Source organism: Vicia villosa, linkage group LG3 (genome assembly GCF_029867415.1).
Source record: "Vicia villosa cultivar HV-30 ecotype Madison, WI linkage group LG3, Vvil1.0, whole genome shotgun sequence".
Taxonomy (NCBI): Eukaryota; Viridiplantae; Streptophyta; class Magnoliopsida; order Fabales; family Fabaceae; genus Vicia; species Vicia villosa.
This window is the reverse complement of record NC_081182.1, coordinates 111,762,839-111,834,927: the sequence shown is the minus strand read 5'-3', so window position 1 is coordinate 111,834,927 and position 72,089 is coordinate 111,762,839. Positions and strand designations below refer to the sequence as shown.

At 36.2% G+C, this 72,089-nt stretch overlaps 3 protein-coding genes, 2 long non-coding RNA genes and 2 pseudogenes across 15 annotated transcripts; 3 read left to right on the top strand and 4 right to left on the bottom strand.

The window, feature by feature from the left end:
* The window catches only part of LOC131656539 (disease resistance protein RPM1-like), a 2,881-nt pseudogene extending 2,798 nt beyond the window's left edge, over nt 1-83 (bottom strand).
* A 1,470-nt stretch (nt 84-1,553) lies between these two features.
* LOC131662330 (uncharacterized) lies at nt 1,554-5,486 on the top strand. 9 transcript variants are annotated; one of them, XR_009301517.1, is made up of 7 exons: nt 1,554-2,003; nt 2,183-2,720; nt 2,913-3,084; nt 3,740-3,798; nt 3,892-3,973; nt 4,370-4,642; nt 4,888-5,486. It is a non-coding gene; the product is annotated as an uncharacterized LOC131662330 (long non-coding RNA). The 9 variants fall into 9 exon arrangements; XR_009301520.1 differs by having other exon boundaries at nt 1,554-2,008; nt 2,183-2,266; nt 2,395-2,720; nt 4,370-5,486; XR_009301518.1 differs by having other exon boundaries at nt 1,555-2,003; nt 2,183-2,266; nt 2,395-2,720; nt 4,370-5,486.
* Nucleotides 5,487-28,801: 23,315 nt separating this feature from the next.
* On the top strand, nt 28,802-32,025 carry LOC131662326 (disease resistance protein RPM1-like; annotated as a pseudogene).
* A 5,927-nt stretch (nt 32,026-37,952) lies between these two features.
* On the bottom strand, nt 37,953-41,066 carry LOC131658805 (uncharacterized). Its single transcript, XM_058928060.1, has 3 exons — nt 39,509-41,066; nt 39,344-39,406; nt 37,953-39,004 (listed from the first exon to the last, which is right to left on the bottom strand). The coding sequence occupies exons 1-3, from the start codon at nt 41,064-41,066 to the stop codon at nt 37,953-37,955; spliced, it is 2,673 nt and encodes an 890-aa protein (XP_058784043.1).
* Nucleotides 41,067-53,320: 12,254 nt separating this feature from the next.
* On the top strand, nt 53,321-56,970 carry LOC131662327 (disease resistance protein RPM1-like). Its single transcript, XM_058932094.1, has 2 exons — nt 53,321-56,532; nt 56,736-56,970. Exon 1 carries the CDS (start codon nt 53,784-53,786, stop codon nt 56,523-56,525), a length of 2,742 nt encoding a protein of 913 aa, XP_058788077.1. The 5' UTR covers nt 53,321-53,783; the 3' UTR covers nt 56,526-56,532; nt 56,736-56,970.
* A 3,180-nt stretch (nt 56,971-60,150) lies between these two features.
* LOC131662328 (E3 ubiquitin-protein ligase UPL1-like) lies at nt 60,151-61,008 on the bottom strand. Of its 3 annotated transcripts, XR_009301511.1 has the most exons (3): nt 60,881-61,008; nt 60,646-60,709; nt 60,151-60,548 (listed from the first exon to the last, which is right to left on the bottom strand). XR_009301511.1 is itself a non-coding variant. In XM_058932095.1 (2 exons), exons 1-2 carry the CDS (start codon nt 60,713-60,715, stop codon nt 60,291-60,293), a joined length of 297 nt encoding a protein of 98 aa, XP_058788078.1. In that variant the 5' UTR covers nt 60,716-60,870; the 3' UTR covers nt 60,151-60,290. The 3 variants fall into 3 exon arrangements, 1 of the variants encoding a protein (XP_058788078.1); XR_009301510.1 differs by lacking the exon at nt 60,881-61,008 and having other exon boundaries at nt 60,646-60,870; XM_058932095.1 differs by lacking the exon at nt 60,881-61,008 and having other exon boundaries at nt 60,677-60,870.
* Nucleotides 61,009-62,358: 1,350 nt separating this feature from the next.
* Nucleotides 62,359-64,915, bottom strand: LOC131662332 (uncharacterized). The gene is made up of 3 exons (XR_009301521.1): nt 64,435-64,915; nt 64,133-64,223; nt 62,359-62,521 (listed from the first exon to the last, which is right to left on the bottom strand). It is a non-coding gene; the product is annotated as an uncharacterized LOC131662332 (long non-coding RNA).
* Between the last annotated feature and the right edge of the window lie 7,174 nt (nt 64,916-72,089).

The following is a 72,089-nucleotide window of genomic DNA, read 5'->3' as shown; positions in this document are numbered from 1 at the left end:
TGAACACCGCTCAACAGTTTGGCTTCTTCCCTTAATAATGGGAGTAGTTGGTCAACAACTAAAGACACCGCCATTTCCGCCATTTGAGTTTAGCCCTGATTTTTTATGTTTTGTTATGTAAAGACTACACGGTTTGTTTTGCTTGAGACTTTGTTTGCATAATTTCTATTTTTATATAACAAGGGAATAATATAACTTTGGAGCAAGGTAACTTCTATCATGAAGAAAGGAATAAGGTAACTTCTATCATTAAATAGCAAAGGAATAAGACAAATTCTATCATTAAGTAACAAAGGAATAAGGTAACTTTTTTACCATGAAGAAAGGAATAACGTAACTTCCATCATGAAGTAACAAAGAAATTTGATTTTTGAGCTAAACATTAATAATTTTCTCCATTCAAATACAAACACTAACACTGAAAGGCCTTGATAAGTTGAAGTTCAACCGAAATAAAATAGAGGCATTAGAGATATCTAATTAGAAAAGTTCGATCAAACACTGTCGATTTGATGCCTCCAATACCATTGCAACTATTTGATTATCAACTAAAATATCCTTAAAACAGACTGCAACCTTAACACACATTTGATAAGAGTGCAACTATGCCCATTGCAGAAACTCACATGAAGGTAACACTACGAACATTTAAATTATGCTTGTGAATATTAGCATCAACCATTTATTCCTCGTTCACTCTTTTAAGAAATCAATAAGTCAAAAGAGCAAGAATGAAAACCAAAGCTTTCAGCAATCAACAGCACCCCCATATGTAACATTTAATCCCAAAGTCTCATTCAGGTATTTTCTTTTTGGGAATCATCGCGAGCCATACTTTGGGCCTTGATGGAGGAATGTAGCCATACTTCTTTCTCAGCGTATGTAAGACAAACTTATCGCGAGCCATGGTTTGGGCTCGTTGGGGTTCAACATTGACATAAGAAAGGTGCATCCCAACAGATAAAACAACAGCTCCAGAGAGGGAACATGCAATGGTCATTGCAAGTTTTTTGGGTGTTGAAGGGAAACACCCCACCATTACCACAATTACCTGTCACATAAAATAGTAAGAGATAACCTTCATAAGTTTCACCACGATTATAATTGACATTGTCCACTGTGGGTGTGTATAGAGATTTTATAGATAGATAGATAGAGATTTTTTAGATTTTTTTTCGTAAAAAAAATTTCGTAAAAAATGAAAGAAAAAAATAAAAGCATCCATTGTATAATGGATAGGACAGAGGTCTTTCTAAACCTTTGGTATAAGTTCAAATTCTATTGGACGCAAATTTCTTACATATTGAATTCTTTACTGCAATTGCAAATATATTAATTGAATTCTTTATTGCAATTGCATATATATTGATTGAATTCGTATATTTTTAAAAATATATTGTGAATTTCTTATCTTTATTATTCTTTTGTAAATACATCAAACTACCCACATCAACTACCTAACTAAGAATAAAACATACCACCAAACACCCTAAATTACCCTTAATGACAAAAATAATTACCCTTACAAAAGCCCTTAATTGTAATTTGCTAAATCAAAGTTGTATTCCCACCAATCACATTTCTCCATTCTTCCAAGTGGCACTCCCCTTCCTATATTCCTATTGGGTGTTTGCTAATATCCATTGGTTTTCCCTATTCTCTTTGTCTCCGTTTTCTTCAATCTCCCTTTACCTCCAAACCCTAACTTTTCTCTCTTCTTTCTTTTTCTCCCGTCTTTTCTCTTCTCTCTTTTTCCTTCTAACCCTAAAATCGCCGCCGCTGCTCTTTCTCATAAAACAACCAATAGCCGTCTACTTTTGCACATGAGAGATTTTCGTTTTTGTTTTCTGAAGATTGTTAAGCTGAATAATCGATGGTTATGATTGTACGAATTGAATCGTGTTCTGCAAGAATTTGGAACGCGATATTTGAGTTTGAGGAAGACTAAGGATGATAGCGTGTTCATGAGTGGCCTGCTTGATTTGCATTCCTTGGATACTGAGGTTTGGTGTGTGTTTGTATTTTTATTTTTCTGTATTTGGCAATCTTCATCTCATTTATGAATTCTTCTAAAGGCCTGTGAATGTATATCTCATTCTTTCAAAGAGCTGTTGTTGATTTCACTTTCTTGTATGATTGAAAAACAACTGCTTTTGTTTGTTGGCACTGTTGATTTTTGTAGGTCACAAAAATGTAGATGAAGTGTTTGATGAAAGTTCTACAAATGATAAACCTTTGCCTCAAGCGTGAATGGATCCATCAAACGGTATGTATTATGTAGTATCAGTTATCAACTACTTAAGAACTTTTATGTTGGATCTGTTTTTATACTACTGCAACATATTGATATCTTAAAAGAATATTATGAGCTCATACACGAGTTTATGACTGCAGTGAAGAAAACTTACGGCGAAAAATTCCTAATTTAGGTATCAAGTAATGCTATAAAGCATGAAATTATTTCTTGACTTAAATGATTGCAGTCTACTGATTCAAACTTTTTTTGGTTTATGTATCTGTTAGGCGAATATCTATATTAGATATTGAATTCATGTATTTTTATAACAATGCTCACAACTCGTACCAATTTCGTGTCGGACATTGTGTCTACTTTGTTTTATGGAATTTCATCGGTTGTTCTTGCTGGCTTAGTTGCATCTTTGAAATTGGTTGGTGGAAACTTAGCTGACCGCATATTCCCATTCCTTGGTGCCGGAGAGGTATGTTTTTGTATAATTATGTGTTCATCATTGTTTCTCAGAAGATATAGAGGAATTCCTATACCATTCACTGATGATTTTTTCTGGTTTTACACGATAAATAAGTCTGTTTCATTCTTCATTTTTTTTACCTTTATAAAGGTTAAAGAATTTTCCATTTTTTTCTAAGTTACTAAATATGTTTTTTTGTAGATAATCGGTGTTTCAACTAGGCTACAAATTTTGTGATGTAGCCTTAGGAGGTCTGGTGCCGGTTTACACGGTTAGGTACATGATTGATGAAAATGAAGTTTGGAGATTGTGAAACATGAAGATTAGCATGATGATGATGTTGCAAGGCTGCTTCGCGAGTATGTTCATGAAGGTATGGTTGGCATAGTGTGTTTGGAATCAAATTAATGAAACCTGTATTGATCCAAAAATGAACTTTTTCCTTTTCTTTGCCGTTAGAGTTTTTTATGGGCTAAACTGATCTGCTCGAGCTTAAATCCCAAACTGTTTTGATATTTTGACTCGATTTCATGTTGCATGACCTTTTTCTATTCTGAATATTGTTGCAGTATTTGTGTTAGTAAAGTTGGGAAATGGTTTGGTTTTATAGTTGTTTTGCATTGTAGGTCTTTTTATTGTTTTTCTAGAATGATGAAGGATAAGTCATGATGCCATTTTTGTGTTTGATTGGATCTGTACTGGTCTTGAAGTGAGCTGGTTTGTCAATAGCACGATTATGTATGTGTGAATCTGGATGTGTATTGACCTTCATTAAGGCCTGTTAATTTTTACCATCAAAACTTTAGATCTTGAATAAGCTTAAGTAACCCATCTGTAATTGTTTAGCTAAGAAATAACGATTTTAATTAGGGCCTTTATATTTTAATATTTCAAAAGATATTATGATTCTATGATTAATTAAAGTTTTCTAGAAACATATATTACTATGGTTTTGCTAAGAAATTGCAGAAGATATATTACAAACGTTATTATCAGCAACTAATATACTTTCTATATTGTTTATACAGGCAGTAGTTTACGAAGGTGCAGTTCACTTGGTGGAATTAAATATTTTGTTAGGCCGCAAGTATGATATCATTTGAATTAAATTAAAATTGTTTAGCATTCTTTTAAGCCGTTGTCCAATATACTGTGACTCTTTTCTCTTTCTTTTTTGTAGATTGGATCTATTTCTCTCTTAAACTTGCAAGTTTTATGCATACGGGAATAAGATTGGACATGACTGGATCTATTTCTATAAGGTTGCAAATTTTATCTTTTTAATGCATTTTAGGTGTTTGATAAAATGCCTTTGCTTAAGATGTCTTAAAAAATTGTGTTTTGGATCAATATGAAGAACTATTAAAATATAGCATTTTGTTGCAAGAACTCTTAAAATTGTATTTCTTCTGTATTTCCAATGTTTGCATTTCCAATGCCAAATGACAAGGCTCCCGTACGATGCAATCCTCTTTTTCATTTTCCAGTGCCACATTTTTCTTTCATTACCATGTTTTTATGCCTTCAAGTCTTCTTTTGATTATGCTTTCATGACCATGTTTGTGTGCCTATTTATGGTTTTATGTTTATATTATTCTTATTTTCATTTCGGTTATGCTTTCATTGTTCTTGCCTTATTGTAATGAACATACTGTCAGCATTTCTAGGAATTTATTCGGGATATCAAAGTCATGGTGTTGTTTGATCGGCTGCGATTGTAGTAGGAATTGGTCCAGAAAAGGTAACTGAGTTTGGCTGTACTGGTTCGTTCTTGCCCAACACTTTTCAGGTTATTATTGTCGGTTGTAGTGGTTCGGTTTGTTCAGGTTGATACACTGATAAGATGACTGGCGCAGGGTGTAATTGCGTAGTTCAAACAAGTGATGCATTTAGCATTCAAGCTAATGGGGATATTAGAATCTTTCAAACAAGTGATGCATTTTTTTCTTATTTCCTTCTCCCTTTCAAAGTCATAGTCTTACATCACTCACTTGTAGATGAGTTCAGTTATACAACATAGCTTCTTTAACTAAGCTATGGTGCAGTTATCTTTTCCAAAACAACTTTAACTAACATATCTTCTTCATGATATCATAAGCTCTTTTTTTTGTTTGTTCACTTCTGTTACTATTTTTCTTCCTCATTATTATAATTTATCTTCATATATATGGTGCAGTTATCAACACAGGGGCCAATTCATGATGAAATTGATTTTAAGTTCCTGGGGAACGTCACCTGTGATCCAAAGATTCTATATACAAATGTGTTTTCCCAAAGCAAAGGAAACATAGAACAACAATTATACTCTGGTTCGACCCAACCAAGAACTTCCACACTTACTCTATTATCCGGAAGTCTCGATACTTAAATCATATATAGTTCGCATAAACATCTTAATTGAGAATCTATTTAAGTTGTTGGAGTGCTGATGATTGGGCTACAAGAGGTGGTTTGGTGAAAGCACCCTTTACGACTTACTACCGCAATTTCAAAGCCATTGAACTCTCTTTTTTCACATCCAATTCATTCTCTGATTCTACATTGCAGAGCTACAAGGTTGATGCTTATGGTAGAAGAAGATTGAGATAGTTTTAGAAGTATTTCATGATATATAATTACTGCAATGATCTTAGCGATTCTCACAAGGGATTCCGGCGGAATGTGGGTGTTCAAGGTTCTGAAAGATATAATGAATGAAGAAATTATCATATAGCAGTTATGTCAAATATATTTTGTCTGCTTCTGTTGGAATTAATCTACATACCTTTTTGTCAATTTAAGATTTATATCACATATTTTCTAATGCTTAAGATATTTATGCACATGCTTATTTCTAATGATTATGAGTGCAAAGTACTGAGGAGCACTGAATAAAGGTACTATCAAGATTCAAACCCAATCGAATGGTGAATTTTGATGTTTACTTTTTGGACAATTTTCCTTTTGCTAATAGATGATAGATAAGCACAATTACACTTTATGCTAAAGAAAACAAAACGTGACATTCATCAGTCCAAAAAAACCTCCTTTAATATGTGTGTAATTGTTACATATTGATTGCTGTTGTGGATTTATTTTGAAATTGATAAAACTGTACGTCGTTAAAACTTTTGAAATATTTAATTTTTGAAATAATATTCATTTCTAATAATGGTAATTATGAAATGATATTTTTGGTAGCAAATTGATTATATATGATCTACACAACTCTATTTACTGAACAAAATTGTGTATACGTTTATTTATTTGGTTTATCATAATCATTTATTAAATTTAAAATTGATTATATAATAAATGAATATATGATTAATAAAACATAGTTATTTGGTTATTTTCAACATGATTATTAACTAATTTATTTTTCTGAGGTGAGTGGGGTATGGGGTTTTTTAGTGACAACTATAAAATTGTTTAATATGATTTTTCTATATTGATCTCAATTAACTTTAGAAAATACAATATTAAAAAAAAAGAAGCTAATATCACTAAAAAAAAAAATACAATATGCAAAAATATACGAGGCAATATTCAAGAAATTTTTTGTAAATTTTTGAAGTTATTAATAATATTTATAAACATTTAAAATTATTAGTTACATTAAAATTTTAATTAGTGATATGCTGCATATTTATGTTTAAATATTTATAGTTATTATTGATTTTACAATAACAAATATATATTGGTAATAATGGAGTCTTATCGAATGATTTAAGATAAGAATGAATTTATCCGTGTGGACGCAATTTCAGTATATTTTATGTTAAGTAATACAAACATCACACACATTTTGAGTAGGCATTTTAAATAAATTATATACCATTAAAATTGAAAATTATTCATGTAAGTAGTTTTTACGGGACACTATCACCACAATACTTTTTTATTTCAATCAACAAAATATTATAAATATTTATAATTAACATAAATTCACTATTTTCACGGGATACTATCACCACACTACTTTTTTATTTAAACAACAAAATATTATAAATATTTAGCCTTATCAGTGATATTTATAAATATTTATATTTATTAGTCATATTTGTAAATATTTATATTCATTAGACATATTAAATTTATCATGTTGGTGATTTGATAAATATTTCTTTTTAAATATTTTTAATTATTAGTGATTTTATAATAACAATTGTGTATCACCAACAACCTAGCCTTATCGAATTAACTAAGATACGAATGACTATCACATTTTCATGTTTTTTTTTTACATAGCTATTATATATAGATTCATTTCATCAACCTAGCCTTATCGAATTAACTAAGATACGAATGACTATCACATTTTCATGTTTTTTTTTTACATAGCTATTATATATAGATTCATTTCATCTATATTATGTTTTGTTAATCTTAAATTAATATTTCTCATTCGAATTTTTAATTTTAATTTCGTTTGTAATATATTTTTCATCTTAAGATTTGACTTACCCGTGCGGACGCACGGGTGTTCTACTAGTTAAATGCATAAAGAACATGTTTCATATCAAATATTTCATCTTTACTTGAAAGACTTTGACTATAACTCAACTTGAAATGAGTAGCAAGAGGACTGCTTACTACTGCCTTAGAACTTTTCATTTTGAATCTTTGTATCACTCTTTCAATATTATGTTCTTGTGACATCTAAAGTTTCTTCTCCTTTCTGTCATGCATGATTCTAATGCCGAAAATTTGTTTAGCTGCTCTCATGTCTTTCATGGCAAATGACTCGCCCTACTGCTTCTTTAACCTGTCAATGTTAGAAATATTTTTCCCTACAATGAGCATATTATCAACATATAACAATAGGATAATTAATTCATCATTAGAAAATTTTCTAACAAAGGCGCAATGATCTGAAGTAGTATTCGGGTATCCTTGATCGCGTATAATAGACTCAAATTTCTTTTACCATTTCCTTGGAGTTTGATTTAACCCATATAATCTCTTTCTCAATCTACACACATGATTTCTTTTCTTTTTAACTTGAAAACCACTGGGTTGTTTCATGTAGATCTCTTCCTTCAAATCACCGTGAAGGAAAGTTATTTTCACATGCATTAGCTCAAACTCAACACAGTTCTAATTGATGATATTTTTACAACAAGTGAGAAAATCTCATTAAAGTCAATATCATTTCTTTGACGGAAACCTTTCATCACTAATCTAGCTTTATACCTTGGAGACTTAGAGTTGCTCTCATGTTTAACGTTATAAATCCACATATGTTCCAAAACCCTTTTACCTTTAAGCAACTTCACTAAATCATAAGTGTGATTATCATGCAATGATTTCATCTCATCATGCATTCCATCCAACCACTTTTGATTTTCATCACTTTTCATGGCCTCTTAAAAACACTCAGGTTCACCCTCATTAGTCAAGGTCACATACTCATCAAAATTATACCTTGTAGAAGATTGTCTCTGCCTGTTAGACCTCCTGAGTTGAACTTGAGATAATTTTAGAGCTTCACCAAGATTCTCATTCTATGACATATCATTCTCCCTTTCATCATCATTAGTTGGTATATTCACCTCATCTCCAAGTTGTTGATCATCAACATAATCACATGGCTCTCCATTTTGATCATCACCAAGCATCTAAATTATGATTAGGTAACTGAACAGGATCAATATTAGACAAAATTATATCTTTCTTGAATGTAGTCTTATATACCTTATCAATATCTTCAATAGCTTGGTCTTCCATGAATACTACATCGCGACTTCAAATAAGCTTCTTCCCTACATTGTAACGTCTGTTTATTTTTCTTCAATTATTTAATTAATTATTTGTGAATTATTTGGTACAATTGTGGTTTATTTGTAAATTTGTGTAGAAACATGAGGGTGTGGCTAGACATTAGAGGTTATGATATTTTATTAGAAGTTAAATAATAATAATAATAGAATAAATGATTATATAATTAGTTGGCCTATGTGGTGTTAGCGTAAGGAATATGGGTGGGGGGGGGTTGTTGTTAAGTCCATTAGTGAGATAGAAGTTAGTAAAGGGTTAACCAAAAATAAGAGAAAAAAGAGAATTGGGAAGAAAAGTTAGAGAACATGAAATAGAGAGGTTATCGTGAAATAGGAGAAGAGGCACAAGGAGGCTAAAGCAAGAATCTATTGGAAGAGTAGAGAATAACTAATCCAAGGTAAGGTTGGGTATGATGATTAGTAGATATGACTGAGGTTTTGGTTCTATGTTGATATTGTTAGGTTTTGAATGGGAGTTTCATATAATTGATTATTGTTGCATGTTTGATGACAATTTCTTGTTGCTATGTGTTGTATGTTGCACCCCAAAATTTGCCCATATAATTTTATTTCTAACTGGCTATTGCTTTAGAATCATTCGCATATTAGACCATCAATAAATATCATACATTCATCAATAATTTGAAAATGAGATTAAGGATCTTGGATGTAAAGGATTTTATTTAGAGACTAAGGGTTTAAGCTCACAAAAGAGTAAATTGATTGGTTGGATTTCTTCGCATACAAGAGATCGTGGTTTAGGCATTATTCAAGGTTATCATTATTCAAGGATTCAAAGTATGTTTTTATTCAAAGATGTCAAGTAGTTCTTATATCTCTAGCCCGTATGGTGATTATCTCAAGTTCAAGGGTGAAGCTTAAAGCCCATTTATCCAAGATTTATTCATGTTGCAAGAAGGGAAACCAAAGAGAAAATAATTACTCAAAAAGCCCAAGTTCATTTCAAAGAGTCCAATATCCATTACAAAGAACCAAACTACAAAAAAAGGATCTCATAAAAACACTCCCAATCCTACTCTACTGTTTCTACAATTTCGAAGAAAAAAAAAAAGAACAACACAGAGTTAACTAACACCATTGTTCGTCATAACGCGAAAGGCACCAGAATCTGCATAAACTAATTTACTACAGCCTGCACACAATCATATTCAAAACCAATACAATTCCACTCCATTTTTATCGTTTGCCGATTAGGTCCTCATGCTAAACCCTTTGTACGTAGCCACTGTCATCATCTCCATTCATTGATAACCTGCACAATACAAGAATCGCATCAAAGTCTAGACCACTGACCCTACACTCAAATACATTGCAAAAGTCAGAAATTAACCAAACAATTCCATATATATTCAAACCCTGCTCATTTATAATTCAAACCTATTCAAATTCAAACCAGCAGCCCTGCATAAACCAAATTCAACTATATCCAGACTTCACACGACAATTCACTTTATACAAATTCTGAACTAACCTCTTTTCAACCTATTTCTAAACCTATATAACTAATTCAGTCCCAACTTCCCTAACCGATTCTCCTAACCACTTTTCATTCCAATAACCAACAAGTAACAGAATTCAGTTTCAACCCAACCACTTTCTACTAATTGATTTCTAACATGTAACTAACTTATAATAGTTTCAACTAACTTTGTAACTAACTGTTTCTAACCATAACTACCATTCTAACTGTCCCAACAGAAATATAACAAACTCAGAGCCAGTCACTAACGGAATCAGAAACCAACTAACAGATTTGATAACTATCGTCTCATAGATTAACTAAATCAAAAGAGAGGAAGGAAGGAACCTGATGGCATACCTATATAACTCTGCACTCGATTCATTCTTCATGTTTGGCCACACTCCACCATTTTCTTCACCCATTCATCTTCATATCACTTCTCCCTCCATCTTCAACCTTCTTCTTCACTCATCTGGACCCTCTCATCCTCTTCATCTCTTCACTTTCACTCCCTCGATTCATCATCACCTTGGCTTCACCATTCTTCACATTCATCATTCTCCACCACTCTGCTTCCATTCTCCATGAACCACCTTCATCTTGAATCTTCACTTCTCACTCACTTTCACTCATCATCATCTCCATCTCCACTCCACCTCTGCAACCACTTCACATTCGAGCCATTATCTTTCAATCTGCATCAGCCTTCACTCTCTCCATTTCAACATTCATCACTCCTCACCATTCTTCGTCATTCTCGATCTCTCTGCTCCCTCGTCACATTCGCCATAACTTCAATGCAACAACAACATCTATAATCTCTTCATTGCAGCAAGAACGCACCAACCATCGACCTTACGACATCAACATCAGTTCTTTATCAGCAAAAATCCAGAAATTCAAAGAAAAAGGGAAGGAGTAGAAGGAGAGAGTTCAGATACGAAACAAAGAATCGAAAGCTATTACCTGGAAATCGGAGTTTAATTCTCTGGATTCTCTCGTGCATCTCAATTGTGCAGAAGGATCACCGGAACTCCGTCCGGCAGACATTTAAGAGAAAGTGAGTTGAGGTCGTTGTTGAGGATGGAAGACGAAAGAGAGCGAGCCATTGGAGAGGTGTTTCTACGGTGAGTTTTGACGGCGGCGCTGATTGGAATTTGGTCGAAGACAAGGGAAGGCCGTCGCGCCGTCTTGAGTCCGTCGAGAGCAAGGGGGAAGACGAGATCGAAAGCTCAAAGGTCGCATCTCTAACCTTATTCTCTTTCTTTTTCAATTTTGATTAACATGTTTTCAATTAACTGAATAAAACGGTTTTTAATTACTATTAATTGGAGATTAATAGGGTTAATTGTGTTTAATTGATGAAAATCTGAGACTATATTGTGAGTTAACATGGATTACTGATAGTAACAATAAAATATGTCAAACCATAACCCTTGGGCCTGATCCACGAATTTTGGTTTACACCCCCCCAATGGCCCAATGTTTCATTTTTGGCTGAGGAGCAAATTTGCATAAAATAAACACTATTGGGCCGTAACTGTTAGCTACACCCCCTGTGGCCCGTCACTGCCATTTTTGGCTAGGGATAATCTGTAACAAAAAAGATCTTGCTGGGCCAACATCCTGGGCCCAGCGCCTTTGCTATTCAGCACCTTAATTTCAGTTTGCATCCCCTGTTCATGTTAGATTTAGGTTTTAATTAGATTTTTTTTCCTATTTCTCTTAGGTAATAAAAACACTAATCTTCACTATCATTTTTAGACTTTAATACAATTTTAGACATAAAAAATAATCATTAAAAATATTAGTTTTAGGCTATTTGTCTTAATTCTTTTTGCTTGATTTGATTCTTGTTCTTCAAAAAATTCTCACAAAAATAAATAGTATCTTTTAATTCACTCTCGCACTATATTTTGAATCATTTGTTTTCATGTTTGATGCTATACTTTCAAGTCATTTTTTTAGTCATTTTTTGCACTAATTTTGTATCATTGTTTACTTGTAATTTTTACTTGTGATCTCACTTGTAATCTCATTCCTTTAGATTTGTGACTTTATTTTCATGTCTCTTTAATTCCTAACTTTAAGTAGAAACCATGACAACATTAGGACTTAGAAGTTCCCTTCATAACATTAAGCTAGTTATTCATTTTAGGCTAGTTTTCTTCTTCTTTTTCTTTTCAACATTAAAACATTAACAAATGGAGATGCGAATCACCTTAAGAAAGTGATAGAGAAATGAGTGGGATTCATTCCCTAATCTGTTTCTCAATCACTTAGTGGCATAGAAATGAGTGGGGTTCATTCCCTAATCTGTTTCTCGGTCACTACTTAATGGGAGAGAAATGAGTGGGATTCATTCCCTAATCTGTTTCTCGAACATTAACTAATGGGATAGAAATGAGTGGGATTCATTCCCTAATCTGTTTCTCGAACATTACATAATGGGATAGAAGTGAGTGGGATTCATTCCCAAATCTGCTTCTCGATCATTATACATTTTTATGTGATTCGAATCGCAAAGTAAATTCCCTTAAAAAACACTCAACCAAAAACATTTAAAACACTTAATAAAGGCTCAGACCAAAACAAAGTAATGAAGTGGCGCGAAGCCTTGTATTGGGTTTTGTTCATCATGAAGTTACATAAAAAACACAAACCAATATTCTCTCTTCTCTCTCTTGCCTCCGAGGCATTCTTTCTCTTGCCTTCAGGGCATTCTTTCTCCTTATCGGACACGTTACTTCCGCTCCATTCCCAGCTTAAGACTCCAGAGGTCGAGCAGCGGAGTGCGAATGTAACTGTTCAACTAAAAAACACAAAAACAAACAAAAACTAAAGAGCCGAACTACGGCGCTCTGATTCCTGAAAAGGATACGTAGGCATTGGGTCGCGGGGCCTAAGCGAGCACAACTATTTATAAACCTTATTTTCCCCGTGTTTCTTTTCTTTCATTTGCATGGATTCCCTTAGTAATTAAGCTTTAGATTTATAGCACACACCCTTTAGATAGCAACAAACATAGGTGGATACCATCGAGTACGATGGGCGTGAGGGGTGCTAGCACCTTCCCCTTGCGTAACCGACTCCCGTACCCTATCTCTGGTCGAAAGACCTCGTTCTTATTCGTTTTAGGTTTTCTGATATTCCTTTCCCTCTTTGGGATAAATATATTGGTGGCGACTCTGTTCACATTTCGCGAGCGTGCGACAGCTGGCGACTTTGCTGGGGATGTGATAGACCTGTGCTGGTCCATTCTTAGCGAGTCGATCCTAGCCTTTGTTTGTTTCTTTTCTTTGGGTGTTTTTCTTTTTTTGTTTGTATGCTTACATCCTGTGTATATATGTTTGTATATCATGTTTATTCCTGTTTGCATATCATATTTACTTTCCGCATGCATCTGGACTATATTATGGGTCCCCGTGGGGACCACATATTTTCTCTGTATGCAGGTTGGGTGGGATGTTCTATGAGGTAAAAGGCCCAATACCCAGGCCATGAGTGATACCTTAGGAACTAGGAATAGAGTGGTCATGACGGACAGAAGACGTATGTCTGATTGCTCCGATCATGTATCCACGGGCAGAGCTTGGTTGAACGAGGCAATATCGTATGATTGCACCTACTTTCAATCCTCTGTTGGCTTTTTGACCTACCATATACTAGATCCTACCTGTGAGAGGGGTTGGGAAATTTTGTTTTGCAGGAAAACATGCCTCCATCCCACCCTTTGCCCATTCATACTATCTATCATAATCAACGTCGAACCTCTGAATCTGGAAGGTTCGACCTTATTTGACTTATGCAAAGGTTATCTATCCTGAATCAACGTCGAACCTCTGAATCTGGAGGATTCAACCAGCTATGACTTATACAGAAGTTCTACATCAGTTATCTATCAGAATCAATCAACGTCGAACCTATGAATCTGGAGGGTTCGACCATCTTTGACTTATGCACCGCCTGTTTATCAAGCAAGCAACGTCGAACCTCTGAATCTGGAAGATTCGACCATAGTTTATGGCCATGAGAAGTTGTTACCCAAGAGGCCTTGATCCTTGATCCTGATTTATGCTGCATTTTGCATCTTCATTAACATTTCTGCATTCATGCATATACATCCATGGTTACCAAGACTCTTACACTCTCCCTTTCCATCAGATCATACAAGACGATTCCTCGACACCAATATTTAACAAGAGCTCACAGACAAAGAACCATGGGGAATTATAGACAAGATCAAGCTATTATCAAACAAACGCATGGGGCACCTTCCACCATTGGAGCCTAAAGACTTTGTGTTTGTTAGAGAACATTTCATTTGCATTAGAATAAGGCCAAACTTGTAATTGTTTAGACTTCTCAAGCATTTTCAATTGTACTATTTTCGTTGTTATTAAGTACTTCTCATTGTAAGAAATTCATTCTGTTTGAATAAATAAAAATAATGTAATATACATGTTTTTCTCAAATCATTTCATCTTGTCATTATGTTCATTGATACTTCAGTCAATTGTCTTAAGCAACTAAAAAAGGAGAATGATGAAAATCCAAAATACATGAACTACTAACTGTATGCTTTTGGAACAAAGATCCTGCTGACGATGTACATGCATTGTTTCAATTCCTAAACACTGGAGTTATAAGGGAGTGAAACCTTCGTAAACCCATTTGAGCCTAAGGAGTAGTAGTTTCTTTTCAAAAAATACAAAACCCTCAATCTTAACCAGGGGCAGGGTAATCTTCAGTTAGTGCGACCGAGCGCTCAATTTTCAGGTATTCCATCAGAGGATCAATCATATCTCAGATCTCACAACAAAAAAAGAAGAGCACAATCCACAATGGATGTCTTTCACTCACTGAGAATAAGGCAGTCACAACCTTTTCATCAAGTCAATCACAAAAGTCATACAACTTGTTCCCGAACGAGACAAAAAAGAATGAAAAGAAAGTTATGAATCATGATTAAAAAAAAAGAGAAAAAGAAACAATAGCCCGCTAAGTCAAAAAAAAGAGAAGAAAGGAAAAGCTTTGAAGCAAATGACTTAGGCAAAAATTAGGGCATATCCCGCTGGACAACGAAAACCAAATTCAAAAGAAACTTTTTGTCCAGGCAAAAGTCAGGGAAAGTAAAAAACAAAGCAAAAGAAAAATCCTCCAATGGACAAGTTGTTGTGACCATCAACAAAAGAATCAAAGGGTGGCTGCCACCTCCGCCAAAGCCATAAAGGATCCTCATCCATCCCAATCCTTCCTGAAAGTTGAATACTCGTGTCAAACTAGCTGAACGTAGGACTGGAGAACATCACGAAGAAGGGGTGGGTTAAGTAGAACTTGAGCCTTTATCCTTTGTTTCTTAAACCGTGAACCCGACCACGTTACAACCCTCAAAAGTCCTAATTGAAGCAGGGTTCGTTCCGAAAGCATACAAAATGTAAAATCATGTCAAAACTGACTCCTAATGTTGCTTGTCACTTGTGTTAGTATCTGTACAACATTTTGACAAATAAAACTTTTCTCTTGAGATTAAAATGTGCATTGCATTCTCATTATCTTTTCAAAAGAGAATTGTCTCTAATCTGAAATTAAGTATTTGATACCAAGGAAAGTTCAACATTGAAATTCCATCGAGTAATCTTACAAAGGCAAAGATTGGTCATCCACTAAGCAAATATCTGAAACATCCATTAGGTGGAAGAGTTCCTTTCAAGATGGGGCAAGCTAGTAATAATTCATCTCTTCATCTTCAATCAAGTGTCAGATATCGATATAGGTGTCGAGGAGTCAAGCCCAACACCTTCACAAGTTCTATCCTTCAAGAAACAACCTTTCCGCAAGGGCATCCTCCATCAACTCCTTGTATCTTGGAAGCAATCATTCCATTCATAATCATGCATGCATCATACATGTCATTGCATTCTCATCCAATCATCAATAAAGCAGGGGCATCCACCTTACCTTGATTCTCAAACAGAGTTTCAGGACTCCACCTAATCTACACCACAAAGCAGAAACCCTGATCAAATCAATCAATACATTGCATATAGAAATCATTGCATTGCATCTCCAGAAGTGCATAAATAAATCAAACATTGCATGTGAAGCATAAGCCAAGTTACTCATCAGATGAGGTCCCTACAAAGCATTCAATTGATATTCCACTGGATCACTCAGAGTTACCATTGTGGTGTCATCTCCCAAAGTCAATCATGTTCATCTTTCTTCAACCCAGAGTTGATGTTTTGGTGTTCAACCAAGAGTTGATTTTCCTTTCATCTTTTAACCCCGAGTTAATTATATTTTCCCACTCAACCCAGAGTTGACGGTAACCTTTTGTCCTTTTCCCACTCAACCCAGAGTTGACGGTTGTCTTTTCGCTTTCCCACTCAACCCAGAGTTGACGGTTATCCTTTCTTCAACCCAGAGTTGATCATTTTCTTTTCCCACTCAACCTAGAGTTGACGGTTATCTTTTGTCTCTTCCCACTCAACCCAGAGTTGACGGTTATCTTTCATTCAACCCAGAGTTGATCTTTTTCCCACTCAACCCAGAGTTGACGGTCATCCTTTATCCTTTTCCCACTCAACCCAGAGTTGACGGTTGTCCCTTGTTCAATCCAGAATTGATTTCTCTTTCCCACTCAACCCAGAGTTGACGGTCACCTTTTTTCTTCCCACTCAACCCAGAGTTGACGGTTATCTTTTATTCAACCCAGAGTTGATCTTTTTCCCACTCAACCCAGAGTTGACGGTTATCATTTTCCTTTTCCCACTCAACCCAGAGTTGACGGTCATTGCTTACCTTTTCCCACTCAACCCAGAGTTGACGGTTATCATTTGTCTTTCCCACTCAACCTAGAGTTGACGGTCACCTTTTTTCTTCCCACTCAGCCCAGAGTTGACGGTTATCTTTTGTCTTTTCCCACTCAATCCAGAGTTGACGGTCATCTTTTTTCTTCCCACTCAACCCCGAGTTGACGGTTATTTCTAATTGTTCATCTTTCCACCTTCAACCCATAGTCATTATCCAATTACTTTCTCTCAACCCAGAGTTGATCTTCTTTCTTTCCTTCTCAACCCAGAGTTGACCCACTTTTCTTTTTCAACCCAGAGTTGACGTTTATTTCATTTCTAACCCAGAGTTAATTTGTTCAACCTAGAGTTGATACAATCTCCCTCATTGGAGTTAACACCATCTTTTCCCCAGTGGATCCTATCTCTCATCAGGCAAATTTTCAGGTTCACTTGGTATTTAATCTTCTCCTACCTCGAATGCTCGAAAGGCTAACGCCAATCTCACTTTCAGGTTTAAGATGATTAAATAGGGGCAGCTGTTGCACCCCAAAATTTGCCCATATAATTTTATTCCTAACTGGCTATTGCTTTAGAATCATTCGCATATTAGGCCATCAATAAAAATCATACATTCATCAATAATTTGAAAATGAGATTAAGGATCTTGGATGAAAGGATTTTATTTAGAGACTAAGGGTTTAAGCTCACAAAAGAGTAAATTGATTGGTTGGATTTCTTCGCATAAAAGAGATCGTGGTTTAGGCATTATTCAAGGTTATCATTATTCAAGGATTCAAAGTATGTTTTTATTCAAAGATGTCAAGTAGTTCTTATATCTCTAGCCCGTATGGTGATTATCTCAAGTTCAAGGGTGAAGCTTAAAGCCCATTTATCCAAGATTTATTCATGTTGCAAGAAGGGAAACCAAAGAGAAAATAATTACACAAAAAGCCCAAGTTCATTTCAAAGAGTCCAATATCCATTACAAATAACCAAACTACAAAAAAAGGATCTCATTAAAACACTCCCAATCCTACTCTACTGTTTCTACAATTTCGAAGAAAAAAAAAAAGAACAACACAGAGTTAACTAACACCATTGTTCGTCATAACGCGAAAGGCACCAGAATCTGCATAAACTAATTTACTACAGCCTGCACACAATCATATTCAAAACCAATACAATTCCACTCCATTTTTATCGTTTGCCGATTAGGTCCTCATGCTAAACCCTTTGTACGTAGCCACTGTCATCATCTCCATTCATTGATAACCTGCACAATACAAGAATCGCATCAAAGTCTAGACCACTGACCCTACACTCAAATACATTGCAAAAGTCAGAAATTAACCAAACAATTACATATATATTCAAACCCTGCTCATTTATAATTCAAACCTATTCAAATTCAAACCAGCAGCCCTGCATAAACCAAATTCAACTATATCCAGACTTCACACGACAATTCACTTTATACAAATTCTGAACTAACCTCTTTTCAACCTATTTCTAAACCTCTATAACTAATTCAGTCCCAACTTTCCTAACCGATTCTCCTAACCACTTTTCATTCCAATAACCAACAAGTAACAAAATTCAGTTTCAACCCAACCACTTTCTACTAATTGATTTCTAACATGTAACTAACTTATAATAGTTTCAACTAACTTTGTAACTAACTATTTCTAACCATAACTACCATCCTAACTGTCCCAACAGAAATATAACAAACTCAGAGCCAGTCACTAACGGAATCAGAAACCAACTAACAGATTTGATAACTATCTTCTCATAGATTAACTAAATCAAAAGAGAGGAACGAAGGAACCTGATGGCATACCTATATAACTCTGCACTCGATTCATTCTTCAGGTTTGGCCACACTCCACCATTTTCTTCACCCATTCATCTTCATATCACTTCTCCCTCCATCTTCAACCTTCTTCTTCACTCATCTGGACCCTCTCATCCTCTTCATCTCTTCACTTTCACTCCCTCGATTCATCATCACCCTGGCTTCACCATTCTTCACATTCATCATTCTCCACCACTCTGCTTCCATTCTCCATGAACCACCTTCATCTTGAATCTTCACTTCTCACTCACTTTCACTCATCATCATCTCCATCTCCACTCCACCTCTGCAACCACTTCACATTCGAGCCATTATCTTTCAATCTGCATCAGCCTTCACTCTTTCCATTTCAACAATCATCACTCCTCACCATTCTTCGTCATTCTCGATCTCTCTGCTCCCTCGTCACATTCGCCATAACTTCAACGCAACAACAACATCTATAATCTCTTCATCGCAGCAAGAACGCACCAACCATCGACCTTACGACATCAACATCAGTTCTTTATCAGCAAAAATCCAGAAATTCAAAGAAAAAGGGAAGGAGTGGAAGGAGAGAGTTCGGATACGAAACAAAGGATCGAAAGCTATTACCTGGAAATCGGAGTTTAATTCTCTGGATTCTCTCGTGCATCTCAATTGTTCAGAAGGATCACCGGAACTCCGTCCGGCAGACATTTAAGAGAAAGTGAGTTGAGGTCGTTGTTGAGGATGGAAGACGAAAGAGAGCGAGCCATTGGAGAGGTGTTTCTACGGTGAGTTTTGACGGCGGCGCTGATTGGAATTTGGTCGAAGACAAGGGAAGGCCGCTGCGCCGTCTTGAGTCCGTCGAGAGCAAGGGGGAAGACGAGATCGAAAGCTCAAAGGTCGCATCTCTAACCCTATTCCCTTTCTTTTTCAATTTTGATTAACATGTTTTCAATTAACTGAATAAAACGGTTTTTAATTACTATTAATTGGAGATTAATAGGGTTAATTGTGTTTAATTGATGAAAATCTGAGACTATATTGTGAGTTAACGTGGATTACTGATAGTAACAATAAAATATGTCAAACCATAACCCTTGGGCCTGATCCACGAATTTAGGTTTACACCCCCCAATGGCCCAATGTTTCATTTTTGGCTGAGGAGCAAATCTGCATAAAATAAACACTATTGGGCCGTAACTGTTAGCTGCACCCCCTGTGGCCCGTCACTGCCATTTTTGGCTAGGGATAATCTGTAACAAAAAAGATCTTGCTGGGCCAACATCCTGGGCCCAACGCCTTTGCTATTCAGCACCTTAATTTCAGTTTGCACCCCCTGTTCATGTTAGATTTAGGTTTTAATTAGATTTTTTTCCTATTTCTCTTAGGTAATAAAAACACTAATTTTCACTATCATTTTTAGACTTTAATACAATTTTAGACATAAAAAATAATCATTAAAAATATTAGTTTTAGGCTATTTGTCTTAATTCTTTTTGCTTGATTTGATTCTTGTTCTTCATAAAATTCTCACAAAAATAAATAGTATCTTTTAATTCACTCTCGCACTATATTTTGAATCATTTGTTTTCATGTTTGATGCTATACTTTCAAGTCATTCTTTTAGTCATTTTTTGCACTAATTTTGTATCATTGTTTACTTGTAATTTTTACTTGTGATCTCACTTGTAATCTCATTCCTTTAGATTTGTGACTTTATTTTCATGTCTCTTTAATTCCTAACTTTAGGTAGAAACCATGACAACATTAGGACTTAGAAGTTCCCTTCATAACATTAAGCTAGTTATTCATTTTAGGCTAGTTTTCTTCTTCTTTTTCATTTCAATATTAAAACATTAACAAATGGAGATGCGAATCACATTAAGAAAGTGATAGAGAAATGAGTGGGATTCATTCCCTAATCTGTTTCTCAATCACTTAGTGGCATAGAAATGAGTGGGATTCATTCCCTAATCTGTTTCTCGGTCACTACTTAATGGGAGAGAAATGAGTGGGATTCATTCCCTAATCTGTTTCTCGAACATTAACTAATGGGATAGAAATGAGTGGGATTCATTCCTAATCTGTTTCTCGAACATTACATAATGGGATAGAAGTGAGTGGGATTCATTCCCTAATCTGCTTCTCGATCATCATACGTTTTTATGTGATTCGAATCGCAAAGTAAATTCCCTTAAAAAACACTCAACCAAAAACATTTAAAACACTTAATAAAGGCTCAGACCAAAACAAAGTAATGAAGTGGTGCGAAGCCTTGTATTGGGTTTTGTTCATCATGAAGTTACATAAAAAACACAAACCAATATTCTCTCTTCTCTCTCTTGCCTCCGAGGCATTCTTTCTCTTGCCTTCAGGGCATTCTTTCTCCTAATCGGACACGTTACTTCCGCTCCATTCCCAGCTTAAGACTCCAGAGGTCAAGCAGCGGAGTGCGAATGTAACTGTTCAACTAAAAAACACAAAAACAAATAAAAACTAAAGAGCCGAACTACGGTGCTCTGATTCCTGAAAAGGATACATAGGCATTGGGTCGCGGGGCCTAAGCGAGCACAACTATTTATAAACCTTATTTTCCCCGTGTTTCTTTTCTTTCATTTGCATGCATTCCCTTAGTAATTAAGCTTTAGATTTATAGCACACACCCTTTAGATAGCAACAAACATAGGTGGATACCATCGGGTACGATGGACGTGAGGGGTGCTAGCACCTTCCCCTTGCGTAACCGACTCCCGTACCCTATCTCTGGTCGAAAGACCTCGTTCTTATTCGTTTTAGGTTTTCTGATATTCCTTTCCCTCTTTGGGATAAATATATTGGTGGCGACTCTGTTCACATTTCGCGAGCGTGCGACAGCTGGCGACTCTGCTGGGGATGTGATAGACCTGTGCTGGTCCATTCTTAGCAAGTCAATCCTAGCCTTTGTTTGTTTCTTTTCTTTGGGTGTTTTTCTTTTTTTGTTTGTATGCATACATCCTGTGTATATATGTTTGTATATCATGTTTATTCCTGTTTGCATATCATATTTACTTTCCGCATGCATCTGGACTATATTATGGGTCCCCGTGGGGACCACATATTTTCTCTGTATGCAGGTTGGGTGGGATGTTCTATGAGGTAAAAGGCCCAATACCCAGGCCATGAGTGATACCTTAGGAACTAGGAATAGAGTGGCCATGACGGACAGAAGACGTATGTCTGATTGCTCCGATCATGTATCCACGGGCAGAGCTTGGTTGAACGAGGCAATATCGTATGATTGCGCCTACTTTCAATCCTCTGTTGGCTTTTTGACCTACCATATACTAGATCCTACCTGTGAGAGGGGTTGGGAAATTTTGTTTTGCAGGAAAACATGCCTCCATCCCACCCTATGCCCATTCATACTATCTATCATAATCAACGTCGAACCTCTGAATCTGGAAGGTTCGACCTTATTTGACTTATGCAAAGGTTATCTATCCTGAATCAACGTCGAACCTCTGAATCTGGAGGATTCGACCATCTTTGACTTATACAGAAGTTCTACATCAGTTATCTATCAGAATCAATCAACGTCGAACCTATGAATCTGGAGGGTTCGACCATATTTGAATTATGCACCGCCTATTTATCAAGCAAGCAACGTCGAACCTCTGAATCTGGAAGATTCGACCATAGTTTATGGCCATGAGAAGTTGTTACCCAAGAGGCCTTGATCCTTGATCCTGATTTATGCTGCATTTTGCATCTTCATTAACATTTCTGCATTCATGCATATACATCCATGGTTACCAAGACTCTTACACTCTCCCTTTCCATCAGATCATACAAGACGATTCCTCGACACCAATATTTAACAAGAGCTCACAGACAAAGAATCATGGGGAATTATAGACAAGATCAAGCTATTATCAAACAAACCCATGGGGCACCTTCCACCATTGGAGCCTAAAGACTTTGTGTTTGTCAGAGAACATTTCATTTGCATTAGAATAAGGCCAAACTTGTAATTGTTTAGACTTCTCAAGCATTTTCAATTGTACTATTTTCGTTGTTATCAAGTACTTCTCATTGTAAGAAATTCATTCTGTTTGAATAAATAAAAATAATGTAATATACATGTTTTTCTCAAATCATTTCATCTTGTCATTATCTTCATTGATACTTCAGTCATTTGTCTTAAGCAACTAAAAAAGGAGAATGATGAAAATCCAAAATACATGAACTACTAACTGTATGCTTTTGGAACAAAGATCCTGCTGACGATGTACAGGCATTGTTTCAATTCCTAGACACTGGAGTTATAAGGGAGTGAAACCTTCGTCAACCCATTTGAGCCTAAGGAGTAGTAGTTTCTTTTCAAAAAATACAAAACCCTCAATCTTAACCAGGGGCAGGGTAATCTTCAGTTAGTGCGACCGAGCGCTCAACTTTCAGGTATTCCATCAGAGGATCAATCATATCTCAGATCTCACAACAAAAAAAGAAGAGCACAATCCACAATGGATGTCTTTCACTCACTGAGAATAAGGCAGTCACAACCTTTTCATCAAGTCAATCACAAAAGTCATACAACTTGTTCCCGAACGAGACAAAAAAGAATGAAAAGAAAGTTATGAATCGTGATTAAAAAAAAAAGAGAAAAAGAAACAATAGCCCGCTAAGTCAAAAAAAAGAGAAGAAAGGAAAAGCTTTGAAGCAAATGACTTAGGCAAAAATTAGGGCATATCCCGCTGGACAACGAAAACCAAATTCAAAAGAAACTTTTTGTCCAGGCAAAAGTTAGGGAAAGTAAAAAACAAAGCAAAAGAAAAATCCTCCAAGGGACAAGTTGTTGTGACCATCAACAAAAGAATCAAAGGGTGGCTGCCACCTCCGCCAAAGCCATAAAGGATCCTCATCCATCCCAATCCTTCCTGAAAGTTGAATACTCGTGTCAAACTAGCTGAACGTAGGACTGGAGAACATCACGAAGAAGGGGTGGGTTAAGTAGAACTTGAGCCTTTATCCTTTGTTTCTTAAACCGTGAACCCGGCCACGTTACAACCCTCAAAAGTCCTAATTGAAGCAGGGTTCGTTCCGAAAGCATACAAACTGTAAAATCATGTCAAAACTGACTCCTAATGTTGCTTGTCACTTGTGTTAGTATCTGTACAACATTTTGACAAATAAAACTTTTCTCTTGAGATTAACATGTGCATTGCATTCTCATTATCTTTTCAAAAGAGAATTGTCTCTAATCTGAAATTAAGTACTTGATACCAAGGAAAGTTCAACATTGAAATTCCATCGAGTAATCTTACAAAGGCAAAGATTGGTCATCCACTAAGCAAATATCTGAAACATCCATTAGGTGGAATAGTTCCTTTCAAGCTGGGGCAAGCTAGTAATAATTCATCTCTTCATCTTCAATCAAGTGTCAGATATCGATATAGGTGTCGAGGAGTCAAGCCCAACACCTTCACAAGTTCTATCCTTCAAGAAACAACCTTTCCGCAAGGGCATCCTCCATCAACTCCTTGTATCTTGGAAGCAATCATTCCATTCATAATCATGCATGCATCATACATGTCATTGCATTCTCATCCAATCATCAATAAAGCAGGGGCATCCACCTTACCTTGATTCTCAAACAGAGTTTCAGGACTCCACCTAATCTACTCCACAAAGCAGAAACCCTGATCAAATCAATCAATACATTGCATATAGAAATCATTGCATTGCATCTCCAGAAGTGCATAAATAAATCAAACATTGCATGTGAAGCATAAGCCAAGTTACTCATCAGATGAGGTCCCTACAAAGCATTCAATTGATATTCCACTGGATCACTCAGAGTTACCATTGTGGTGTCATCTCCCAAAGTCAATCATGTTCATCTTTCTTCAACCCAGAGTTGATGTTTTGGTGTTCAACCAAGAGTTGATTTTCCTTTCATCTTTTAACCCCGAGTTAATTATATTTTCCCACTCAACCCAGAGTTGACGATAACCTTTTGTCCTTTTCCCACTCAACCCAGAGTTGACGGTTGTCTTTTCTCTTTCCCACTCAACCCAGAGTTGACGGTTATCCTTTCTTCAACCCAGAGTTGATCATTTTCTTTTCCCACTCAACCTAGAGTTGACGGTTATCTTTTGTCTCTTCCCACTCAACCCAGAGTTGACGGTTATCTTTCATTCAACCCAGAGTTGATCTTTTTCCCACTCAACCCAGAGTTGACGGTCATCCTTTATCCTTTTTCCACTCAACCCAGAGTTGACGGTTGTCCCTTGTTCAATCCAGAATTGATTTCTCTTTCCCACTCAACCCAGAGTTGACGGTCGCCTTTTTTCTTCCCACTCAACCCAGAGTTGACGATTATCTTTTATTCAACCCAGAGTTGATCTTTTTCCCACTCAACCCAGAGTTGACGGTTATCATTTTCCTTTTCCCACTCAACCCAGAGTTGACGGTCATTGCTTACCTTTTCCCACTCAACCCAGAGTTGACGGTTATCATTTGTCTTTCCCACTCAACCTAGAGTTGACGGTCACCTTTTTTCTTCCCACTCAACCCAGAGTTGACGGTTATCTTTTGTCTTTTCCCACTCAACCCAGAGTTGACGGTCACCTTTTTTCTTCCCACTCAACCCAGAGTTGACGGTTATTTCTAATTGTTCATCTTTCCACCTTCAACCCATAGTCATTATCCAATTACTTTCTCTCAACCCAGAGTTGATCTTCTTTATTTCCTTCTCAACCCAGAGTTGACCCACTTTTCTTTTTCAACCCAGAGTTGACGTTTATTTCAAATTGGCAGACACGGGCGCCCGCGTCAAATTGGCAGCAGCAAAACATTTTAAAGAAACTTGGTAGAAGCTGACTCGGGCACCCGTGTCAAATGACACGGCCATGTTAGCTGAAACTCTAAATATTTTGGCTTTTTGAATATTTCAATTTCCTGATTCATAAAGGGTGTTTTAGGCATCTTACACCGCTATTGAATGACCTATCACTATTTAGATCTATTTTTTGGAAAGCATTGGGTATCTTGGATCATATTGAAGAGTTTTGACGGGAGAATAAGAACGAAGAACGGATTCGGAGAATGGAGATCTTCAAGGGAAAATTGCAATTGAAGATCAAAGAAGTCCATATTTGTTGTAATTTCTATCATATCTTTTATTAATTCTTTAAATATTATGAGTAGCTAAACCCCCCAATACTAGGGGGTGTCCCTGAATTGCTTTTGTGATGAACCCTATTTCCATATTTCTATGTTATTGAAGTTTCTATGAGTTTACTTTATTGTGAAAATTTCTTAATGCTTTTACTATTGGAAAAATAGTTCTTGATCTATGGTTGAGATTTAGGTCGGACAAACCAACTTAACGCATTTTGCACAACAATACTACAGTGAAATCACTTGGGAATAAGGATTCAACCGTAGTATCCGTTTAATTCTGGATCAAAACAATAAGATGCTTGATGTTAACTCTAATAGCCAAGGAATTAGGATTAAAGATAAACATCAAAGGTTTTCAGTTAAGGAATTAATGAAAACATTCGTGAGATTTGGTAGTAAACCATCCTAACAATATTTCCTAAAATATGGCGTAAATGTTGTTACAAGGCAATTCAAACACCTAACCCTAGCATGCTTTCTCATACATTCAAAAACTTTATCTTACGCTTTGCTTTAATTTGTTATAATTCAGTTTTATTTCCAAACAAACAACAAAACCCCCATATTCTTTTGTTCAAATGAATCGTTATGATAACTTATATTTTCTATGCAGTCCGCGAGATTGATACTTGGGATTAATCATATTATTACATCAGTAAAAATAGTACACTTGCTATTTTCTGATCAACAAACAAATATTTTGTCCAATACCGTTTAGAAAGCTTATCCCCTTTAGCCAAAACCATGTTACCTTTGTAGAGTTTTCACTTTCCAGAATCAAAGTGATTGTCATAACCACAATCATCAAGCATATGCATATAGATCAAATTAAAGCGGACATCTGGAGCATGGTTGACACCTCTAAGAAACAATTGAATTCCCATTTTGGTTTGCAAGATAACATCACCAACCCCAGAAGTATAAGATGTGAAGAGATCCTTCCTTGATGTAGCATGCAAAGTAGCACCACTATCAAATATCCACATGCTCTTGTCAGGTACGAGATTAACGGACTCATGATCATGCAAAATAACAAGATCATTACATGTAGCAGTAGTAACACGATAACAATCGTGATCTTCATAATCTCTTTGTTTAAACTTACATTTCTTGCCTTTGTTATCCCTTTTCCATTGATAAAAATACTTTTGTACGTGTCATGTTTTGTGACAATAATGACATTCAAGATTCTTGTATCGTGGCTTAGACTTACTTCTACATTCTTTCTACCATCCCAGTTCCTTTTTCTGACTTCTCCCCTATTTTCAGGGACAAGTACCTTGGATTGAGATGAAGTACTTTGTGATTTGGGGGTCTTTGCACAAGAACTTGCGATTTGGATTCATCCGAGTGAAAACTTTGAAGAAAGGGGTTTCTGTCAAACAATTAACAGTAACTGGAGGATCAAATTGGGTTTTTGTGACAAGATCTTGCAATTGAGATTCAGCCGAGTGAAAGCTTTGAAGAAAGGAGTTTCTATCAAATAAGTAGAGATAACCTGAGGATCGAATTGAAGATCTCGGGACACTTGATCTAACTTAAAATCAAGGGAAGAGAAGAAGATAGATTTAACATCAAATTTGGGATTTAGGGGTTTGAACTTTTATTTCTCTCTTGTAAACAATTTCTTGCAAAGAATTATTGAATATCTCAATTCCATTGGAATTGAGGGCATGCGTACTCATAGCGAGGCCGATTTGGGAACTGCCTAAACAAATCCTTGTGTGTGTATGTCTCTCTCTCTCTCTCTCACACACACACACACACACACACTCTTTATTATTCGATAATTCATTTAGTGTGCAATTTCATATACTGATAATTCTGTTTATGTTGAAGTATTTCAAAATGTTTTGTTAATATAATTGCAATCTAAACAATTGCAATTGATTTTTCATATCATTAACTCAAAGAAAAATTAACTTAGTGTTTATTACACACCCAATGTTTGATAAATTGTCTTAGTCATTTTTCATTTGATATTTCATTGGAAAACAATTATCAAAGTGTAAAAGTATTCAAATTTATTTTTACAATAACATATTGATTTGTTTTCTAATTATTTGTGGTACGTTAATATCATAACATTACGGTTTATTACACATATCTTATTCTTTCGATAACGATTCAGGATAGACGAGTGTCGATCTAGAATTGCTCTGCTTTCCATAGAAAATATATTTAAAACAAAATTTTAATTAGAAAATTTTATTGGGGATCTACTCACCCCTCTAAATCATTGCCTTCGTCTAACAAGTCGTTCTAAGTTTCTCTTGATTGCTTGTGCCAGATGATATTTGTTTCATATCATATGGTGAGCACCGTGAGACATGGCCCTTGGAGATTATATCCTTGTGCTCTAGATGTGTTGCTAGTATGTCAAACCATGTCATAGATGTGTTGTCAGTATGTCACCGTATTGTGGCCATTGAGAAAGAGGTCATTGCTAGAGGATAGTTTAAGTAAGGAATTATTCATATTGCCATTTAAGCAGAGGCACAACATGCATTGCAGTATAGGATGTCGAAGAGGAACATATGCATAAGATACACGCAATAATTGTCTTTTACTTTGGATTTTGATATTAACATTTTGAAATTTTGTATTATGGTATGTTATTTTATAAACATTGATGTATGGTTTATCAACATTTTGTTTGAATATTTGATCTTATTATTGAATAAAAGTGTGTATGATTTATTGTAAGATTTATTTACAAAAGGCTTATAGTGTAAGGTTCATTAAACAATATAAAATTTCCTCGAACGTACTGTTTAGGTGTGGAGAAACTGTCCATGAGTTTGTCCAAATTTTAAAATTTGGACTCACCCATGTGTTTTGAAATAAACACTCATTAATGAGTGAATAAACTGCCCAAGGGTTTGTCCGGACTCATTCCATTGTAAGATTTACTTTCAAATTTATATTTGTTTAGACCTCATTTTTAAACGGTGCAAGTTGCTAGAATGATGATAATACATCTTAAAATATCTATATGTATATTTTTTTTTATAAAAGAGACCAAAGAAATCTATTTTTTATATAACAAGACGAGGTACTTGTTTGTTACCTTATCCACAAGACATGGTTTATAGATTCCCATTTATTCATGATAGTAATACAAACTTTGTAGTAGTACGTATATCTTCATCTCACAAAACAGCATTACTCAGATCTCAACTCATATGGGGGAAGTGGCAGTGTCATTAGTTATGTATATTCTTATATAACAAGATGAGGTACTTGTTTGTTACCTTATCCACAAGACATGGTTTATAGATTCCCGGTTATTCATGATAGTAATACAAACTGTGTAGTAGTACGTACATCTTCATTTCACAAAACACAATAATCAGATCTCAACTCATATGGCGGAAATCGCTGTGTCATTAATTAGTTATTGACCAATTTCTTCCACTCATATTGAAAGAAGTTGAGCTGTTTAGAGGTATTCACAAGGAGTTTGCAGATATAAAAGATGAACTTGAAAGTATTCAAGCATTTCTTAAGGATGCTGATAAAAAAGCTTCAACAACTGAAGGAGTCAAAACTTGGGTGAAGCAAGTTAGGGAAGCAGCTTTTCGCATTGAAGATGTCATTGATGAATATATGATCAAGGTGGGACAACAACCTCGTGGTCCTCAATGTCTACATATATTCCAGAAGATTGCTCACTTACTCAAGACAATTGTCCCTCGCCATCAAATTCCGTCCAAGATTCAAGCCATTAAGTTATCTATTCGTGAGATCAAGGAAAGAAGTGAAAGATATGGCTTCAAACGTTCTCTTGAACAAGGATCAAGCAATTGTAGAAGAAGTCGGAGTGCCAAATGGCATGACCCTCGATTGGGTGCTCTTTACACTGAAGAATCTGAATTTGTGGGCTTTGAAGAGCCAAGAAAAAGATTGATTGATTGGATGGTAAAGGGAAGGGATGAGCGCACTGTAGTTTCTGTGGTAGGAATGGGTGGGCAAGGAAAAACCACTCTTGCTAAGAAAGTTTTTGACAGCCAAGATGTCGTCAGACACTTTGATTGTCGTGTATTGATCACAGTCTCTCAATCATATAATGCTGAAGACTTATTGAGGGAGATGTTGGTAAAGTTTTGCAAAGAAAAAGGAGACAATGCTCCTAGGGATATTTCTCAAATGGATCGAGCGTCATTGACAGAAAAAGGAGACAATGCTCCTAGGGATTTTTCTCAAATGGATCGAGCTTCATTGACTGATGAAGTGCGAAACTACTTGCAGCAAAAGAGGTACCTTGTCATGTTTGATGATGTTTGGGATGTACATTTTTGGGATGATATTGAATTTGCTGTAATTGATAATAAAAGTGGAAGTAGGATATTTATCACAACAAGAAAACTAGATGTTGTGATGTCTTGTAAAAAATCTTCTTTTGTTGAATTGCTTGAGTTGGAACCTTTAACTCATGAACAATCTTTGGAGTTGTTCAATAAGAAGGCATTCCAATTTGCCTGTCATGGGCGTTGTCCAGAAGAGCTCAATGATATAGCTAAGGAAATTGTTCAAAAATGCAAGGGGTTACCACTAGCAATTGTTGCCATTGGTGGTCTTCTGTCTACAAGAGACAAAAATGTGTCTGAGTGGCAGAGATTTAGAGAAAACCTAAGTTTCGAGTTAAAGAAAGATACACATTTAATTGGGATAAACAAAATTTTAGGTTTAAGTTATGATGATTTGCCTTATTATCTCAAGCCATGTTTGTTGTATTTTGGAATATATCCAGAAGATTGTTTAGTTAGATCAAAGAGAGTGATTCGACAATGGATAGCTGAAGGGTTTGTGAAGGAGGAAAGTGGGAAGACTTTGGAAGAAGTTGCACAAGGGTATTTAACAGAGTTGATCCATAGAAGCTTGGTGCAAGTATCCTCGCTTAGAATTGATGGTAAGGTTAAGCGTTGTCGTGTTCATGATCTAATACACGATATGATCCTTGAAAAAAATGAGGAGTTAAACTTTTGCAAGCATGTTAGTGATGATGGACAGTCAAACTTAAGTGGAATTGTACGACGCTTATTAGTGACTACCGAATTAAGAGCGGGTCTTGATGATTTAAATTTGCATATTGAAAGGTCGCATGTTCGGTCATTGTTTTTTTTAAAAAATGATGTATCAGCTTCTACGGATTCTTGGACAATCCCTATAAAATTCAGGTTGTTGAAGGTTCTTGATCCTGAAGGTATGCCATATCTCCATCCGTTTCCTGAGTTTGGAAATTTGATCCATTTGAAGTATTTACACCTCGAATTAAGAGGGGTTACAGAACTTTCAAAATCCATTGGCATGCTCCAGAACCTAGAGACCTTAGAAATAAGAGATCCAGGTAGCATAAATCCCCTTGTTTTGCCAAAAGAGATTAGCCAGCTTAGAAAGCTAAGACATCTTATTGGCGATAAGATGTCTCTGACTGAACTAAAGAATGGTATTGGAGAGATGACTTCTCTACAAACGCTACGGAATGTTATTATAGGTATTAGAGCAGCAGAAGTAATTAAAGGGTTAGGAAAGCTGAAACAGATGAGGGATTTGGGATTGATTATTTTTGAGAGAGAAGATGAAAGCATACTATCTTCTTCAATCAATGAAATGCGGCACTTGGAGAAACTAAATGTTTTCTCATCACATTTTGGCATCCATCTGAATTTGATTTCTCCGCCAACTATGCTTCAAAAAGTTACACTAGAAGGGAGTTTAGAGAAGTTGCCAGAGTGGATTCCAGAGCTTCAAAATCTTGTTGTGTTGAGTTTGAGGTGGTCCAAATTGACTAAAGATCCAATGCAATCCCTAAAAAGTTTGCAGCACTTGTTGATCCTCTCTCTAAAGGGCAATGCTTATATAGGTGTATGTTTGCATTTTGAAGATGGAGGGTTTCAGAAACTAAAGGAGCTGTATGTTGAAAATTTAAATAATTTGAGAGATATTATTATCAACAAAGGAGCACTTCCTTCTCTGAAAAAGCTTCAGTTACGCTCACTCCCCGAACTTGAGAAGTTACCGAAAGGAATCCTACACCTAGAGAAGCTTGAAGTTCTCAGTGTTCTATATGAAGTTGGTTATAGGCAGGGAACTTATACTGAGGATTTGAGTTGGATCACAGAGCATATGCCCACTGTTAAAATTAATTATTAATGATAATATTAATGATAATGGTGTATGAAACCTCTAAATTATGGATTGGCTTAATGTTTGAGTTGTTTGTGTATTGTAATTGTTACTTTCCAGCATTTTAAGACCTAATTCTTGGGTTGATTTCCTTTCTTCATTTCTGCCTTCATCATTGGTGTATAATGATTGTTGCGAGATATTTTGCTTTTTATTTAAGATTTGAGTTGTATGTGATGTATTATGTATGGAATATAGCATGACAGCTTTCCTCTCAATGATTGTTAATTTTTTTGTTTTTTTTTTGTTATTCAAAAACTCACAGTTACATTTCTAAGTGAAATGTGTAGAGTGGAAGAAAATGTCCAAGAGTAGCAACACTTTATTAAAAATTAGTTCAAAAGTATGTATCAATCAGTAAGTGTGTTGCTTTCTACAGCATTTAAAGACATTATTTTTCTCTTGATTTTTCTGTTGAAATCTATAACAAAAGAATGTATCACTGACTTCATTACTGTCTGTCTTCAAATTAGAATTGATAGTAAAGCTAAAGCCTGTCGTGTTCATCATCTAATACACTATATGATACTTGGAAAGTTTGAGGATTTTGAGAATCTAATAGTTTGTTATGATAAATTAAATATTTTGTTAGCTAAATTATGCAGTAAAATATTATGTTAACAGTAAATTAGTCAAATCAAAATAAGATTAATTGACTCTTGTCATATAAAGACTCTTGTGTCTACTTTATGAATAAAATATATTGAAATTATTCTCTGAAAATTTTTATATGGTATCATAGCTAAAACAAACTTCCTCTGTACAATATATGAATCAGTTCTTGTTGATATTCTTGAATAATTCTGATGGCTTGTTTCGAGAATAATAAATTGAAGAAACCCAATTCTCCATCTGCAATTCATATACATGAAGCTCTCTCCTCAGATTTGACAACAGTAACTATGTCGAGTGGTCGTTCAATGTGCAAACAAGATAAGAGGTTAAAAACTTGGGTTATGTCACTGGAACAAAGGTTGCACCAAAAGACAAGAAATCAAGAATATGGAACACGTGAAGATGAAAACTGCTTGATCAAAATAAATTTGGGATACCATTAAGGAGACATACTCCATGACTAAAAGAAACTAGATTCCTTTTTACGAGAAAGGAAATTTAGGAAACCATTAAGAAGATATACTCAGTCGACCAAGATGCTTCAAGAGCATATCAATTATATCTCGAGGTAATTTCTACTTAGGGATGTCAACTTATCTCCGTTAGCGGGATCTCTGTGGGAATTCCCCGTTTGAGGTCCCAAAGACGGGAACTTTTCCTCCGCGGAGACAGGGACGAGGAACAAAGTCTCTCCGAATGCACTTCGGAGACGGGATTGGCGTTAATATCCCCCGCCCCGTCTAAAATAGTATAATGTCCTTAATTTATAGATAATTTTAAATTATTATGTAAATTTATTTGTCATTTCATATAATTAATCTTATACACAAATTTAAAATATATATGCATTGTTAGTAAAAGAACGAGATCTAAATGATTATTTCAAATTTTTTTATTTGAAATTTTGGTGGTCATGACACTCAATATTATAGATTAAATATTGTTAAAATAATATATTTATCATAAAAGAATAATTTCTAAATTTCTTGTGGTTAGTTTTTGAAACTTTTACTATTAATTTAGTTTAAAATAATAAATAAATAAAATCAAGTTTATGGATCTCTGCATGAACCTTGGGGATCCGTAGGGACCCGCAGGGACGGGGGACAAAATCCGCTGGGATACGAAGCGGGGATGGAGAATAGATTCGAAGGCGGGGATGGAGAATAGATTCGAAGGCGAAGATTGTGATGGGAATGTATCCCTCGCCCCCGCCCCCGCCCCATTGACATCCTTACTCAACAAATTGAGCTTTCTAGATGTCACCCCCAAATTACACAATGCCACCCCTATAGCGGTGAAATTTGTGAGACTAAAGTCATTGAATTGACTTAGCTCATATGTTTTAAACAGAGTCGCCACCGCGCTTTATTGTTTCCAAAGGAAATGGGAGAAAGCGCGAATAAAACCCACAAAAGTCTTTAAAATCAAAACTAATAAACTTATCATAGATTTGGGTACTGGGGGTTTGTTATGCAAGGGAAAGGTTTTAAGCACCCCTCACATCTATGGTACTCCATAGGAACCTTTTTGAAAATATTGTTATTATTGTTGTTATTATTATAAAATGCCTTTGTGTTTTTTTGTTTAAATAGATTGGGAGGATGAGAAAAGAAGGTTTTAAAAGTGAGCTCGATAAGATATTGCATCTTAGGCCTACATACCCCTTAAGTGCAATATGAAAGTCAGAGCTTTTGTAGTTCCTCTTAAAAGAAAAATAAAAGAGCCAAGTGGCTAAAATCTTTTTGGGTGTTGAGCTTTAACAATACTCAACGGTTTTTTTTTAAAAATGTTAAGCTTTAACAATACTTAACAAGTTTTAATAAAAAGAGTCAGGCTTTAACAATACAAGGAAAAAGTTTAAAAGAAGTTGGTTGAGCTTTAACAACCAAGGGTTAATTTTTAAAAGGTTGAGCTTTAACAATACAAACCATTTTTAAAACAAGCACTAGTGCAGAAAGTACTTTTTACATCGGGTAAAAACTACTTTTTACATCGGTTCTGGACCCGATGTAAAGCCAGCAATGTAATAAGTCTGAGACATTTTACATCGGGCCAAAACCCGATGTGAAACATTAGCATACCACATCGGTTGAATTCAGATGTCTAATGTGAAAGATAATGCAATTTTTTATTAAACAAAAATATGCGCCATATTTTACATCGGGTTTTCATTGTGCCCGATGTAATAGACGACCTTTTACATCGGTTTTTAGAAAAGCCCGATGTGAAAAATCATGCCATTTTTTAAGCGCCATATTTTACATCTGGGTGTGCATTTTCCCGATGTAATAGAGTACATTTTACATCGGTTTTTAATACGGCCCGATGTAATATCTTTTCTGGTTTTTAGCATAATTTGATTGTTATTCCAATTTTCCCTATTTTAACCTGTAATTTTTTTTACCTAATTTTCAATATAATACACAAATACCACACAGACCAATCTAAGGTCGCTACTTTGCACATTTTTCCCACAACACACAGACCACATTTAATTGCACCAAATAGCTAATATATATGCATATATATTCGTCAAACTATTCAAAAGTATTAATTTAGGATACACAAGTGTACAAAATGATAAGAAAAGTTTACACACATTTTCTACTACAAAATAAAAACACTAAACATAAAGTTATTCTTTATATAACTCAAAGAAACATTTTGCCCAACGGAGTCGCAAATCATACAAATCTTCTTGTGTTAATTCTGTAGGATCATCAAATACCTACAATACGTAAATGTATAATATAGAGTTATTCTTTGAAAATTATCATTAAGTTGCAAAATGCGAAGTAAATAACAAATTAAAGTTATTTTTTTACCTGCATCCAAGATCCAGTTATATTTGCAGAGACAATGTCCAACATATTTTTCATCACATAGTATCCATAATCATTAGAGTTATGTTGTTTCCTTGTCTACAAATGAAAAACATAATTATTGAATAATTATCATAAAATTAAATATAGAATTATAATTTTCATCACACTTACATTGGGTCTATGTCATGTAGCCTTTTTTCTATTGCCATAATTTGCAAATTGATGAACCTCAAAAGCACTAATTAAAAAAAACCATTTAAAGCCACATAAAATATGAAATTACTTATCAATATCAATATAAAAGATAAAGTTTCTTTGAAAGATAAACTTACATCGAAACAATTTTCTTCGTGTCTTTATCAATACCATGATGAAGTGAACAAAAGACTACCACAATATTGTCTCTTGGACACATGACTATTAATTCCAATGATCTATGTACATGTGTATGAAAATACAAAAGTCACATAAAATATCTATGTTATATATCAAAATTAAAAAATAAGAAACAAAATTTCATAAAAACTTACCCATGAATAAGTGGTAGGAGGTGGCAAACTCTGTCTTCCTTCATTAACTTATCTTGTATGTAATTTCTAACCTTTGTTGCAGAACTCGGGACATCATCATAATATATACACATAGCAGGGTCCATAAATCCATACACTTCTGATGATGAATTATCAATACATAAACGAAGAATATACCTAAATAATTTTAAAATAAACATTAGATTCGAAGTGATGATATATATATATATATATATATATATATATATATATATATATATATATCCTATTAATAGATATTGAAAGTAATAAAAAAAGAAAATGTACTTACGTGCTCCAAACTTGCAGAATAGACACGTCAAGCCAATGAAAACCCACCAAAAACTCTCTGATACACTTAGCTGATATATAAAAATTAATGGCAGATATACAATGACTTAATTCGATTTCCAAGTGTCTGTCAGCCATTTTCACAACCATGAGTAGCAATCTCTGAACATCGTCAACTTCCACACCTTTTGCGCTTCCTTTTGCAGCTGAACAACTTCCTTTTCCGCTTCCTTCGACAACTTCCATTTTTTCAATGCATTTATTATCATCTGTGATTTGCGACAAACCCATAGACTTAAGTGTCTCCATAAAAGATTGTTGCATTGCCTTATGCTCTTCAGCCAACTTTTGATCAAAATCAGTTCTAAGTTTTGCTTCCAATTTTGATGAAAGTTGTTCAAGTTGTTCACTTACATCTATGTGTTGTCCTTGACGTGAAGAAGACCTTCCAAAGTAAGTGCTTTGTTTATGGTGTTTTCCAACACCACGAACACGGCCGCCATGCTCAAATGTTCCAAGGGCTGCTGTTAAGATATCGTTACGTCCATGTGGAACAAAGACACCTTTTCCAGCTTCTTCAACTAGAGAATCCTACAAAATGCAAAAACCACAACTAAATTCAATAGTTTTTAAATAATCACAAATATAATGATACGTGAAGTAATTTCCAAGTTTTATTGACAATTTTCTCCGCAACAGCTTGTGTAGACTTTGATGTGTATTCTCCTCCTTTCTTTTGTCGTGCTCTCTTCCATAACTCATGGCGTGACGGTGGAGATGGACTACCGTTATCATCTAATGTACAATCATCTCTTGATGATATCCTTTCATTTTTCATTGTCTCCTCGAGCATGCGATACCCTCCACGAGATAATACATGAGGGTATACATGCTTAGCCACATTCTCTCTACCCTTTCGACTTTTTTCCTATTAATTATAAAATCAAACAGTTACCACTAAACATAATAAAAATGTTATTAAAAAAAACTCAAATATAACTCCTACTAACCATAAATTCTTGGGTATCTCGAGACTTTAGAAACTCTTCCCATACTTCTTTTTTAATAAAATTATACCTGACATATGCAGGAGCGAGATCTTTTTTGGGTTTATTAACATACTCGTCCGTGAGTTGTGTCTTAAAACCTCTCCATCTCTCTCCTACATATTTAATCCATTCCTTCTTCAACGGATCCTTGATTTTACCATCCTTGTCTTTAACACACCAATCTGGAATAGTGAAATGAATCTACACATACAATATATGGCATATGTTAGTATATATGTGATTATAAAATAAAATAAAGTGTTGAATTTAAAATACCTGAACATCATTCCATATAGCGTCTTTTATTCCTTTATCTATGTCTTTCCACTCATCTTTCAAAATACTACATCTCTGTCGAGCAAGAGATGCTATGTAACTCTTAAAATTTGCAGCATTTTTACCAACACCAGTACATTCATAAGTTCTTTGATCAATCTCGACCTTTAACTTTTCACCCGTTTGATGAACTTTGTCAATTTGTGTCATTAAAGTTGGACCTCTAACTCTTTTTTTATTAGGATTACCAGATGAAGAGGACTTCTCGGTTGAATCAGCCATGTATCTGTTTAAACAAAAATAAAATAATTAGAAATCAAATTAAACACAAGATAAAAACAAATAGACATAAAATTAGGCACAAAATAAAAACAATTAGAAATCAAAGAAATGTCGAATTAACTTATAAAAAACACATTACTAGTTCTCCCATATCCCTTCTTCATGATCTATGCGAATAGCATGCACATCATCCTCTACATCTTCTTCAATGAAGGTAGGCACATTTGTTAAGAAAGGAGGAGTTTCGGAAATATCAAGATTCGCATCTTGATTTTCATCACTATCATGCACCTTTCCTTGTAGAACAACTGACCACCTTTTATTACAAGGATCTGTGACATAAAAAACTTGTTTTGCTTGAGATGCCATGATGAAAGGTTCGTCCGCATAAGCTAACTTGCTAAGATCAACCAATGTAACTCCAAATTCTCCAATTCTTACACCACTATTGATATCAATATCAACCCATTTGCATTTAAATACAGGAACTTTAAACCCAACATAATCAACTTCCCAAATCTCTTCAATCACCCCAAAGTAGGGTGTAGATGCCATAACCGGGTTTTTATCTTTAGCACTAGAGAAGTGCATGGACTCGGCCACAATCATAACCCCGCTATTTTGCGTGGTACTACGGTCATCCTTTGCCTTTGTATAAAAGGAAGTTTTATTAATATCATATCCACTCCAAGTTATTATGTTGCATTTAGGCTCATAGGACAACCACTTAATTGTTTTTGAAGCACTATCATCACCAGCAATTTTTTCTTTAAACCACTCAGAGAAACTCTTATTATGCTCTTTTAACAACCCTCTTTCACTCATCTTGGGGTACTTTTTCTTTATGATGCTTTTGTGAACAGATAAGTAAGGTTGAACTTCATCTGTGTTATTCAATATATACAAATGCGCTTGAACAACCACATCAATACTTAAGCTCTTGATCTTTAAACCTTGTGTACCCACACCCTCACATCTTCCATCATGACGAGACTTGGGAACCCCTACAGTATTCACTTCCGACAAATAGTTAGAACAAAACTCAATAGCTTCTTCTGCAATGTACCTCTCAATAATCGATGCTTCCGGACGGTGTGGGTTCTTGGTATACCCTTTTAGGATCTTCATGTATCGCTCTATTGGATACATCCACCGTAAAAATATTGGACCACATAATCTAATCTCCCTTACTAGATGAACAATCAAGTGAACCATAATGTCAAAAAATGAAGGAGGAAAAAACATATCTAATTGGCACAAGATAACTGCAGCCTTATTTTCCAAATCTTATAACTTTAATGGATCAATGGCTTTGCAACAAATTGCATTGAAAAACAGGCACAACCTAGTTATAGTCTTCCTAACATTGTTAGGCAATATCCCACGAATAGCCACTGGTAGTAGTTGTTGCATTAAGACATGGCAGTCATGAGATTTTAAGCCAACTAATTTGATATCTTTAACCGATACAAGCCTCTTGACATTTGATGAGTAACCATGTGGCACTTTGATACTTTATAAACACTCACAAAAACTTAATTTCTCTTTTTTCGACAAATTGTAGCAGGCAGGAGGCAAATACGTCTTGTTACCTACATAATGTTATCATCAAGAATTTCAACAATTAAAGTTATGAGCATGCTATTTTAACATCAAAAGGTAATAATAGCTTAATTTGAACAAATAGTTAGTACCTATATATTGTGGAGTTAGCTCTTCTCGTATACCCATCAAGCCCAAATCTAGACGAGCATTAATACCATACTTTGTCTTGCCTTGAATGTTGAGAAGTGTTCCGATTACACTATCACATACATTTTTCTCCATGTGCATCACATCAATACAGTGTCTTACCTCAAGACTGGACCAATATGGAAGATCGAAGAAAACAGACCTCTTTTTCCATATATTTTTCACAATAGGCCGCTTTTGGTACTTTCCAAAAACAGCAGTAATGCCCTGTTGTCGTTGATAAACTTCCTCTCCAGTTAAGGGCTTTGGAGCAACACCATACTCTTGTTCCCCATTGAAAACTTTCCGCAATCTACGATATGGATGATAACGATTTAGAAATTTTCGATGCCCGAGATAAACAGTCTTCTTTCCTTTTTCAAGCTGATGGTAACATGTGTCTTTTTCACATATAGGACACGCTTTATGCCCTTTAACTTTATACCCAGACAAATTGCCATATGCCGGAAAATCGTTGATGGTGCAAAACAACATGGCACGCATATTGAACTGTTCACCAGAATGCGCATCGAAAACATCCACCCCTTCCTCCCACAACACTTTTAAATCATCGATCAGTGGACTTAGATAAACATCTATGTCATTTCCTGGTTGTTTTAGGCCCGAAATCATCATGGATAACATCACATATTTACGCTTCATGCACAACCTAGGAGATAGGTTGTAAATCATCAGAAGAACAGGCCAAGAAATATGGTTAGTATTTATATTACCAAACGGATTCATTCCATCAGTAGAAATTCCAAGTCTAAGGTTTCTCGACTCTTTGCCAAAATTTGGAAACAAAGAATCTATTTTCTTCCGTTGCAAAGAATCAGTTACATGGCGAATTTGTCCATCACATTTTCTTTCTTCTGCATGCCATCTAAGATTCTTTGCATCGTTTGCATTAGCGAATAATCTCTTGAACCTTGAAACTATTGGTAGGTACCATACAACTTTCGCGGGAGGACCCTTTTTGACCTCATCATCATCACTAGATTCACCATGTCTCTTTTTGTAGCGTGACGCCTTGCACTTCGAACAATGGTTATAGTTTACATACTCTTTTCTGTATAATATGCAATCATTAGGACATGCATGTATCGCTTCATACTCCAAACCCATCAGACACAGTATTTTCTTTGCCTCGTAATAACGACTTGGCAGTACGTTACCTTCTGGAAGCATTTGTGTCAACAATTCAAGAAATTCGGTAAAACTTTTGTCAGTCCACCCGTTAATTGCCTTCAGATTAAACAATTTTAACACGACTGACAAACGAGTAAAATTTGTGCATCCCGAGTACAAAGGTGTATCCTTGTCATTGCATAAACTATCATACGCATGTGCCCTCTTAAACGAATCTTGTCCAATATCACACATCATGTCTTCCAGACGATCATCCATTTCTACACTAACATTATCTCTTTGGGACACATTTGAATTTTCTACCACTTCACCGTGCCATATCCATTGTGTATAGTTTTGACAAATCCCTTCACAAATTAGATGATCCATGATTTTTTTCTTACTAAGCTTTGGTTCTTTATTTGCACAACGAACACATGGACAGAGGAGGAAGATCTTTTTTAGCATTACTTTCAGCAAACTCTAGAAATTCCATCACCCCATGTTCGTACTCATCACTTAATCGATTAGCTCTCATCCAACTACGATCCATACCTACAACGTAAACTTAAGAACAACTCAAACATTGGTGAAATTTGTATGAACTCATTTTGTAATATATATATATATATATATATATATATATATATATATATATATATATATATAATTGTTATAACATATGTTATGAGGGACAACACTTTAGGCTCACTAAAGTATTCTTTTAATTAATACTTAGAATCAATTCTAAGTATAGTTTTTATATAATATCAAATAATGGTTATAGCATATGTTATGAGGAACAGCACTTTAGGCTCACTAAACTATTCTTTTAATTAATACTTAGAATCAATTCTAAGTATAGTTTTTATATAAAAAATAACAAAGAGAGCAAAGTAATTTTACACAGGATTTCAAATACTAGTATATGGGAGGGAGTACTAGTAACATATACTAGTATATATTTCAAATAATGTAAGATACGTTTAAAGTTAAAATTGAAGTGAGCTCAATAGGTTTTTCATGTGGAAAGGAGAGTTTTCTGGTTTTTCTACAACACGGGCTTGGCATGATCAATATATATGATGAAGCTGGCAAGGAACTACTTCAATGGAACTTTTTTCAGCTGATATGATGCTAGAATAATTGTAATTTTGGAATGTTAGTCCTTCACATAGGACACTACTATTTTGCTGCATAACTTTTGGTATAACCTTACCCTTTTTGTATTACAAGGAATAAATAAACTCATATTTTGTATGTTATATAAGACTTGTTGTAAAATCACACATTGTTATTGGATCAAACATGTTTTCAACTTCAAGTGATGGTTTTTTCTGTTAAGAAATCTGTTGTAATTAAGATCTTTAGCTTCTAATAAATCTGCATAATATCTGCACAAACCTAAGTTCTTTAGACTAATTGTTAAAGATTTTGAGATGAAGAAATTGATTTGACAGCATTGTTTTGGCTATAGCTATTCCAAATTTTCATTATATGGTATGGTATTGTTAAGGTAGACATGTATCTTGGTCCATGTTCTCTGTCATTGCAATTTTGGAACACAAGATCTCAGACATGACAGACAACTAAGTGTGAGATGAGCTAGTGGTTGTATTCAAAATTACAGTCATGTAGGTATCATATTAAATTAGCTTTTCATTCATTCTCCCATACAAAGAGCGGGTTCAACAGAAAACATTACAAAAAACATTGACAGAAAGATCTTTGGTTTACAGAAAACATACCGGAGAAGATAGATACGACGGCGTTTGGTGGTGGCTGGTTGGTCGCGGGTTCAACAGTGAACGGTTGCGGCTGTCGCAGGTTCACCAGCGAGCGGGTTCAGTTATGGCGGAGAATGGTTGTGGGTTCAGACGGTAGAGAGCTGTGCGGCGTTTGGCGGTCATGGCGGAGAGCAGTCGCGGAGTTTGGCGGTCACGGCTGAGAGCAGTCATGGAGTTTGGAGTTTGGCGTTTGGAGTCGTGAAGAAAGAAGAAAAAAGAAATGTTTGAGTTTTAGTAGAAAGGGGGCTAGGGTTTTAGTGAAAAAGAGGGATTTTTCCATCGGTGCAAATTTGGGCCGATGTAAAAGTCCAGTTAGCAAACTTTTCCCATCGGTGTATACATGGGCTGATGTAAGTAAGTACCAACTAAGGGCACTTTTCCCATCGGTGCAAATATGGGCCGATGTAAACGCCACGTTAGCAAACTTTTCCCATCGGTTAGTGTTAGCACCGATGTAAAAGACCTTATAACCCTTTTTCGTTTTAATTACAAGTTTGCCACCGCGTTATTTTTCCCATCATTTGAGTTAAATGTCTGATGTAAAATCACTAAATCAAAGTTTTTTCCCATCATTTGAGTTAAATACCTGATGTAAAATACTTTGACAAATATTTTTCCCATCAGTTATCTTAATACCTGATGTAAAATCTTGAAACCAAATGTCTTATTTTTAGTAGTGAAGTGGGTGCAAAGCTTTAACAATACTAAACACAAAGTAAAAGAGTTTGGAAAAGAGATTGAGTACCTTGACAATTTTAGTCCATACCATTCTCATTCCTTTGGATATTTCAACAACAACTTAAGCAATCAATCAAGGATACCTCAAGTGTGTGTGTGTGTGTGTGTGTGTGTGTGTGTGTGATAACATGTGTCACAAAGTAAACAAGTGAGTACAACAAAGAGATCAATGTAAACTCAAATGATGATGGGTAAAAGGATGTTTATACCTTTGAATCATTCTATGTATGAATGAATATGTTATGATGATGAATGGATAAGTATCTCATGCATGTGGGTTAGTGAACAAAGTATATCTACTATCTACCCATTACTAAACAATTGACCAATCTACCTAATTTGCCCTTTCATCAAATTAATTTTACACTACAAAAGGGACAATTTCGTAACCTTCTAATTAAACCACCTTTTCATTACAAACTACTCATAAAGCCTTTTGATCAGCATACTATACATACCTCATTTTCCCCTAATAAAAAGGATGTTTCAATAACTATGCCTTTATGAATTGATTTTATTTGCACATTCAAATCATGGGGTTTTTTAATATGTAATGTGACACTTTTCTGATATTTCTCTGTTCTGTCTTCAACAATGACTTTTGATTTTTTGATTTTTGATTTCTACTGATTTTTGATTTTAGGGTTTATCATCACAAAACTTTAATGATTTCAATTTATATGTATGCTTGTAGTTTTCAGTTTCTTATTAGTGCTTTCTTTTGCAGAAATTATTATTGCTCTGTTGGATGAAATTTGGTATCGTTTTAGTTATATAATATTAATTTTTATGTATTTGTTGATATCTGTTGTAAATTTAGCTTTATTCATGAATTCTTTCTTTTTGCAGTTTCTTATTATTGTTTTCTTTTGCAGGAACCCATTGGTGTCATTTCTCTGTTGGATGAAGTTTACTATCATTTTTGTTCTATAATATAAATTGGTGTTATTTGTTGGTATTTGTTGTAAATTTAGCTTTATTCATGAATTCCTTCTTTTTGCAGCATGTTTCTAAAATCAACGCATGAAACATTCTCTACTAATGGAGACCCTCAAGTCAATATTTAGGTTACTGTATGTTTGTGACTTTACTATCATGCACAATAATGAACTGACAGTTGATAACTCACCTGATTTTTCTTCGATCTAAGAAAGTACACATAAAACACAACATATGACTAATTTTGATCTGACAGATTGGAAATTTTGCCAACAATTAGGGGGAATTAGTGGAGTTTGCTTTTATAGTATATCAGTATTTTTTATCTAGCAGGTACTTTACTTATGTAATGGTAACTTTTACTCAAAAGTTGTGATACTATTTACTTATAACCAATAGTTCACATTGAAATCATGTTTTAAAACATGAATAAACTTTATGAAGCACTCACATAATTTTTTTTGGGTGTATTTTATCATAGGATTTCCTTCTGCGACCGAGAGTATAATTTATGCTATTCTTTAGGTTATTTTTTAAAACTTTAACCAGTATTCCTTGGAAAGTTTGATTTTGATTTCTTCCAAACTAACATAGTCATGTTTATAAATTTTGCAGATTATAATAACTGGTTTTAGAGCAACCGCCAGAGATTAAGCTTGAAAAAAGTCCCTACTTTTGATAAATTCAAAGCCCAAAACAACATAACTTCAAAAATTCATTAGGTGTATGGTTCTGGATTGATCAAGATGTCTTGAACATTTACATCAGCCATGAATGCATAACAAGTTTGCGATTTGCAGTGTTTTATGGATTGGTTAATCGCTATTGTTTGTGAAAATAATTTACCAGTTTAGTTTAATAAAGCATTTGTTGTTCGGATACGTGGGGCCATATGTTGTCATAGACAGCAGAGGTAAATTCATGATTCAAATAACGATTTTAGTTGCCACTGTCATCAACACTGTACACTCCATATCTTTGTAAGATCCATCCCTCCATAATCTGTAAACAAATGAAAACCAAATCATGTTCTTATCTGCAAGATTATTAGATTTATCTAATTCAAAACACTTTAATTTGGGATCTTGATACAGAATCCAAATGTGGCTGTTTTTGGACCAAATTTTATAATTGGTTCCATTAGAAGCTGCAAGTTGGTATAAAAGGATCGACCTTTAGTTTTTCTACTCTTCGTGATGTAACTGAAAACTGTTCAGCATTTGAAGAAGATCTTGGTGCTGCAATACTGGATGGAAAAGAAATAGACATTTCTTTTGACAACTTCCCATACTAATGATTTAAGGTAAATTTCTATTCTCCTCTATATCTACTGTGTTGTAATTACTCATGAACACAGTAAAATTTTCTTTTTAATATTTGAGTTGGTTCAATGTGTTTGATCGGTGGTCCAACTTCCTTTCTTTTTAATTTTTGTTCTTTTTAATGCTATGTCCACTTGGTGTTGCAAATGACATTGTTGTATTTTGTATCATGATCGCTCTCTGTGTCATTGCACTGGGACACATTCCCACCAAGTTAATGTATGATGAATCTTTATTGTAGCACTAATGATGGTTCTGCTCAGCAAACTTATCAATGCACCTATGCAAGTCTTTGATCAGACCTCGGGTGGAAGAATACTGAATATGTTAGAATACAATGTCTTCAGGCCATAACTGATTATACTACAATGAAATTTGTATATTTCATGTTTTATGATGTTCTGTGCAGGTTATCATCGGATCTTTATACAATCGATAATTCTCTTCCATTTATTATGAACATTCTCCTGAGTCCTGGCTAATTTCATAGGCCTGATGGATCATCAACTATTAGAGCCTTTAAATATTAGGTAAGTATATGTCACTTTACAGAAAGAATAATAAAGTAGAAATTTATTTTCATGTAAATTGTTGGTAAGGAGTGTCCTTGAATGACTTCCAATATTTTGCAATGGATATGTATTTTTCACTTTTTTATTTTAAATTTTGCTTAATGCTTAATGCTATGATTTTGACACAAACTACCCGGAACTGCAACAAGCTTACAACAACAAGGCATGGACTTTTATACTTTTATGACATTTTGATATCTTTCATGTCCAATGTTTTTTTAGGATTCATTTCTTATACCCCATTAAATACATATGATATAAGAGATTGATTAATCCATTTATCCAATGTTTTGTTATAATATCATTTACATCGGACTAAAACGTTATAAAGCTGAAATTCTATACTCCATGGTTTTCAAGTGTTTTTTCTTTATCACAAACTACTGGTTTGGAAATGGGATTTCTGTTTTTCAAAGGAGAATGTAGTTGAGCACCTATGGTCACACTGATATTATTCACAAGAAGCAATATAGTCATTAGGATGCCTTGGTAAAACCCAACCTTTTAATGCTTATCATGTACCATTTAGTATTTTGAGGCAGTACATATTGCTTTTTCCAGTAATTCTTTTCTGGTAATTGTAACACCCCTAATTTAATTAATTGGTTAATTAAATTAGTCAAGGATTTATTTTTTGGAATTAGTCGAAGTATGGAATTATCATTATTATTCTAAGGGCGTAATTAGATTTGTGTGTTGATTTGAGGTGTTAAGTAATTAGTCGGATTATTTAGTCGGATTAGTCGGAGAAATATTATTTGCGAATTGGTATTATCAATGGAATAATTGATCTAAGTTGTAGAATATTATTGAAATAATATTATTAAGTGAAGTATAAGATATTTCATATGGGCTTGGTTTTATGGTGGTAATAGTATTGTTGGAGGTGTAGGAAATAAGCCAAATTAGAATTGTGAGAGTAATAATAATTATGTTGGTTAAGTGGAATAAGAGGGGAATTAGGTTTTTAGTATCAGTAGAATAACACAAGAGTTTGGAAGAGTTTTGTGGAACCGTAAAGTTGAAGCGAAGCAGTTCCGGAAATTGATTGGAGAAGTTCGAGGAAAAAGTTAGAAGCTGCGGAGAAACGGAAATCGACCATAAAATTGTAGAGTGGACTCCGAAAACAAGGTAAGGGGGGTTCAATCTCTATAATCAGGTTTATGATAAATTTTATGTGGGATTAGGCTGTATGAATTCTGCCATGGAATAATTGTAGTGATTGAGTTGTGTCGATTCGATGAAATTAGTTGTTGTTGTGGTGATAATTGTTGTTGTTGTGTTGTTGTCTTGGATACAAGTGATTATTAATTAAATTGGTATTAATCATCTTTGGAAAACTAAGACTGGTGTTCTGGTATAAAAAAATTTGGGTCGAAGTTAATAATGCAGGCACCGGGGCTGAAAATTGCGTTGAAAAGAAAGACAGTGACGACCGTCACTAGTGGCCCTGCCAAACGGCAGGGAGGTTACTTGTAGTCTGTGCCAATCAACACATGGTTGGTAAAGGGGGTGACTACCGTCACCTTTAAGTGTGCCGAGGGGCATAACCCCAAGCGCATGTATTTAGATTATTTTATGTTATGTACTATTTTCTTTGTTGTCACGTCACTTTCTTATAACAAACACACACACACACACACACACACACACACACACACACACACACATATATATATATATATATATATATATATATATATATATATATATATATATATATATATATATATATATATGCTCCTGAGATGTACATATATATACATTATAATGATTCTTACCATAATGAAACTTAATATAATAATAATAATTATAAGAATATGAATATGAATAGTTATTATATTAATACTATAATTTGGATATAGGAACATATATTCATATAGTTGGATTAATTATTACAGAGTTAATATATGTAGGTAGCAGAGGTGCATATTTTGGTAGCAGTAAAATACAGAATAAGTATTAGCAGAATAACTATCAGTAGCAGGACACAATAGTAACATCAGGTGATACTTAACAGGGTCAGTGTATATTTAGCAGGAGAAATATACAGCATCCGTATAATTAGAAAAGATAATATATTGGAATAGCATAGTTAATATATTATTAACAGAGTCAGTTTAATTGAATAACATGATTGGTTTATGACGGAGTTAGTTAGTAAACTAGCAGTGTCGGTAATACTTACAAAGTTAGAATGTAACAGAACTAGTTAGTAATAAATAACGACAGTACATGATTGATAATAGCGGTACAGAGCCAGAAATATTAGTAATCCTAGTAGAAATTAATTAATCGGAAATAGTTGAATTGTCCGAATAATTACGTGAAGCGTTTGTAGTATTTTTGGTCGATACAGTGTATTGTATACTTTGTTGGAAAATATGAATCTGCAGGTGGTGATGAATCATTGGGCTTATTTATGGCCAAGGTTGTTTTGTTGTTGATGTTGTTGTTAAATTACTGTTGTTGATATGTTTTTGTTGTTAAACTGTGAAGTTACAAATGGAGAATTGTGTTGAAATGCCTCTATTTATTGGCAATACTAAGTTGTAGGCATATGGCCATTGTTGAAGTGACGATGAGTACCTCTATTTATCGGTACAATGGTGATATATGCTTATGCCTTGTAATGTAATTATTGTTGTCGTATGTTGATGTACGTTGTTGATGCATTATTGTGTATTTGTTGTTGAAGATGAGGTCGCATGGCATACATTGCATTATTAAGTTGGCCTGGATTGGCACATTGTTTGCCTGGATTGACAAATTAGCGATGAAGGCTTATGCCTTGGCCTTAATGGCAAACACGGTGATGATGAAGGCTTATGCCTTGGCCTCAATGGCAAACACGATGGCCTGAAAATAGAAACCACGATGGCCTGAAAATGGAAAACACGATGGGAGTTATGCTCCAAATGGTATCACATGCATTTGCATAGTTGAGTCACATACTAAGTCGCGTGATAAAGTTATTGTTATTATTCGTTGTTTATTGATTATCGTTATGTTGTTATTGTTATAAGCTGTTGTTATAAGTTGTGGTTGCTATTAAGTGATGATGATTAAGTTGTTACGTTGATTTAGTAAGTGGAAGTCAAGCTAACAAAGGATTGCAGGTAAGAACCTGATTTGGGAGACCTTTGGGAAAAAAATTCTTTGGATGTTCATTCCGGTGAGTTTGGGACGAGATTATATAAAGTGTATTGCCTATTAAAAAGATATTTTCGTTATTGAATTGTGAAGCAAATATGGATTTCAATTGGAAACAATTACAATACTTAGATATCAATGGAGCGTTTTCTCTAGGAAGAAAACGGGTGTTAAGATAAATTTACTATTGATTTAAATATTTTTATAGATAATTCCAAAACAAAATTATTTATATATAGGAATAATTATACGATTCATTCAAATATTTATATATATGAAATAATATATTTGATTTGTAGATTGATTTTAATCAATTAATATTAACGGGAACATGAAGTTAATGATCAAAAAACTAAATATTAACCGGAATATTAAATTACTAATCAAAATATTGACTATTAACGGGAACATGAAGTTACTAATCAAAATATTGAATAATAATGAAAACATGAATTTAATAATAACAGCAACATGAAGTTACTGATAAATTTTTTGAATATTAATAAGAACATGAAGTTATTGATCAAAATAATAATATTAGGGGAAACATGAAGTTACTAATCAAAATAAATATTGAATATTAACGGGAACATGAAGTTACTGATAAAAATATTGAATATTAACAGGAACATGAAATTACTAATCAAAATATTAAATATTAACGAGAACATGAAGTTACTGATCAAAATTACTTAATATTAACGGAGACATGAAGTTACTGATCAAAATATTGATTACTAACGGAAACATGAATTTACTAATAACGGGAACATGAAGTTACTAATAAAAATATTTTAACATGAACATTAAGTTACTGATCAAAATATTAATATCAGCGGAAATATGAAGTTACTAAACAAAATATTGAATATTAACGGGAACATGAAGCTACTGATAAAAATATTGTATATTAACAAGAACATGAAATTACTGATCAAAATATTAATATTAACGGGAACATGAAATTACTGATCAAAATATTGAATATTAACGAGAACATGAAGTTACTGATCAAAATATTGAATATTAACGGAAACATGAATTTACTAATAACGGAAACATGAAGTAACTGATCAAAATATTAATATTAGCGGAAACATGAAGTTATTGATCAAAATATTAAATATTAGCGGAAACATGAAGTTACTGATAAAAATATTGAATACTAACGGGAACATGAAGTTACTGATAAAAATATTGAATATTACAGAAACATGAAATTACTGATCAAAATATTAATATTAACGGGAACATGAAATTACTGATCAAAATATTGATATTAATGAGAACATGAAGTTACTGATCAAAATTACTTAATATTAACGGAGACATGGAGTTACTGATCAATATATTGAATATTAACGAAAATATTAAATTATGACAATAATTTCAAAACAAAAAGAATATTTATATACAAATATATATTATTGTTCAAAATATTAGCGGAAACATAAAGTTACTGGTCAAAATATTAATATTAACGGGAACATGACATTACTGATCAAAATATTGAATAACAACGGGAACATGAAGTTACAGATCAAAATATTGAATATTAACGAAAACATGAAGTTACTAATCAAAATATTGAATATTAACGAAAACATTAAGTTAATGATCAAAATATTGTATATTAATAGGAACATGAAGTTATTGATCAAACTATTGAATATTAACGGGAACATGAAGTTATTAATTTAAATATTCAATATTAACGAGAAGCGATGTTAGTACGTTGAAAGTAAATGTGACTAAGTTTATTGCCTTAGATAATAGATATTGTGGACAATAGACAATATTGTCCAATGTCTATTGTCCAATACCCGTCGTTTTCTTAATTACTTTTTATTTTCAATATTCAATTTTTTTAATATTAGTATTTTTATAACTTTTTCCATTTTAACCCAAATTTAATCTTTTACTAATACCTTTTATTTTTCTCAATCCAAATGCGCGAAAACGACGGGTACCCGTGCGAACGCACGGGTATCACACTTGTTGAAGGATAAAAAAATTAAAACTTTTTTATAAGAGTGACTGAAATTTACCTTTTTAAAGATGAATAAATAGGATGTCGCAAGTTCAAATCTGCGATTTTGTACCGCTATTAACTAAACTGATTTAATTGGAAAATAAACATTAAATAAGAGATGAAAAGTGTATTTAAGACTAAAGCTGTATTTGGTAAAAATAGCGGTTAAATGATAAGTTAGCTGATAACTTATAGCTAGCATTGATGGCTCATGATTGATAGCTTATAACTTATAGTTAATGGCAGGTGATTTATAGCTGATAAGCTAATTGAAGTGTTTAGTCAAATTAACGATTCAATTATTTGATAAATTAAAATGACATAAAAGCTATTTAATATGTAATTATTTTAATTAAAATAAACTATAAAGGGTACTGGTGGATTTTAATTAAAATAGTAAGGACAAAAATGGAATAAAAATGATAAGTTATACGCTAAAACGCTATTTGAAATAGTGTCTGAAAAATAAGCTACTCCCTCCATTCCTATTTACAAATAAATTTTGACTTTTTAATTTATTAAATAATTGATATATTTAAATTATATATAGGTTAGATACATCAATTATTTAATAAATTTAAAAAATTAAAATTTACTTATAAATAAGAATGAAGAGAGTATAAATTAGTAAAATAAGGTATAAGTTCATGATAAAAAATGGTTATCTACTCTCTCCGGCCTGAATTATAAGCAAATATTCTCTTTTTAGATTCATTGAATAATAAATATATTTGATCCACATAAAATACCAGATATATTTATTATTTGCTTATAATAATGACTAAAGGGAGTGCGAAAGTGACCAATCAAACATAGCTAAATAATTTTTATCAATGGAAATTTGAAGAAGAAAAGGGAGTTGATTATCAAAATTGCTAAAAAAAAAACACTTAATAAAAAGCTTTCAATTAAGCCAAAATAAAATGTGTTGAAAATGTTGTGGAGTTGCCGGGAGAAGACACAAACCTTGTTGAGTAACCTTGGTGTGACCCTTTTGAGAATCTCAATTCTCAATGATGGGATTCTCACTGGCAGTTTCGTTTGGTTCCGATATTATGCTCAGAACCACTCACCTAACCTGATTAATCAAATCCACAACACACCATAATAACAACACTCCTCACACACCAATTTTGGTATCGAAGCAAGAATCGATTGAATTTGATGAGAGGAAGAGCCCAGATGAGGTAACTCTAACAAAGTCAGCTTCAGATATAGCAGCAAGGTTTGCTTTTCAAGTAGAATTCATTTTGGGCTCAGCATTTAAAATGCAAAGAGAGTTACATTGTTTTAAGGTTTGTTTAATGTAAATATTCCTAATGCTAAAACGCAGCTTCTAAGATATTTTTCCATTAGACTTAGGCTGGTGATATTTTATTAAATTTTGCATTGTCATGTAATTTAGGTACTTTTGGATGATAATGCCATGTGGACCCTAAAATCTCCACCGTTGATGCCACACACTCTTCCCCTATATATTCAATATCACTCCCACTCTCCTCCTTAACATTTATTTGTTCTTCTCTTCTTCACCCTTCACTTTCCTCTCTTAGAGGACACTATCTCCCTTGCATTTTTCTAACACTAAATTTAAAAGATACACTAATTTTTAACACTTTTGTTGTTCTCATTTAAGTATTTAGTAACTTTAATTCAACGACTATGGACAAACTACATGCATTCATTCATGTGAAGCTCGAACACCTGAAACACCACACCGGCACTAACACGTCAACGCCTTGAAAATAAATAAATAAATTAAACCTAATAACAAGTGTTGGTGTTGGTTTCGAATACTGAGACAGACACGTCTTTTATCAGAGTGTCAGAGCTACAAAGATTCAAAGACATCCTCAAAAATAGAAAATTATAAATTTCAAAATAAATAGCCAATGACAAGAATAATATTTGTCTCATTAAAAACTTATAAACAAATCCCAGATAACAAAATTTTGGTGAAAGCGAAAAAATATGAAATAGAAGGGATGAAATAACATCTTAAAGTTACTATATACTTTTAAAAAAGATACAAATTAAATGAAACTTGTATATATTTTTATCCACAAAACATGCTTTATAGATTCCCATTCAGTGGATCACAAGCAACTTCCTTTTTTTCCCTTTCTTCATTATTGGAATACAAACAGTTTAGTCTTCTTCATTTCACAAAACAGCATTACTCAGATCTCAACTCATATGGGGGAAGTGGCAGTGTCATTAGTTATGTATATTTTTATATAACAAGATGAGGTACTTGTTTGTTACCTTATCCACAAGACATGGTTTATAGATTCCCATTTATTCATGATAGTAATACAAACTTTGTAGTAGTACGTATATCTTCATCTCACAAAACAGCATTACTCAGATCTCAACTCATATGGGGGAAGTGGCAGTGTCATTAGTTATGTATATTTTTATATAACAAGATGAGGTACTTGTTTGTTACCTTATCCACAAGACATGGTTTATAGATTCCCATTTATTCATGATAGTAATACAAACTTTGTAGTAGTACGTATATCTTCATCTCACAAAACAGCATTACTCAGATCTCAACTCATATGGCGGAAATCGCTGTGTCATTAGTTATTGACCAACTACTTCCACTCTTAACGAAAGAAGTCAAGCTGTTGAGAGGTATTCACAAGGAGTTTGCAGATATTAAAGATGAACTTGAATGTATTCAAGCATTCCTTAAGGATGCTGACAAAAGAGCTTCAACAGCTGAAGGAGTCAAAACATGGGTGAAGCAAGTCAGGGAAGCAGCTTTTCGCATTGAAGATGTCATTGATGAGTATATGATCCAGCTGAAGGTGGAACAACAACCTCGATGTGTACCTATATTCCAAAAGATTGCTCACTTACTCAAGACAATTATCCCTCGCCATCAAATACCGTCCGAGATTCAAGACATTAAGTTATCTATTCGTGAGATCAAGGAAAGAAGTGAAAGATATGGCTTCCAACGTTCTCTTGATCAAGGATCAAGCAGTTATAGAAGAAGTCCGAGTGCCAAATGGCATGACCCTCGATTGGGTTCTCTTTACATTGAAGAATCTGAATTTGTGGGCTTTGAAGAGCCAAGGAAAAGATTGGTTGATTGGATGGTAAAGGGAAGGGGTGAGCGCACTGTAGTTTCTGTGGTAGGAATGGGAGGCCAAGGAAAAACCACTCTTGCCAAAAAAGTTTATGACAGCCAAGATGTCGTCAGACACTTTGGTTGTCGTATATTGATCACAGTCTCTCAATCATATAATGCTGAAGACTTGTTGAGGGAGATGCTGAAAAAGTTCTGCAAAGAAAAAGGAGACAATTCTCCTAGGGATATATCTCAAATGGATCGAGCGTCATTGACCGATGAAGTGCGAAACTACCTGCAGCAAAAGAGGTATGTTGTCATGTTTGATGATGTTTGGGATGTACATTTTTGGGATGCTATTGAATTTGCTGCAATTGATAATAAAAGAGGAAGTAGGATATTTATCACAACAAGAAACCTAGATGTTGCGATGTCTTGTAAAAAATCTTCTTTTGTTGAATTGCTTGAGTTGCAACCTTTAACTCATGAACAATCTTTGGAGTTGTTCAATAAGAAGGCATTCCAATTTGACGATGGTGGGCGTTGTCCAGAAGAGCTCAGTGATATTGCTAATGAAATTGTTCAAAAATGCAAGGGGTTACCACTAGCAATTGTTGCCATTGGTGGTCTTCTGTCTACAAGAGACAAAAATGTGGCTGAGTGGCAGAGATTTAGAGAAAACCTAAGTTTCGAGCTAAAGAAAGATACACATTTAATTGGGATAAAAGAAATTTTAGGTTTAAGTTATGATGATTTGCCTTATTATCTCAAGCCATGCTTGTTGTATTTTGGAATATTTCCTGAAGATTATATTGTTAGATCAAAAAGTGTGATTCGACAATGGATAGCTGAAGGGTTTGTGAAGGAGGAAAGTGGGAAGACTTTGGAAGAAGTTGCACAGGGGTATTTAACAGAGTTGGTCCATAGAAGCTTGGTGCAAGTATCCTCGCTTAGAATTGATGGTAAGGTTAAACGTTGTCGTGTTCATGATCTAATACACGATATGATCCTTGAAAAAAATGAGGATTTAAACTTTTGCAAGCATATTAGTGATGATGGACAGTCAAACTTAAGTGGAATTGTTCGACGCTTATCAGTGACTTCCGAATTAAGAGCGGGTCTTGATGATTTAAATTTGGATATTGAAAGGTCGCACGTTCGGTCATTGTTTTTTAAAAAAAATGGTGCATTATCAGATTCCACGGATATTCGGATGATCCCTACAAAATTCAGGTTGTTGAAGGTTCTTGATCATGAAGGTATGCTATATCACGGTCCTTTTCTTGAGTTTGGAAATTTGATCCATTTGAAGTATTTACACCTCGGATTAAGAATGCTTAGAAAACTTTCAAAATCCATTGGCATGCTCCAGAACCTAGAGACCTTAGAAATAAGAGATCCAGGTAGCATAAATCCCCTTGTTTTGCCAAAAGAGATTAGCCAGCTTAGAAAGCTAAGACATCTTATTGGCCATAAGATGTCTCTGACTGAACTAAAGAATGGTATTGGAGAGATGACTTCTCTACAAACGCTACGAAATGTTATTATAGATATTAGAGCAGAAGAAGCAATTAAAGAGTTAGGAAAGCTGAAACAGATGAGGGATTTGGGATTGCTTAATGATTATGCAGACGATGAAAACATACTATCTTCTTCAATCAATGAAATGCGGCACTTGGAGAAACTATATGTTTTATCATATTCTGGTAATCTCAATTATTTGGATTTGATTTCTCCGCCAACTATGCTTCAAAAAGTTACACTAGAAGGGTGTTTACAGAAGTTGCCAGAGAGGATTCCAGAGCTTCAAAATTTGGTTGTGTTGAAGCTGAGGAGGTCCTTACTGTTTAAAGATCCAACGCAATCCCTAAAACGTTTGCAGCACTTGTTGTCCCTCTCTTTAGTCAGTAATGCTTATGTAGGTGTATGTTTGCATTTTGAAGATGGAGGGTTTCAGAAACTAAAGGAACTGTATCTTGAAGAACTACCTTATTTGAGAGATATTATTATCGACAAAGGAGCACTTCCTTCTCTGAAAAAGCTTCGGTTATGCAAACTCAGCGGACTTGAGAATTTACCGAAAGGAATCCTACACCTAGAGAAGCTTGAAGTTCTCAATATTCAAAACAATAGATATGATGGTGAGCGGAAAACTTATACTGAGGATTTGAGTTGGATCACAGAGCAGATGCCCACTGTTAAAATCAATGATTATGCTACTTAAGTCCAAGGTGTGCTTTTTCTTCCTAAACTTATTAATAATACTTATTGTTTTCCATAGGCATGAGAATAGTTATTGTTCAGTAATCCAAATACAATCTTACTTTTCTCCTGTTACATGATTTATTATTTTAACTCAGCATCACCAAATATGAATACTATTTTGGATCCTCAAAGACAATCGATAGTGATAAATTTTCCTGTGATTTGGTAGGTGTTGGCCTTCAATTTCAAATGCAATGGTGATTAGGACTCTCCAGAGACTTTTACTGCAACATTTTGGGACTTATGTTCCTTAATAATATTAATGATAATTGAGTTGTTTGTGTATTGTAATTGTTACTTTCCAGCATTTTAAGACCTTATTTTTCGGTTGATTTCCTTTCTTCATTTCTGCTTTCATCTATGGTGTATAATGATTGTTGCGAGATATTTTGCTTCTGGTTTAAGATTTGAGTTTTATGTGATGTATTATGTATGCAATATTGTTAAATGAGAGATTTCCTTTCAATGATTGTTAAATTTTTTGTTTCTTTTTTCGTTATTCAAAAACTCAGTTACATTTCTAAATGAAATGTGGTAAGAGTGGAAGAAAATGTCCAAGAGTAGCAACACTTTAGTTCAAAATTATGTATCAATCAGTAAGTGTGTTGCTTTCTAGCATTTTAAGACATTATATTTCTCTTAATTTTTCTATTGATATCCATAACAGAAGAATGTATCACTGACTTCATTACTGTCTTCAAATTAGAATGGTAAAGCTAAAGCCTGTCGTGTTCATGATCTAATCCACGACATGATACTTGAAATTTTTTTGCAAGCATATTAGTGATGATGGACAGTACAGTCATCCTTTTTGCCTCATATTGATGGCTCGCATGTCCGGTCTCTATTAATCAACGCCAACTATGCTTGCAAACTTACACTATGTGGGAGGCTACAAAAGTTGCCAGAGTGGATGGTTTCAGAAGGAACTGCATGTTATACATATTTGTTAGTCATAAGTATAAAATACACCAGATAAATAATTTCAAGGGATACATAAAAAATGTGAAACCAATATTGTTATTGAGTGATTTTTAACAAAAAAAATACCAGATAATAAATTTTTTATTGATAAAAATTTATTTTAAAAAAAATAGACAAATCTTTGAACTTGATAAATATAAAAAAGATAACAATACATAAAAAATATGAAACTAATATTTGAATAAAAAATTAAATTTGCTTCAAATTGGTAATATTTGTTCTTAACAACTTGATGCTTATATTTAATAACTAAACTATGATAATTATAATTATTTAATTCTATTACGTTAAGAGTTTAATTATTATGCACTGTCGGTGTAAATTTTTTTACACTATCAATAGATTAACGGTTATGATTCACTGACAGTGTAAAACTTCTTTACACTGTCAGTGTATTCCAATTAAGTTCTTACGTTAAAAGTGTCTATCTGTTTTAAAAAATAAATTATATTATTTATTTTAATTATGCTAATTTTTCTTTATATTATATTTTAATCAATCATATATATTATTTATTGTATATTTTACTTACCTTTATATAATAATATTATTTATAACAATCTCGGGCAATAGCATGGGCATTTACTAGTTCTTATATGATAACACATCCACAGTGTTTGTTGTGTCAGATTCAATACCCTTGTTTTTCTATATGACTTCTCTTCTAAAGTTTGAAGAATATTTTGTCATGGTATTACATGAGAGATTTATATAGCTACGTGACCAAGGATTCGGGACGGTCTTGATATTTTAGAGGTTTTGGACAATACAATGCATCAATCAATGGTATTTGGACTCCGGATGTTCAACGTAAATGACAGTGAGGAAAGATTGACTTGTTACAATTAATCATTCCATGAAGAACAAGGTGAAGTTCGCGAATGATACCACTCTAGCGGCGGATGAAACACCCCTATTTAGAATTACGTTGCTTATATATTTATTTATGAATATTATACAATTATTGTGTTATTTGATTATTGGTGAGGGTGTATGACCATGAATTAGAAAATAAAGTAGAATTATTGGCTGAGAAAAATAATATAAATTAGATGTGTAGAGAAAATAAGGGCAGGGTGGTCATTTTGAGAGTAAGTGAGGACATATGAGGAAAAACATAATTAAGGGATATTTCTTAATAATAAAAAGGAAAATAGGGGAAAAGAGAGATTATTTTGATCTACGTGAAAATTTGGAAGAACGTGAGAAAGAGGCTAGGGCAAGGAGAAACTGAGAGAAGCATTCATCCATTAGAGCTTGGAGAAGCATTTGCTAGAGATAATCTAAGGTAAGGGTAAGTGATTACTTTCGATTATGATTAGTATGAAGGAGGGTAAATGTAGGTATTGTATTCTAATAGATTAATGAGGAATGTTGTGAAATAATTGTTGTTGATGATGAGTTATATACTATGATATAAATTTTATAGGTATATGTGAATTTGTTGTTGTTTAAGTTTATATCATACTGATTCTTAAGCGATTTGGATGGCGTGTGAGTCAAAATTTGAGTATTAGGAAGGCCTGCACTATAGTGAATCGCATCTAGGGGTTGCTAGAATCGCAAAATTTGTCGAGCGAGCTTCAGGCAAAAATTAGGAAATTCACCAGGTGAACTCGGAGCGAGTGGTAATTCATTGGGCGAGGCCTAGGAGTGCGTTTTGACAGCGTGTATTGAAAGTGTCATAACTTGTGTTCTATAAATCTGTTTGACGCACCGTTCGAAGCGTTGAAAAGCTAACGCGTAGAGCTATAACATGGTAGTAATAGATGAGATGTTTAGGTATTATTTCTATGCTTATTTTGTTGATGAATTTGTTGGTTTATATGTTTGGTTTATGAAATCGGTGTATTGTTGTAATAAAATTACGTGATATTGATGTTGCCATGACTGTTAAACTGTTGGATTGCTGAATATAATAATGTTGTTGGTAGTAATAATATTCATAAATTTTGTTATGTTAATGTTACTATAATGATATAGTAAGATGAATTGTGTTGATGACAGTGTGTTAATGTTGGCATGCACGGTTAACAGAGGACCAATGTGTATATATTATGATGTTGTTGTTGTTGCTGCGTGTTGTGAATCATGCATCCATGGTATCAGAACTTCAGTTCTAGTTATGATGTGATCGCGATTCTATGATGGTGATTCGAGTGCGGGTAGCTAATTCACTACAAAAAATCGGGTAAATTATGGCGGCTAGAAAAGTAATATTACGGCGGTTTCAAAGCCACAATTTACATAAATGGCGCCGTATATTTTTCTCCGGTTAGGTATAAAATAGAGGTTTTCTAGTAACCTCCGTAATATACTTACCATTTAACGTCGGTTATATTTTGTAATTAATGGCAATTCTAACCGCCACAACTTACTGATTCTAACCGCCCGACATACGTCGGTTATATTTTTTTGTTAAGAATTAAAAAGAAATAACAGCAAGTCCCGCCAAGAGTTTATATATATATATATATATATATATATATATATATATATATATATATATATATATATATATATATATATATATAAAAAGAAACAATTTTCAATATAATACCAAATGTATTTCAATATATATTCTGAGTTAATCACTGTTATATTTGTCACTGTTAGAAAAACACAATTATATTATAGGGGTCAAGTATTTTGATGCCACAAATTTATAAAATACATACTTCATTTCACACCTAGCAAGAGAGACTTATTTAACTAAGAGAACTAAATTTACTTGTGCCAATTAGAGAAGGCCGATTAAAGCTTTAAATGCACTTGCATCAAGTAATGGATCACCTTTAATCTCCTTTATCTTCAAGGTATCTATCACAAGCCACCAAAAAAGTCCAAGGCCATTTCTTCTCTTGTTAAGCATGTGAGTGCTCTCAAAAAGGTGGCTTGATTGATAAAGGCTCTTTGCTCGATTCCTTAATATTTGAGCTTCCGCGAGCAATGTATACGGAAGTGGTGACAGAACTTCTTCAAAAGAAGTTAAGAGAACCTAGTATAAGCAAAGAAAAAGCATTACAATCATGTCATATTTCCACTACATAGAAAGCACTCATGATGCATGATAGAAAAGTAAAATTTGAACATACCTCAATTGAATAAAAGAGATGCTGACAATACCTTTTGGTGGCTCAAAGAAGCTTTTATATTTTCCTTCATGATAATAAGTGTCAACAAATTATAATTTCAGTTAAGGCTAATTGTTGTCAGTGTAGAAACATCCATAATATGCAATAAGTATCTATTCAAGTAGAAGTGCATATCATTACAAATAGACTATTACAATAATTTAGATAAAGTTTAAGTTTAATAAATTAAACTTACCTCATCTTGGTTTATATCTGAGATATGTCAAAATAAGAAAAAAGACTCTTCCAAGGCATATGCAATTGTCTTTGCTACATAACTACAATATGATCACAAGAGACACTAAAATGTAATAAGATGAGAAACGTTAAATTACGAAACTCGTAAATAACTAGGTATTTCAACCATGGATGGTATTGTATGGGCAACCAAACTCCTCAAGTCCTTCAACATGGCAAGAGATAAGATGTTATTCTTAATATAGAACTTCCAACCTAACATGTAATTATCTTAATTAATTATGTGGCTGGCTGCATGGCAAAAACTACTAACAAAATTAAAGCATGACAAACAAAATCTTAAAATATTGTTCTTGATACAAAACAAGTCACAACTAACGATAATTGGAGGGAAAAAACTAAAAATGCATATGTCTAGTTCCTAAGTTCATTCAACATGTTGCTTCCTTAGGCATCATCTTTTCATTTGAATGGACAGGTGATGAAACTCCTAACACAATCTTTGCATCTTGCGCATGACTAATGTTGTAGATATGACATTGTTGGAAATTGGAAATCTAGGACCGACTAATCTTTACATACTAAATGAATGAGTTTACAAAAAAATTTAATTGGAAATCTAAAACTAATATTTATATATTATTAAAACAAGTGAAACAATAAAAGAATAGATTTTATATTGAAACCTGAAGTTATACTAAGGTATTTGAAAAGGAGACCGGAAGTGTAATAACTAAGATCTTGATCTTTTTTTCTTGAATTTTTTAAAGAACTATGTGTCTGTTCTGTTTCATCTATAAATTAAAAAAAAAGATAAATATTTCATAAGTTGAAGTGTGTAATGGTATTAGAGCAAACACCCCTTAGAACACATGTAAGGGATTTGTTTGGAAATGTTTCTTAAACAGGTTACCAACCAAAGATCGGTTGGTACGTAGAGGCATCCAGTCATCAAATTCAGATGCGTTATGTGTTTTTTGTGCAGGGGAGGTCGAATCGCTATCACATATTTTCTTTAGTTGCTTAGTAGCGAGGCGGGTGTAGCAAAATATTGCTCTTTGGACAGGTTTGGACCCGGTCCATGAAGAGATCCCGTGGAAAAACTTTCTGCAGTGGAGTGAGTTAGCGAGATTGTCGAATGTCCATAGAAAGAAGGAGAGGCTGATTTGGATGGCAGTGGTTAGGGGCCTATGGTTGAAAAGGAACGACATTATTTTTAATAGTTGTTTGTGTAACGTTAGCGATATTACATGGGAGATCAAATTGAAGATTTGGAGATGGGCATTTGTCGGCGAAATTGCTTATTCCAAGTGTAATTTCTACGATTTTTGTAAAAACTCGCTTTTTTACCTAACGTAGATTTCAGTTGGTCAGTAATTTCCTTGTTCTGAGCTTTGTACCCCTGTTTTGTAAGCGGGTTCGAGTACCCCTAGTACTCGTTATATATTATTCCTTGCTTATAAGAAGAAAAAAACATGTAATTTCCTCAAAGCTACCCAATCCTTGCAGAAAACCCTCCACCACCTTCACACGTAGTTGATACTATTGATTTGGAAGTAAAAACAGATCAATAAGCCAATATAAAACAGAAACGGGTCACCCTATAGAAGGGAAGATAATAACCTTATTTCCATTCAACCTATAAAATGGAAGATATATCAGAATCAATCCTAGAAGGATCTCTTCTTGGAATTTCATCTTGGACAAGATAAAGAATAGGCTCTCGGATTGAAAAAACCGGTTTTTATCGTTTGGAGGTAGATTGACTCTACTAAATTCGGTTCTTAGTAGTCTTTCTATTTTTTGGCTTTCTTTTTATAAGGCCCCCAAGAAAGTTTTAATGGAGATTTCGACAATGGAAAGCAAATTTCTTTGGGGAGGGGTGGGGGAGGAGAAAAAGGTGCATTTGGTGAGTTGGAAGACAATTTGTTTGCCGGTGGATAGAGGAGGTATTGGTGTTCGGAGAATTGGGGACTTTAACTTGGCACTCCTAAATAAATGGCGTTGGAGAATTTTAAGAGGAGCGGATGATTTATGGTGGAAGGTTTTGAAAGCTAGATACGGAGATACCAACATCCAAGTTATCAAAAAAGATGAAAACCATTACAAGAATAGCTATTATTCTTTGTGGTGGAAAGATATCCTATCTTTGCAAAATTCTTATCATGATGATTTTTTTGTTGAAAAGTGTAGGTTCGAAATCGGTAATGGCTTCAACACATCTTTTTGGCATTCTTTTCGGAAAGAGGGGAGGAGTCTCAAGGAGCTATTTCCGTTGGCTTTTTCTTCCTCAAAGTTAAAATTCGTATCCGTGGCGGGTATGGGAGGTTGGAGAGGTGAAGCGTGGGAGTGGGGGGACCTCGGCATCCCGGATTCGATGGAAAATGAGGCTGCCACTATGGCGAGGCAACAGCTCCGAACTGTGCTGGGCAGTGTGCGTTTGAGGCCGGGAGTGAGGGACGGTGTGCGGTGGCTCGCGGAACCGGACGGTACGTTCTCGGTTCGTAGTTGTTATAATCTTCTTAGTTTTTTTCACTTACCGAGAGGGCCTTTGAATAAGTATGATAGTGTTTATTCTTTGATATGGAAAGTGGTGGTTCCGTTAAAAGTCAAGGCTTTTCGTTGGCGTTGTTTGTTAGATAGATTACCCACACGGGATCTTTTGTTATCTAGAGGTATTATCATCCCCTCTTTAGATTCTTGTTGTTTGTGTGGTTTGAAGAGGGAATCTATGAATCACTTGTTGTTTAAATGTACGGTGTCTTCCGTGATATGGAATAAAATAGCTTGTTGGGTGGGTATGGAAGATTATAAGTTTGAAGATATCGGGAATTGCTTTTTGGTTTGGCATCTTTTTTGCAAAAAGCACAATGTTAGAGCTGGTACTGAAGGATCGTTGTGGTTGTCGGTTTGTTGGTCTATTTGGAAGGTTAGGAATGGGATCATTTTCCGAAATGATAGTTGGAATGTTTCCGATATTGTTCGGAGCATTAAGGAGCTTTGGTGGAGATGGTCCTTCATCGGAGAAATTACCCGCACCAATTATAATTTCTTTGAGTTTACAAATGACCCTTTTTTGTATTATTCTTAAATTATATTTGGCTTGTAATTTTTTTTCCGGGGCTTTTGTCTGTTTCGCCCCGTTCTTTGTAATCTCTTCGGTAGAACTTTTGGTTCTTTAATAAAATCTTGATTAAAAAAAAAAACACATAAAAATCGAAGAAAACTCAATTGATCATTTGAGTCTAACCTTTAATTTTTTGAGGAGTTGAGTATCCATATCAATATCATGTTGATAAACAATGTGATTTATCATTTGCTGAGACATTGCCCCATGAAACCTAAAACAATAAATAACAATATATCAAAACAATGGATTCTTTCTCCACGATGGAATAATTCTATTTCAACAACTAGTGAAAATGAACCCTAATCCAAATACTAATCTCATAGATAAGAAACCTTGAACCCTATTTACCCATTTTGTTTCAGTAACCTATTTTAAACCTTAATGCATCGGTAGAAATATGAATAGAGTGAGAAAAATTAAACCTTGTAAGTTGTAAGAGTTGAAGCAGGATGAAAATCTTCAAATCATGTGAGGTTGATTTACGTCGGTGTAGATATGATTAAGAAATCGTAACTTTCGGTGAGAGATGTTCAACCTTGGAGAATGAGAAGAATAAGAAGGGAATACGTACACAGCCTTGGAGATGTTCATTTGCGGAGACATTATGTCGGTTTAAGATAACCGTCTTATTAAAACCGCCATAATTTACCCGATTTTTTGTAGTGATATTCTATGTTGGGGAATTAGTGAAGTGTTACCTGTAGTGGCGGTAACGAATTTTGTGATGTGCTTCGCTTCAAGAGCGAACCATATCATATGGCGGTGGAACAGGGAGCGAAATGGACCTTTGCGTTCATAAATTGGTACAACATACATTGAGTAAGTGTTGTTGCATAACATTCTATGTGGCATTGCATAATTTGGTTGGTGCTATGTGATTTGGTGATACTTGTATTTGTTATGTGATTTATATGAAAGCTTTATGGTGAAAGTTGTGCATGAATTACTGTGATGATTGAGGTATGATTATATGATGTATTTGATGTTGTTGACTCATAGCTTATAACTATTGCAAATCTATTATTTATTATATCTTTTATAATAACAGGCACGCTTGGATTTAAGCAATTGCCACTCAACCAACGCATTGTTTAGATAAATGTCGGATTTAAGAAATTGCCACTCAACCAACGCATTGTTTGGATAAATGTATGAACGAAATTATACATAATAGTAAACGACCACTGGTTAAAAAATGCTTCCCTTAACCAAATGACACAAATTTCTCTATAAATAGAGATATTGTGCAAACTAATTGTTCTGGTCTGGGCCAAGCAGGCCCAACCCTTGTTACCAGCCGAGCAGGCCCAATTTCCTTGGGCCCAATTACTGGACAACGGATAGGGGCTGCCCTTCGCGAAGACTCTGGCCGAGCAGGCCCAAACCTTTGGGCCCACTTACTGGATAACCGTCAAGGAGTTATCCACGCACGAAGACCACGCGTCACGGAGCGAGGGATTCGGTCAACCACCTCCGAACCCTACGCTATGATCATCCGGAACGTGAGTCTCCTGCTGACTCAGCCCTAGCATGGGACGTTCTGGCAGTTCCCTAGCACGTGGGCCTCCAGTTGGATTTGGCCCAATTAGGGAACCTTGGCCCAGCGCTGGGGGCTATAAATACCCTCTTTCACTAGAGGGTCAGGGATTCTATTCTTCACTCTAAACCTCATTCTCTGATAGCTACTGACTTAAGCATCGGAGAACCTTGCAGGTACCCCCCCCCCATCTTGCTCTTCAAGCCAGATACTGCGCCTTGACGATTCTCCTGATCAGGTACGATCAGTGGCGCCGTCTGTGGGAACCTTGCTCCCCCTTCTTTAACAAAGATCAAAGCATAACCTTTCACCATCGTCATGGCCAACAACAACATACCTAGCTCCGATCCCTTCGTCCTGGAACAACTGATTGAAGATTCCAGCCGCGAGGTGACGAATCGCCGTCGGCAGGAACGTGCCCTTGCCGGACAGAGAAGGCCGAGACATGAGGCCTCGCAACCCCAGAGGCAAAAGATTCTGGGCGATCAACATGTGCATGTTCTTCAACAAGTCCAGAATCTCGAACAGACCCATCCTGAAGGACAAGTCCAGAACGGGGAAGACGGGCAGACCCGACCCCAGACTGAACCAGAGCAGCTCCAAATTGTGAATGAGACTGATACCAGAGACGGGCAACCTGCTTCCTCGTTCACCCACACCTCTGACAGGCGAAGAAGCCGTAGCCCTGAGGAGGAGGAACAGATCAACATTCCCGAGGGCGCTGATCCGACCGCCATTCTCCTACTCAAAGAGCTGCAGAAGACCAACCGCCTCATCCGCCAACAGGGCGACCGCATCCACGACCTGGAAAGGGGGCGACGATATCGATCCCCTCGCCGGAGGCGCCATAGGTCGCGCTCCTACTCCTCTCCGCGGTCTCCTCCGAGGAGAAATCGTAAGCGCAGCCCATCCAGGTCTCGCTCCCCCTCAAGGAGAAACCGGCGCCAGCGGTCTTATTCCCGCTCCCCACCTCGAAAGACTCAGAAGAATCAGAAGCCTGAAACCACTAAAGCCAAGAGTCTCTCACCCGAGCGGGAAAACCGGGGCCCCGCCAAAGCCGCGCAGAAAGTCCGCGAGCACTCTCCAAAAGACAACCGCAAAATCTCGGGCAAAACCCGCGTTAAATCCAAGCGAAGACATTCAAACTCCCCCGAGCCTAGCGACGAAGAAGACTTCCGCAGTCCCTTGTCCGAGCAAATCCGGCGTGTTCGTCTTCCCCGGGGGATGGAAAAACCACCAGCCTTGGACCACTATGACGGGACAACCGATCCCGATGACCACATAAGGAGCATTGAAGCTGTCATGGACTACCATGTGGTACGAGGATCCATCAAATGCCGCATCTTTCCGACCACGCTAAGGAAAGGCGCGATGAACTGGTACAGGAATCTGCCCCCTAACTCCATCCACTCCTGGACTGAGCTGAAGGATCTCTTCCTAAGCCACTTCACCGCGTCTCGTCGGCAACCGAAATCAGAAGCAAACCTTGAGGCGGTAATCCAAGGTACCAACGAATCTTTGAGAGACTACCTCGACTGATTCAACAAAGAAGCTGTCCAAGTGCAGACCGCGGACTACATGAAGAGGTACCTACTCGAACGAGGGCTCCTCCCCGGAAGCGACTTCAAAAAGGCCATCAAGATTGAGGAAGTCCACTCCATGAACGCCCTCCTTCGCAAGGCTCAAGCCTTCATCGCATATGAGGAAGCAGAGGCTGCTACCATGAGAGCTTCGCGGGGCAGCGACGCCGCTCGCAGTTCAAACTATGAGCCCTCAACTTCGAGGCACGGGCACGAGAGAAGGAAAGACGACAGGTCTCTCGACATCAAAGAACGTCGGGGACCTTCTGGTCGTTTCAACGAATATACCCCGCTGAACGCCTCACGGGAAAGGATCCTAGCCGAATGCCAAAACACTGACTTCAAAAAGTCGAACATCAGACCCCCAAAGTCAAACCCCGCAAGGCCAGGAACCGACAAGTCCAAGTACTGCAAATACCACAGGAGCCATGGACACCTGACCGAGGAATGCATCCACCTCAAGGATGCTATTGAAACACTGATCAAGGAAGGTCGCCTTTCAAAATACACACAGAAAGGGGAACCTTCCCGAAGGGACGACCACAGAAACTCTGAAGAAGGGAATTCGCCGGACAACAGGCCCCTACAAGTAGCCCTGTCAGTGACCCGACCTGAAGATTTCATACCATCGGTCGGGGCACCTGCCGCACTCAGCAAATGGGAAGGATTCCCATTCGCCATGGTCGTCTCCAACGGCGGAGATCCGGGCTCCCTCACCATCAGTTCAGTAAAGAGAAAGTTCGATGAGCTGCTCAGCGCCAACGCGGACCTCGGCCCTACACTGAGAAAGTTCCGAGGGAAATCTGAACCAATCACCTTCTACCTAGAAGAACTACCCGGCGGAGCCCCAAACGCCACAATTCCTCTGCTCGTCCGAGCAAGAATGGCGAACTTCGATGTTCGACGGGTCCTAGTCGATGAAGGCAGCTCGGTCGACATCATGTACTCCCATCTCTTCCGGACACTCCAGCTGGACGACTTACACCTCACTCCCTACGTGGGTTCAGACCTTCAAGATTTCAACGGAGCTACCACTAAACCATGGGGTTACGTCGAGCTGATTGTCACCTTCGGAGAAGGGGAGGCCTCTAGGCAAGTCAAAATCAGATTCTTGGTGATCGACTGCAAAACCCTGTACAACTGCATCATCGGACGCCCCACTCTGGCCGAGCTGACCGCCGTACCATCCACTGTCCACCTGAAGATGAAGTTCTACACGAGAACAGGACGAGTGGCCACCATCAACGCCGACATTGAAGCAGCCAGAAGAATCTTCGACGCCTCCGTCAAAGGATTAGAACTGATCGCTCCACCGACCAGCTCCAACAAAAAGCCAAGGGCCGAAGACAAGCGTCCTCGAGAAGACCAGCATCAGACAACCAACGTCAGTTCGGTCGACCTGGATGCCCGGTTTGCAGAGGAAGAACTAAAGACTGGGGAAGAGACGCAGCCGACGTCACCTCACCCCTTCCGACCAGTTCCGGACGGTGATTTCGAGCTGGTCCCCTTAGGCGAAAACCCTGACAAAGCAGTGAAAATCGGCAAAGGGATCCCAGACCTTCCAAGGAAGCAGCTCATAGCCTGCCTTCGAGCCAATGCTGATCTGTTCGCCTGGAGCGCCGCGGAAATGCCCGGACTCGACCCTGAGGTCGCCTGCCACCACCTCTCCATCAATCCAGCCGCAAAGGCCGTAGTTCAACGTAGGCGTCGGCAGTCTCCCGAGAAAGCGGAGGCTGCCGAGAAAGCTGTAAAAGACCTCCTAGAGGCAAATTTTATTTCCGAGGCCAAGTATTCAACTTGGCTCTCAAACGTTGTACTTGTTAAGAAATCTAATGGAAAATGGAGAATGTGTGTTGATTATACTGATGTTAACCGGGCATGTCCAAAAGACGCCTATCCTTTACCAAACATTGATAGACTGGTCGACAACTCGGCCGGCTATAAATTATTATCTTTTATGGATGCTTATTCAGGTTACAACCAGATCCCGATGGCGAGGAGCGACAAGCAGTACACGGCGTTCATGACCGAGTCAGGCAATTACTATTACAACGTAATGCCCTTCGGCCTCAAAAACGTGGGCTCCACGTATCAACGGATGATGAACAAAGTGTTCCGAGGAGAGATCGGCGACACCCTCGAGGTGTACATGGACGATATGATCGTCAAGTCTCGAGGGGACACCGACCACACCTCCCATCTCGAGCGCGTATTCGAGCGGGCCAGATCCTGCAAGATGCGCTTCAACCCGGAGAAATGCACCTTCGGCGTCCGAGCAGGAAAAATCCTCGGTTTCTATCTGACCGAACGGGGAATAGAAGCCAACCCGGATAAATGCCGAGCATTCTCTGAACTCCCCACTCCTAACAATAAAAAATCCATCCAAGTGTTAAACGGGATGCTCACTGCGCTGTCACGTTTCGTCGCGAAGTCCGCCCAGCACGCCCTCCCTTTCTTTAAACTGCTACGCAAAGAAGCAGCCTTTGAGTGGTCCGAGGAGTGCGAGCAAGCACTGACACACCTCAAGCAAGTACTTTCCTCGCCGCCCGTCCTTTCTCGACCCGACGACAACGAGCCTCTGTACCTTTACCTGGCCGTTTCAAACGAGGCAGTCAGCGCGGCCTTGATCCGAGAAACCATAGACGGGCAAAAACCTGTGTATTTTACCAGCAAAGCCCTACAGGGACCCGAGGTACGATACCAACAGATCGAGAAAGTCGCCATGGCCCTAGTAATAGCGGCCAGGAGGCTACGACACTACTTCCTCGCCCACACAATCTTCGTTCGGACGGATCAACCCATCAAACAACTCCTCAGCCGACCAGACATGGCCGGCAGAATGCTAAGATGGTCCCTCGAGCTTTCTGAATTCGACGTTCAGTACGAAAGCAGGAAGGCATTAAAAGCTCAGGCGCTGGCGGACTTTGTAGCCGAGATGACCTCTATCGCCGACTCGCCCGACACGATTAAAGACAAATGGACCATCTACGTAGATGGCGCATCAAGCAGCTCGGGCAGCGGGGCAGGCATTATCTTGGAAAACGACGAAGGTCTTATCATAGAAGTATCTCTAGTCCTCTCCTTCAACACGTCGAACAACCAGGCCGAGTATGAAGCCCTCCTCGCAGGACTGAGACTCGCCGAGGACATAGGGGCACGAGAGATCAAAATCTACACTGATTCCCAACTCGTCGCATCCCATATCAGCGGCGAATACCAGGCCAAAAACGACGTACTCGCCGAATATCTCGCCCTCGTCAGAGACAAGATGAAAAAGTTCCCCAAAGCAGAGGTCGAGCATATCCCCCGAGAACACAACTCGCGCGCCGACATACTGTCCAAATTGGCGAGCACGAGAAAGAAAGGGGGAAACAAATCGGTTATCCAAGAAATTCTGCCCAGGCCAAGTGTAGGCGAAAACGCGCGAGCTCTACAGATATTCGCCATCGGAGACGACCAATGCTGGATGACCCCAGTGTACAACTTCCTCACAAAAGACGAGCTCCCCGCCGACGCGAAAGAAGCCTCAACAATCAAGAGACGAGCGTGCTCATATACTATTCTCGAAAACAAGCTGTACCGACGAGGTTTCTCCATCCCCCTCCTTAAATGCATCGATGCCTCGCAAGCACTAGAGGTACTCCAGGAGCTCCATGATGGAATCAACGGCCAGCACCTCGGTGGGCGGTCACTAGCTAGGAAAGCCCTCAGGGCCGGCTATTACTGGCCGACCATGCAGCAGGACGCTAAAGAGTACGTCAAGAAATGCGACAAATGCCAGCGTCACGCCGACATGCACCTGGCACCACCAAACGAGCTCAAATCTCTCTCCTCGCCTTGGCCTTTCTCTACGTGGGGAATGGACCTCCTCGGACCTTTCCCGGTCGGATCCTACCAAAACAAATACCTGGTGGTCGCTGTAGATTACTTCACAAAATGGATAGAAGCTGAAGCGCTCGCTAAAATCACATCCCAAAACGTACTCTGATTTTACAAGAGGAACATACTCGCTCGATTCGGGGTGCCACAGGCGATCATAACCGACAACGGCACCCAGTTCACGGACAGAAAATTCCAGGAATTCGTAGCCAAACTCGGGACAAAGCAACACTTCACTTCTGTCGAACACCCCCAAACCAACGGACAGGCTGAAGCCGCCAACCGGGTCATTCTCCGTGGGTTGAAGAGAAGGCTGGGCGAAGCGAGAAAAGCTTGGGTCGAAGAGCTACACAGCGTCCTCTGGGCATACAGGACGACCCCACACTCAACCACGGGCGAAACACCATTCAGGCTAACCTATGGTACCGAAGTCGTGATCCCCGTGGAGATCCGAGAACCGTCTCGTCGGACTGAGTCACCTCTCGAGGAAGAACTCAACGACGAAGCTATGAGAGAAGAGCTCGACATGGTCGAGGAGATCCGAACAGGATCCTCCCTGCGAGAAGCGAAATTGAAACAACAAATAGCGTTAAGACATGACACCAAAGTTATCAAACGCTCCTTCGAAGTCGGAGACTTAGTGCTCCGTAGGAACATGAAAGATTCACGCGAGGGCAAACTAGCCCCGAACTGGGAAGGCCCGTACCGAGTTTACGACAAAACCGAAAACGGCGCATATTACCTCGAGAACCTACTCGGTGAAAAACTTGCTCGACCATGGAACGCTGAAAAACTCAGACGCTACTACAGTTAGAAACAACCTAACGCTACTCGGCCGCTCGTAACGAACACGAGGAAAGCTGGGCAAGGACTCGCGCCATGGTACAAGCGCGTATGCTCCACGACAGCTTCAGTCGGATAACCCTGCCAGGAGGCAAAGCCGACTACGCGGCGGGCCCTACACACAGACCCTCCGCAGAAGTACCTGCACGGCAGAATACCAGCTCGCGATGGGATCGTTCACGCCGCGAGCACCTGGCGCCAACCGCGGCCTCGAGCACGCTTATAGCGCACACCTGCT

Coding starts and splice junctions, on each gene's coding strand:
- LOC131658805 (XM_058928060.1), bottom strand. CDS start 41,066: ATGGATCATCTAATTTGTGAAGGGATTTGTCAAAACTATACACAATGG. Junction 39,407..39,508: donor GCTAACTCCACAATATATAG/GTACTAACTATT, acceptor AACATTATGTAG/GTAACAAGACGTATTTGCCT. Junction 39,005..39,343: donor AAAAGAGAAATTAAGTTTTT/GTGAGTGTTTAT, acceptor TTGTTCATCTAG/TAAGGGAGATTAGATTATGT.
- LOC131662328 (XM_058932095.1), bottom strand. CDS start 60,715: ATGAAGGAAAATATAAAAGCTTCTTTGAGCCACCAAAAG. Junction 60,549..60,676: donor CTTCTTTGAGCCACCAAAAG/GTATTGTCAGCA, acceptor TGCTTATACTAG/GTTCTCTTAACTTCTTTTGA.
- LOC131662327 (XM_058932094.1), top strand. CDS start 53,784: ATGGCGGAAATCGCTGTGTCATTAGTTATTGACCAACTACTTCCACTC.